Genomic DNA, 71,756 nt, shown 5'->3' with positions numbered 1-71,756 from the left:
ATCTATTTGTGTTCTATGTTTCATTTGAGTTTATTTCACACCATCATGACTTTGTCTCTCATGAATATGTTTGAGTAAACCAATTGTTAGATTTAGGTTTCTCACCATGGTTGAAATTATGTTCTGCTAATATGACTGTTAAAAAGGTGTTTTGATTGTTTTTTCATTGCTTATGGACTTAATGCTAAAATTGAGATTGATCACCTTCATTTTAGATCTTATGATTAATTGAGTTCAACTAACCGTTTTCCCTCAATACCTGAACCCATTTGCGTGATCTAACTGACTCAGGCGCAACGACAGTTGGTCTGAGAAGGTTAGAGAACAAGTTAAACCCGTTCGCAAAGCTCGCTAGAATAACCGTCGATCGACGCAACTATCGTTCTATCGGTCGATCGTTACAAAGGTGTATCGGTCGATGTACATCAAGTCGCATCGATCGACACTCTCTCGAGATCAAAATACGACAGTTGAGATCCGAGATCTAGTGAAGATAACCTATCCGGTTAAATCAACGTTTAGTTCAAGAACCATTGAACCCTTTAGTCTAAACTAAGTGCATACATTTTATACCTGAGAATTACCTGAATCTAGCTACTTTCCCAATCTTGAAACCACTTTAATTCAATCTATTGAATCACTGTTGTTTTCGATTTATCATTTACTACTTTTAAAGCTATTAAAACCTTTTAGTCTATATTCATTTAAGTCTGTTGAGTAATCCTAGAGTCTCTGTGGATTCGATCACTAAGTACTACATCTGGACCACACTTTTTAGGGTAATTTGAGTGATATCAATCACCGGCAACAAGCGGCGGTTTTCGATATTCAATCGCACCAAGCAAAAGGTGATAAACGCAGCAAGGGAGATGAAGGAACTTCCGGACTTGAGCGCACTAATCAATAAGAAGCTGAGCAGAGCAAAGAAGACGCCTTCTGCGACTCCTGGTGAGACGACTCCTAGTGCGACGACTCCTGGTGAGATGACTCCTTCCGTGCCTCCTCCTCCCGTTGTTTCCCCGGGACCATCTGTAGGTCCAGTTAATATCGAGTCTTCGAGGGAAAGGTGACCTTGTGCAGTCCTCTGAACGAGAGACTACTGAGCCGTCGGTGTCAGATGGTAACAAGAAGAAAAGGTCTGTTCCCGAAGACTTCCACTTCAGACGAGGACCAAGACTGATGGTCCTCCGAAGAAGAAGAAGAGAAAGGAGAAGAAGAAGATGAAGTCTGTTGAAGGACAGTCGGAAACTATTGAGGACACTGAGAGTCGTGAAACTGTTGCCCATGAGGGTTCTTCTCGTTATACTGCGACTTGAGCTATCGTTGAATTGAGCGATTCCCCGATCGTTCTGCCAGAGAAGAAGAAGAAATCTTCCCGTGGGCATGACGTGTCCACTCCTGCTACGAAGACTCCGTCGGCGGTGCCTCCGACTACCGTTGAGGGCGGTTCAGCCTCGGAGGAGCGTCGAATCGAATTCCACGACCACGTGGAATTCAAGTACGTCGGCAACACTCCACTTTCTTACGCTCCATCTGAATGCGCTGAGCTTGTTCGACAGATTCGAGGTGGTCGTAAGGACATGCCTGCAGTTAAGGATCTTATCTTCAAAGACGCGTATGTTGATGCAGCGAGGACCAAAATTTTGGTAAGGATTATTCTCCTTGTCTCATCTTCTTTATATTCCTAGTTCTGATCCTTCCTTTCGTCCATACAGAGCGATGGGAGCATGAACTACGTCGTTGAGTACGACTCGGCCCTCCAAGAGACATCCTCCAAGGTGAATCAATCCGACAGGCTCCTGCGAGCGAAGGACACGGCTCTCAACCGCAAGATGAGTGAGTTCAAGGCGACGATCGATAAGGTCGCAGAAGAGCAGAGTCGGTTACTTGCCAAAAAGATAGCTCAGAAGGAGAAATTTGTGGAGAAGTTTGGAGTGTTGAAGAACAAGTTCAAGACTGCCGGTGAGAAGATCCGAGGACTCGAACGTGAGAACGATGCTTGGAAAAGAGAGAAAACTGCTTTGGAGGAGAAGATGGTGACCACGGCATTAAGGCACCTGAAGGAGGTCAACCAGTTAAGGGATTCTCGAAGCTTCGAGGTTAGACATGAGCGAGTCCGTGTTCAAACGGCCATGATTGCTAAAAGCAATCAGCGTTTCACTAAAATTCGAGACCTCGAGAAGCGTCGTAGTGAATTCGAGACGGCGAGATCGTTGCAGAGCCAAGCTTTCGGGAAGAAGAAATGTCTCGAAAGCGCTTAAGGAGAGTGGGACTGATATCCCGCAAGAGCCTATCGACTTGTTCGCTGAACAAGAGAAAAAGTTCGAGGCCGAAGCTAAACGCTTAGCTGTTGGCAGGATTCCCGAAGAGCTTCTCTGTCTATCTCCACTTCACCTCCGGTCCCCCTTATTGAACGAGAATGTTTTGGCAAGGATCGACCCGTACGGGTCGAACGCAGGTCTGATTGACGCTGGAACCGAAAGATCAAACGAACTGACCGGGAGAGAGCTCAGGGAGTCGTCTGTTCAGGGACGTGTGGTCGTTAGCGGGGTCAAAATGCCCGAGGATGCGACTGCTCCACTTGTTTCGGACCCCGCTCCGTCCATGGCCAACCTCGTCATGAGTAAGGAGTCATTGGTCCTGATACTCGAAGTTAGAGACGCAAATCCGACTCTTCCTCTGGGAGTCGAGGAGACGGGATCGGAACCTGTTGACCTGCTCGAACTCTCAGACTCTTCAGCTGAAGAAGAGGATGGTGAAAAATCGGACCAACGGGTCCCCGGGAATAATCCGCAAGGAACTGAAGAAGGAGTTGAGAATCCGCCTGCTTTGACAACGGACGAGACTTGAGGCGCCTCAGATCAGCTCGAAGCTCGAGTCGTCGAGGAAGACCCCGATCGTGCTGAAGACTGACCTTATGTGTTGTTGTTGTTTTTCTTAAGCTTTCTGTTTTTAGCCCTTTGAGGCTTTTTTGTTGTAACTTCTGAACACTTTTTACTTTGCGGCTTTTTTCGTTTAAAACCTTCAGTAAGCCTTATGGTTTATTTTCCTTTTGGACCTTAGAAGTTGTCATTTTAAAACGAAGTTTGCCTTAGTCGTGAAACACAATCTCGTGGACTCGAAAGTGTTAGTTGCCTTTCGACGAGTCGCTGAATTCTGTTTCGGACATAAGATTCTAACGATTTTGATTTGGCGATTCGGTCAATGTTTCGAATTAAGTCAGAGAATTGATTATCCGGTCTTATCGAATCATAACGTGTTATGCCGTCAGTTCAAGTCCTCGAAAAAGGTATAAATTTTCGACTTCGAAGAAAATCGTTGATTTTTTTAGTGACAGCAGTTCTCATTCGATCTTAAAGTAATCCTAAAAATGTTAGGTTGGCCAAACCTGGCTTTAAAGGATCATAAGATGATTGAAAGCTGTCGTCCCGATCGCATCGGCTGGGACCGTGTTACGACCGGGGATCCCTCAAGCACGTGTCTGTTCAGGACATTCTTGTTAGTGGGCACGAGTGCTAGTACGTTCGTCTGAGAGAAAAGGTCATGCTCATGCGTATGCATCGCTCAAAACAATTTGCGCTCCTATTTGTTGGGAGATTGTTTTGATATAGCTGGACCATATAAGGCTGCCTACGTACCTCTAGGAGAGGATCAAGCCATTCGTAGTTCGTTTTTAGATCAGTGAAAGTGGCAGTGGATACGCATTCACTTGTTTTTTTTTATGAGTGAAAGTGACAGAATTGTCATTCACTCGTTGATTTGGAGATTCGACCGAGTAAGACTTGTAGGTGCTCGACCGTTAGACATGTTCTCAAGAGTAGTATCTGCGGAGATGCATGGAGTTCCATGCTCTGGGAACGGGTTCGCCAGTCGACGTCTCGAGTCGGTAGACTCCTAGTTTAACAACTTGAGTGATTTTGTAAGGCCCTTCTCAATTAGTCCCGAGCTTGGCTGCATTCAGCTCCTTAGTGTTTACAAACACTTTGCGCAGTACTATATCGCCGAGTTCGAGAGGTCGAGACTTGACTTTATTGTTGTAGTAGCTTTCAATATGATGCTGATAATTCTGGATGCGGAGCAGGGCTTGGTCGCGGCACTCTTATATAGCATCCAGAGCGTCGAAGAGCATGTCGCTGTTGAGTTCAATGTTCTGCGGCATTCTTGACCGTCGTAGACTGGTTACGTTTACTCTGGCAGGGGACATAGCTTCGACTCCGTCTGCCATTGAGAAAGGAGTCGATTTCGTTGCTCCTCGAGGAGTTGTTCTATGTGACTAGAGAACACCGTCGAGTTCATCGGCCCAGCATCCTTTTTTCAAGTCGAGGCGTTTCTTCAAACAGTCGATTATGATCTTGTTGGATGCCTCAGCTTGACCGTTGCTCTGCGGGTATCGCGGAGTCGATGTGTTGAGTCAGATTCTCCATCTCTCGCTGAGAGTTCTGCGGAACTTGTTCGATATGAACTGGGAGCCATTGTCAGTCACTATTTCGTAAGGTAGGCCATGGCGACAGATGATGTTCTTCCATACAAACTGTTGAACCTCTTTTTCTGTTATGCTAGCGAAGGCTTCCGCCTCAATCCACTTCGTGAAGTAATCTGTCAGGACTAGGACGAAACGCTTCTGTCGAAAGCTCCGCATAGGGCCGATTATGTATGCATTCATTTGTGGCCAGTAAAAGCCGAGGCTTTTGACTTTTAAAGCGAGTGCTCGTCCTCTGGAGTGATTTCCTGCGGCGCCTTCATGCGTTTCAGCAATGACAAGGTGCGTCTCCTCGCCGTTGATACCCTTCAGAAGCACCTTGGTTGCGGTCCATCGATGGAGCTCTCCATCCAGGACGACGTAGTGGGCACTCCTTGTCTTGAGTCGTCTTGCAATCCATTTTTTGTGAGATAGCTTCCCATCAACCAAGTAGTCAATGAATTCTGTCCTCTAGTCGGTGGCGTCGGTCGGTTCCGCCTCGGAATCTTGGTCCATGGGGATGGCTTCGGTTATTGGTGCTACGACAGTCACTTCATTAGGGGGGAGGTCTGTAATAACCCTCATGAACAGATAGAATTTTGGTCGAGAAATTTTTTTAAGATCAGTTTGAAGATTGATCGATCAGAATTTAAATAAAAATCAACACAGTGAATTAATCTCTCGAAGGGGCTGTCTTTTGGTCGAAAGACCATCTCTTGATGGTTCTGGTCGAGTGTTAATTATTATTGTCGATTTTTATTCATGCTGGGTGATTTTATTCAGAGCAGGACGAGATTCGAAGGAAGAAAAATATTTAGTCGAAACAGTCCGAAAAATATCGACAAAACTCTTAAAATTATTTCTGAACAGTCACATGCCTTGCACCTTCTAGCCTACTTGCTTCCTCAGTAATTAGGTCACATGACATGCACCTACTTCCTTACCTGCTTACTCATTAGAAGTCACATGCTGGTCGCAAGCTGTTTGCTTCAGCTGCTTGCAGCTTTCTTCTTGTAAGGGAAAGGTGTGATGCTTATGCTGAAGCTGGTTGCCACATGTTTCTCCAAACTACAACTAAAACATCTTCTTCTCTCCTCTGGACGTCCTGTTACTGCAAGAAAAACCAGAGAAAAATTCAGAGAGAAAGAGAAAAAGAAGAGAGAAAAATCTGTAAGGAAAATTAGTTGAAAAATTCAGAAAAAATTCATAGAAGAGAATTGAGTATGGAAGAACCTTTCTCACTATCCTGTGACTTTATCCAGTGTGTTCTGGTGTGGTTAAGAGATGAAAGTTTGGCATCCAAGAGTTTAGAATCACCCAAGTTCTTTAGCCTTTGATTTTATCGGTTAGACGTGTGTTCAACTTGAAGTTTTTTTTTTTTTTTTTACAACAAAAGGCTAAAAAGAACTAAGCAGATTCCTGATCCAAGCCACTCCGGAAGAATCGAATCAACATAAACCATAGCAGCAGGCTGATTTCTAGCACCTCGTGCTAGCTTGTCTGCCATTGTGTTTTGTGCCCTCGGAATATGCTGAATAGTAAAGGGATGAAAAAATTCCTTACATTGCAGAAACTCCTCCATGTGTGTAGTGAATGCCGGCCATTCTGTTGGTGTAGACACCATCTTCACCAGTTGAGAGCAGTCAGTTGCAAACACCCCTTCTGAGATTCGTAGGGTATTCATGCACTCCATCGCCCATATCAAAGCTTCACATTCAGCATGTAAAGGTGATAGACTTTTGCGAATAGACATGGCACCCATCATAGTATCAGTTGATCCACCTTCTTTATAAACCCATCCTTGTCCTATGCACGAGTCTTGTGCCCTCCATGCTCCATCTATATAACATCTATTTGTATCACATGTAATGAGGTGATCCACAATATGTGACGATCCCGTATTTGGAGAATCACTGGTCTGTGATTCGGCCCACATGACACTTTCTATTTCCGCAGTCCGGAGGAGATCGAAAGGATCCCTTGTCTGATTTTGATAAATTTTTCCATTCCGATTTTTCCAAATAAACCATAGAATCCAGGAATAATAGCTCAAATCTGGTTCTTTTGGTAACCGCCAAAAAAGATAATCCATGTTTGTAAAAATAGATGAGGTCGGAAATATCACTGGGCAAGACGGATCATTAGATAGTGCCCAAATTTGAAGTGCAAAAGAACACTCAAAAAACACATAATTAATAGATTCTTCCTCAGCCCCACACAATTGACATTGCATATCACATTTAATACTACGTGAGTGAAGATTCCTATACACCGGTAAACAACCGGAAATTATTTGCCAAACAAAATGTTTCAATTTTGGTGAACACTGCAGTTTCCAAGATTGCGCCAGTAAAGGTTTAGTATTCGGTCCCATATCAATATTTTGTTCACCCATATCAGGAAATAATTTTGCAGTACGATATCCAGATTTAACTGTATATCTACCGTGATCCGTAAAGTGCCAGCCATATGAGTCAATATAGTACTCACATCGTCCTGATGAACATATGCATTGAGTAAATCCAGGTTCCAAGACAGATCAACTGGATTAATGAGATCATCCACCTTAAGTAATGGATTCAAAAATTGATTAGAAAATTTTGGGGTTGCTGACCTCGGGCGAGGAGCGGGGATCCAAGGATCATTCCAGACTGAAATGCTTGAACCTGTTTCCACTCTTTTGATTAGCCCTTTATTAACCAGAGATCTAGCGGATGTAATACTTCTCCATCCATACGAGGGAGAGTATGATCTAATAGGATCTAAAGGATCTGAATTTCGATAATATCGTCCTTTGAAAACTCTTGCAAAAAGAGAACTAGGTTTATCTATTAAACGCCATAACTGTTTCGCTAATAAAGCCATATTAAAATTCTGAATATCTATAAAACCAATGCCTCCTTCAGTTTTATCCTTACACAACTTGTCCCACGAAAACCAATGCATACCTTTTGAATTACCGCTGCCACCCCACCAAAAATGGGCAACTGTACTCGTAAGTTTCTTAGTCACTGTTTGCGGTAATCGGAAGCAAGACATCACATGAGTTGGCATGGAAGATGCTACTGATTTAATTAAAACCTCCTTACCACCCTTTGTAATAAATCGGAGAGTCCAATGATTAACCTTATTATTAACCCTTTCATTAAGAAAACCAAAAACATGTGTTTTAGAGCCACCAAGACTCTCTGGAATCCCCAAATATGTTCCCATACCACCTAGTGTAGTGATACCCAATACCTGTTGTACCTCCAACCGTGCTGATTCAGGGACCTTATGTCCATACTGGATGGACGATTTCAAAAAATTAATCTGTTGTCCCGATGCAAGTTCATAATCTTTCAAAATCTGTAGAATGACCTCACATTCTTGCCTATTGGCTTTGCAGAAAAAAAAAGGCTATCATCCGCAAATAATAAATGAGAAACTGCCGGACTTCCACGTGCAATTTTTAGCCCGGTTAGTAACTTTTCCTCTTCTTTCTTCCTAATATTTGCTATTAATGCTTCAGTGCAAAAAATAAACAAATAAGGCGACAAAGGATCACCTTGTCGCAAACCTCTATTTGGTATAATATATCCTTTAGGTTGACCATTAATTAATATTTTGTATTGTACTGAAGAAATGCAAGACATTATCCGAGAGACCCATCGTTGTGCAAAACCCAACTTTAGTAAAATAGCCTCAATAAAGGGCCATTCATATCTATCATACGCCTTACTTATATCCGTCTTTATAGCCAAAAATTTATCTTTACATGAGTTATTTGTCCCTAATCCATGAAACATCTCTTGTGCAATTAAAATATTATCAGAAATCAACCGCCCAGAAACAAAAGCAGATTGTGTTTCTGAGATCAGGTGAGGCAATAACCTATTCAACCGTTGGCACAGCACCTTTGAAATAATTTTATATCATACATTACATAAACTGATGGGTCGCAGTTCCGTCATTCTAACTGCCTCACTGTCTTTGGAATAAGGCAAATATTGGTCATATTTATTCTTTCATCCAAAGATCCTGTCCTGAATAACTAATTAACCAGATCAGTAATATATGTTTTAATAATCGACCATGATTGTTGAAAGACCAGAGCCGTCATTCCATCCGGACCCGGAGCCTTCTCAGGGTGCATCATGAATAAAACTGATCTCACTTCCTCTTCTGATGCCCAGGAAGTTAAAATTCTATTTTTATCCTCCGTAATCAAAGTAGGTAGCCCATGTAAAAATTCTTTCATAACCCGCTAGTGATGTTGTTGAGAACAATTCGTTAAAATAATCAACCGCAACCCCTTCTATCTCTTCTTCCGATGTAACCCAGTCACCACCACTGTTATGTAACCCCACTATTTTATTCTGTATTTGCCTCTGTTTAGTATGCGCATGGTAAAATTCAGTATTCTGATCCCCTTTGGCATGCCAAGTCGTTCTACTCTTCTGTTCCCAAAAAAGTTCTTCATCCCTATAAGCCTCTTTTAATTTCCTGGATACCTCTTGATGTGATCATGGACCAACTAGCTAATGGAGATGATGAGGATCTAGATAAGCCAACTGATGAAGATGTCCTAGCCTTGCCTAAAGGACCTATGACTCGATCAAGAACAAGGAGGCTCACGCAAGCTATTGGAGGATTGGTTAAGATGTCATGGAAACAAGAAGAATGTCTTGGTAGAAGCTTGATCAACCAAGACACACTTATCACCATTCAAGCTACTTCACCATCAAGTTGATCATCAACTAAGCAAGCAATCTATGCGTGCTCTTTTTCCCTATCTTTGGTTTTGTCCCATTGGGTTTTCCAAAGATAGGTTTTTAACGAGGCCATAGATTTGCTTCTCAAATCTCTTAGTTGATGATCTCGATCCAACCTTATCCTGGATCAACCTTATGTGATATTATGTCTTTCATTTCATGCTTTTGTTTTTCAAACTTGTCATTTGTTTCTATTTCCAAGAGAGCTGTGTGCCTTTACTCTCTTGATAGTTTTCGAGAAGCTTGGAGTCTGTTCCAACTTCTCTTATATAAGTGTACTTTGAAACCCTTATCAATAATCAATTATCTTTTATCATAAACGTTTCCTTTGTTCTCTCTACTGCTTGTTCGCGAGTTGTTGAGTGTTCTTGTTGGTGTGTAATATCCAACAACCCAAGAGTGTCTATCTCGGTGTGTCATATCCGATCTAGTCACTTAGGAGTATCAAGGAGCCTTTCCGCAGCCTCTTGTGTCACCAATCGATCCATAACCTTGTAGAGCTTGAGTCTTTGATTCGTTCTAGCAAGGATCTATCCCATACTATCCAGAGAAGCAATCTAGGGACGTATTATGTGGTATCAGAGCATCTCTGGTTAGGGAAGTACTCGTTTCTCTTTTGTTTCGACTTAATCTGTTCATCTTCTTGATCAGTTTTAGATCGATCCGTTTTGTTTCAACTGATCTGTTCTTTGATTCGCAATATCCATTGATTGATCTGTAATCCATGGTTGTTTGATTGTGTGATCTAATCATTTTGTGTCGATCTAATTGATTAAAAGTTTTGAATTGATAGATCTAGGTTTCGCGTTATTAGATCGAATTAATATCGATTCATATTCACGTTTGGAACTCTTGTTTAAATCTAATTGATCGAGTGATCTGTTTTAAATCACCTATAACAACTAGATCTACTTGTGTGTCGTCAAAATCTGGTCAAAGAACCTACCCTGATCTCGTTTCTATTGTGATTGTCGATTTGAATCCTCTTTGCTTGTCAATCAAGTTTCTTTTACCGCCTGTTTATTTTTCGGTTTAAAATCTCTTGATCATCTACTGATTACGATCAACTTACTGGAATTGTTTTACTGGCTGAGTGTTGTTATTGATTCTAGGTACCGATGGGAAAAGAATCAGAAGAAGAAGCCGAGCTAGTAAGGAAGAACAAGATGCTGAGGGAGCAAATGACTGAGCAAATGAATCAAACTATGATCTCTACGATGGCTGATATGCTCAAGGCTAGCATGAAGGAACTCCGTGAGGAGATGAGACAAGAGTTGAGGCAAGCTACTGGCCAGGGACATAGCAATGAATCTAGAAGGAACCGGCCTACTCCAATACGGCAAGAGCATGCGGGTTCACAAGAGACCGACAACTACTATTCGCGCCATAAAACTGAGCACAACCAAACTGATCGCAGTAGTTCTTCTTCTGAAGTGAGCAGAGGAAGATCGAGGCGTGAACATGATGGAAGATGGTCACGCAAAGACAAGCTATCTGGACTTAAGCTTAAGATTCCACCCTTCCATGGCAAGGTTGATCCGGATGCCTATTTGGAATGGGAAAAGAAGATCGAGCTTGTCTTCAATTGCCAACACTACTCCAATGCCCAAAGGATCAAGATTGCAGCAACTGAATTTTATGATTATGCATTGAGTTGGTGGGATCAGCTTGTAAATACTAGACGGCTTAACCAAGAGAATCCGGTTGATTCATGGCACGAGATGAAGTCACTCATGCGCAAACGGTTTGTTCCAAGCCATTATCACCGCGATCTACATCAAAAGCTGCGAAGACTTACCCAAGGAACACGAACTGTTGAAGAATACTATCAAGACATGGAGTTGCTGATGTTAAGAGCTAGTATCTTGGAGGATAGAGAAGCTACTATGGCAAGGTTTCTTGGAGGACTTAACCGTGAGATACAAGATAATGTGGAGATGCAACACTATGTGGAAATAGAAGAGATGTTGCACAAAGCTATTCTAGTAGAACAGCAGCTCAAGAGGAAGGGTAACTCACGCAGCTATGGATCTTCTAAGTTCCACCACTCTAAGGAGGAGAAAACATCCTATCTGAAGGATAGCAAGCCTCAGCAGAAAGAAGAGACTAAGCCGAGCAGCACATACAGCAAAGACAAAGGCAAAGCTGAAATTACTAGTTCAAGAACTAGAGATGTTAAGTGTTTCAAATGTCAAGGGCGTGGTCATTATGCTAATGAGTGCACCAATAAAAAGGTTATGATTCTTCTTGAGAATGGAGAGTATGAATCAGAGGAAGAGAAGTTTGGGTATGATCATGATGAGTCTGAAGAAGAAAGTGAAGTAGAACCCGTGAAAGGAAGGTTGTTGGTGACAAGAAGGCTCTTGAACTTACAAGCTAAGAATGGAGAGCTTGAGCAACAAGAGAATCTATTTTACACAAGGTGTATGGTTCAGGGAAAGGTATGCAGTCTCATTATTGATGGAGGAAGTTGTGTCAATGTAGCTAGTGAGACAATGGTGAAGAAATTGGGCTTGAAAATTCAGAAACACCCAAGACCATACAGATTGCAGTGGCTTAATGAGGAGGGCGAGATGAGAGTTTCTACTCAAGTACTGGTTCCTATAGCCATTGGTAGATATGAAGATGAAGTCTTGTGTGATGTGTTGCCAATGGAAGCCAGTCATATACTTCTTGGAAGACCCTGGCAGTATGATAGACGTGTGAATCATGATGGCTTCACCAACAAGCACTCATTTGAATTCAATGGAAAGAAGACTGTGCTGGTGCCTTTATCTCCTAAAGAGGTTCATGAAGATCAACTCCAGCTTCAGAAAAAGAAAGAGAAAGAGATTGATCTCAAACATGATCATAACCAGCATCACAGCCTCTATGCCAAACAGGGAGATATCAAAAGAATTCTTTACTCTCAAAATTCTATTATCTTGCTTATGTTTAAAGAGACTCTACTAACAGTTACTGATCACACACCGGATCATCCGAGTGAACTAGTCTCTCTTTTACAGGAATATGCAGATGTGTTTCCAGAAGATAACCCTATTGGATTGCCTCCAGTGCGTGGGATTGAGCATCAAATTGATTTTGTGCCTGGTTCTACACTGCCCAACCGTCCATCTACAGGACCAATCCAGTTGAGACTAAAGAATTGCAAACACAAGTAGAGGAGCTTATGGAGAAGGGTCATATCCGAGAGAGCTTGAGTCCTTGTGCAGTCCCAGTGCTCCTTGTGCCAAAGAAAGATGGGAGCTGGCGCATGTGTGTTGATTGTAGAGCAATCAACAACATAACAGTGAAGTATCGCCACCCTATTCCTAGATTAGATGATATGCTTGATGAGTTACATGGTTCTTGCATATTTTCTAAGATAGACTTGAAAAGTGGATATCATCAGATTAGGATGAAAGAATGAGATGAGTGGAAAACTGCTTTTAAAACTAAACATGGCTTGTATGAATGGTTAGTTATGCCATTTGGATTAACCAATGCGCCTAGTACATTCATGAGACTGACAAATCATACTCTTAGGTCTTTCATAGGCATCTTTGTTGTTGTGTATTTTGATGATATATTAGTTTACAGCAAATGCTTAAAAGATCATATAGAACATCTTAGGGCTGTTTTGGATGTTTTGAGAAAAGAAAAGCTTTATGCCAATCTAAAGAAGTGCACTTTTTGCACAGATAACTTGGTCTTTCTAGGCTTTGTTGTAAGTACAGATGGTGTAAAGGTGGATCAGGAAAAGATCAAGGCCATACAAGAGTGGCCGAGTCCAACTACAGTGGGAGAAGTAAGGAGTTTTCATGGACTGGCAGGTTTCTATAGGCGCTTTGTGAAGGATTTCAGCACTCTAGCAGCTCCCCTGACTGAGATAATCAAGAAGGATGTAGGATTCAAGTGGGGAGAAGTTCAAGAAGCCGCATTCCAACTCCTTAAAGAGAAGCTTACTCAATCTCCTCTTCTCATACTTCCTGATTTTTCTAAAACATTTGAAATAGAATGTGATGCCTCAGGAATTGGAATTGGTGCTGTGTTGATGCAGGATAAAAGACCTATTGCTTACTTCAGTGAGAAACTCAGTGGAGCTACTCTCAACTATGCCACTTATGACAAAGAACTTTACGCCTTGGTGAGAGCTCTACAGACTTGGCAGCATTATCTCTGGCCAAAGGAGTTTGTCATTCACACAGACCATGAATCTCTCAAGTACCTAAAAGGACAAAGTAAGCTCAGCAAGAGACATGCGAGATGGGTAGAATTCATTGAAACCTTTCCTTATGTGATCAAATACCAACAAGGTAAGGAAAATATAGTTGCTGATGCACTATCCAGAAGGTATGTCCTCTTGAATACTCTTGATGTTAAGTTGCTAGGCTTTGAGCAGATTAAAGAAATGTATGAATCTGATCCTGACTTTCAAGAAGCTTATAATTCATGTGCTAAGTATGCTTCTGGTCATTATTTTAGGCATGATGGATTCTTATTATATGACAATCGTTTATGTGTGCCTAATTGCTCTTTGAGAGATCTATTTGTCAGGGAATCCCATGGAGGAAGCTTGATGGGTCACTTTGGTATAGCAAAAACCCTAAAAGTTCTGCAGGATCACTTCTATTGGCCGCATATGAAAAGAGATGTGGAGAGAATCTGAGGAAGGTGCACAACTTGCAAACTTGCAAAGTCTAAGGTTCAACCCCACGGTTTGTATACCCCCTTCCCTATTCCTACTCATCCCTGGAATGATATATCTATGGATTTTATTGTGGGATTGCCAAGAACTAGGACAGGAAAGGATTCTATCTTTGTAGTTGTGGATAGGTTTTCAAAAATGGCACATTTCATTGCTTGCCACAAAACTGATGATGCATTGCATGTTGCTAACCTGTTCTTTAAAGAGATTGTGCGCATTCATGGCATGCCTAAGACTATAGTTTCTGATAGAGATACTAAGTTTCTTAGTTATTTTTGGAAGACTCTTTGGTCTAAACTAGGTACTAAGTTGTTATTTTCTACTAGATGTCATCCACAAACTGATGGGCAAACTGAGGTAGTTAATAGAACTCTTGGAACTCTCTTGCGTGCATTCATTAAAAAGAATTTGAAATCATGGGAAGAGTATTTGCCTCAGTGTGAATTTGCTTATAATCATGCTCAGCATTCTGCTTCTAAGTATTCTCCTTTTGAAATTGTTTATGGGTTCAATCCCATCTCACCTTTGGATCTAATACCTTTACCTGAGTGTGAAAGGGTGAATATGGATGGGAAAAAGAAAGCAGAAATGGTGCAGCAGATTCATGAGCAGGCAAGAAGAAACATTGTGGAGAAAACCAAGCAATACACAAAAAAAGCAAACAAAGGCAGGCGTGAGATGATCTTTGATGTAGGTGATAAAGTATGGGTTCACTTACGTAAGGAGAGGTTTCCAAATGAAAGAAAGTCTAAGCTCATGCCGCGGATTGATGGCCCTTTTGAAGTCACCAAGAGGATCAATGACAATGCCTACAAACTTGATCTGCAAGGTAAGTACGATATAAGTAATAGCTTCAATGTTACTGACTTGATCCCTTTTGTTGCAGATGAGCCAGATTTGAGGACAAATCCTTTTTAAGAGGGAGGGGACGATGTGATCATGGACCAACTAGCTAATGGAGATGATGAGGATCTAGATAAGCCAACTGATGAAGATGTCCTAGCCTTGCCTAAAGGACCTATGACTCGATCAAGAACAAGGAGGCTCACGCAAGCTATTGGAGGATTGGTTAAGATGTCATGGAAACAAGAAGAATGTCTTGGTAGAAGCTTGATCAACCAAGACACACTTATCACCATTCAAGCTACTGCACCATCAAGCTGATCATCAACTAAGCAAGCAATCTATGCGTGCTCTTTTTCCCTATCTTTAGTTTTGTCCCATTGGGTTTTCCAAAGATAGGTTTTTAACGAGGCCATAGATTTGCTTCTCAAATCTCTTAGTTGATGATCTCGATCCAACCTTATCCCGGATCAACCTTATGTGATATTATGTCTTTCATTTCATGCTTTTGTTTTTCAAACTTGTCATTTGTTTCTATTTCCAAGAGAGCCGTGTGCCTTTACTCTCTTGATAGTTTTCGAGAAGCTTGGAGTCTGTTCCAACTTCTCTTATATAAGTGTACATTGAAACCCTTATCAATAATCAATTATCTTTTATCATAAACCTTTCCTTTGTTCTCTCTACTGCTTGTTCGCGAGTTGTTGAGTGTTCTTGTTGGTGTGTAATATCCAACAACCCAAGAGTGTCTATCTCGGTGTGTCATATCCGATCTAGTCACTTAGGAGTATCAAGGAGCCTTTCCGCAGCCTCTTGTGTCACCAATCGATCCATAACCTTGTAGAGCTTGAGTCTTTAATTCGTTCTAGCAAGGATCTATCCCATACTATCCAGAGAAGCAATCTAGGGACGTATTACCTCTAGTACCTCCTCATACGTTTTAGTATTATCACCCTGAATTTCCTCCAAAGCCTTCTGTAGAGAACTTATCTTTTCCTTACCATATGGAAGGTTATTTTTCCTCCAAACCGATATTTCGTATCGACAATTAACAATTTTATCTACTACACCCGAATTATTCCGTGGATTTTCCGTAGACCAACCTTGCGAAATAGAATCCATAAGCCCTTCCATACCAATCCATCGCTTATCAAAACGAAATTGTTTCCTAGTGTTGATTAATTTCTCATCTAAACTTGTAACAATGGGCCTATGATCCGAGCCTATCATTTCCAAATATTCCACAAAAGCTGACGGGAATAGATTATGCCATTCTACATTCCCTAAAGCCCAATCTAATTTACATCGAACCATTTGTCCTTGCCTCTTCCCACTCCATGACAAAGTATTTTCCTTAGACGAAAATTCTAAGAGACCACAATTTTCAATCATATTATTAAATTGAATAAAGGTTGATGCATGCCGAAGCGCTCCCCATTCCTTCTCATGGTTACCAGTTATTTCATTGAGATCCCCAATAACAAACCATGGTTCCACTCTACTTATTCCGATTTGTGTAAGGCGTTCCCAAACATAATCGCGAAGACCCTGAACCGGCTTCCCATATACAAAGGAGATAAAAATCTTTTTTCCTTTATAGCTTGTTTCAATATCTATAATCCGATTATTTGAATAGAGTATTGAAACCAGAGACTCATGAGTATGGTAAAGAGCCAAACCTCCACTTCTCCCATTAGGATCAACCGGGTGCAGATATTTATACCCAAAATGAAATTGAAAATTCTGAACAAAGTTAAAACATTGTTTTGTTTCCGATAAAAAGAGAAAAGCCGGTCTATGTTTATGCCATATTTCTCTCAAGTAACTAATTGTATAGTTGCTCTCCATTCCTCGACAATTCTAACTTAGAATTTTCATATCAAATACTTATTATTATTTTTTAACCTTCTCTACGACCTCAACGCAATAATTGAAACCCATCCAAATTATCACTGTAAATCCAATCTGGAAAAAATAAACCTTGTGGAAACCCCCCCTTCCAAAATATCTGACCGTCTTTTATAACCAAGTCCAACCTGTCTCCCCCTTGACGGTTTTTATTAAATATTAGATTGCCATGAAATTGGAGACTACAAGAATGTAACATAATAATCGTTTTATAACTATCATATCTTCCAAACTAACTTGAGAAAATACAAGCCGTGGAGTCAATTACTTCAACAACCTGCATCATCCATTCATACGATCAACGCTTTAATACAATCCAATTACCAACTCCACCAGCTCCCCAGACCATGAGAAAAATGAAACTAATAGTCTCAACTAAGCAATCATAAGAAATGATCTTATGTATATAACTGAAGAACACCTCCCACAAACTCAAAGCTATTTCACCAGGAACTGAAACATCTTTTACGTCAACATGAACTATTAAGCCAAACCTGGAAAAAACCATGACCTCAAAATTAGAGCTCATAACCATATTCATACAATGTACAGTCCTGGGATAACCAGAAAGACCTAGATAACCAGAGAGTAATATACTTTCCTGCTTCGCTTGGAAACCAGAAAAACCTAGATTCAGCCAGCCCCAGTCCCAGCCACAGTACTCCGAAAGAACGAGAAAACCTCCCCACCAATATAGTTTCCTGCTTCGCTTGTCATAAATCATGACTGTCTCTGAACATATGTTTCCAGAACTAGAATCCTCACAAACACACGCATCAATATGAACCAAACACATATTCTACACACTCCAAAAAACAAAACAGATCCAAAAACCACGTTCTGTTTCTAATCATCTCCAAGAACCAAGTTGTATTCCCCCAATCCACTATACATTCCTCAATCCATTTCCACCAAAAATAACTATATCTGCTAGGAGGGCGAGAACCTAAACTCAAAGAAAGCTGATATCCTAGTGATCGCAACAACAACAAAACAACAATATACCCTTTCATATAAACCTCTATCATCCCAACAAGACCAATATAATAAGAACTAGAACCAACTCTTTTATTCCAAATCTCTGACATCATCAGAGACAACTTCACCAAGGAAACAAAATAAGAGCAAACAGGGACTTTGCATCAAAATTCCTAAACTTATTCATACTGAAATTAATTTAAAATAATCAGAACAAGCGCCAGGTATCAGTCCTGGTCTGGTTTCGGCTTGATCAAGGCCTTCTTTGTGGGCACTGGACCCTTGTCCCCCACCTTACTGCCTTGCTTCGCCATTGCCTTCTTCCTTGGAGAGACAAAGCTCTGAACCAGTTTCTTCTTCGCGTTCTCTCCCATCGCAGCAGCCATGAACTTTCCATTTTTCTTCTTTGAGATCTGATGCTCTTTCTTTCCTACTACGTCCACATTTTCATCAATTGGGAAAGCCTCCTCAGTCTCCATAGAGTTTACTTCCACAGAGACCTCTTGATCTAGCCCTCCTCAATCTCCATAGAGTTCAGCTTGAAGTTTGTATCAACCAAGTTCATCTTAAAGCTTGAGGAAATCGGAGTGAAATGGAGTGCTATTAGTTGAGCTCGAGTCTAGTCTTCCCTAGCCAATCTCATGGAATCAAAGGTGAGTCTAGATATATGGTTGATCAATACTGAATGTAGATGATTGATAGACTTTGTCTCTTGATCAAATATTGAATTGGTGAGGTGTTTACTTAGTGTAAACAATTATTAAATATTTATGAATGATCATAGAGGTTTATTCCAAACCTTAGTACTTGAGAAATATGTATAGTATTAAATATATAAGTATAAATCATGTGAAGTCTTATTGTATACTCACTCTCCTGAAAATTCCCGCATTACCGTGAATTGTTCCTGCGATGCGGAACAAGGTTACGAAGACACAATGATGAGGTTGCACCCTGGATGCCGTGTAACTGCATGCAGCATTAGATGTTCGATCTTGAAATATGTAATGGAGATGATGGTTATATCTATTTCTCCGCTAGGCTCGGTTAGCCTTGGTGGTTTTCCGGGTTTAGTCTATATATATATTATAAGTATGAGTGTATGGCGGGTGTCGTGGAGATGATGTTTAAGATAAGATTCACATCGATGAAATAATAGGCCTTGTATATGTATTTTTATTAGTTATGGAATATATTTCCACTGCATACAAATGGAATTGATTGCTTAAGATATTATTAATATATGTTGGGGTGCATGACTAGGCTCACTGAGTAAACTAGTTACTCATGACTCATTTGTGATGCAGGTAACCAATAGGCGGGAGACCTTATTCTAGGACGGAAAGGAACATCATTAGCCAGCGGTAATTTTATTATCCTTGCAAAGGCGTTTTGATATTTCTTATTTATAAGATTTATTGACCGAAAACCTCGAGGTTAATTTAAAACAAATTTTGTAAGATTCTTTTGAATGATATATGATACCACTCAAATTACCCTAAGGAGTGTTACTCTCATCAAAAGAGGTTCAGATGTAGTACTTAGGGATCGAATCCACAAGGAGCTAGGGAACAATTAAATCTAGTGTTTATTAATTCTAAAGGTTGCAAATGTTTAAATGAAATAGCAATAGTAACAAGCGAGTAAATAATAAATGTAACTTGGTTGGAAATGATATTAGATGCAGGGCCACTATTCAGGTGTTGGAGATTATAATACCTATAAATGCCTAACTATTGCATGCATGATATATTAGAGTTCATTCGCTTAACTCAGTGATCAGCTGTCGCATGTACCACTAGTTAACAGACTAGATCTCGTGTTTCAACGGTTAGTATGCAGACAACGAGAGAGTATCGATCGATGGTCTATTAAGACGTCGACCAATACACCTTTGCCAACGTCGATCGATTGTTAGTTGAGGACATCGATCGACGGGTTCTAGCCAGGCCTATGCGCGAGTATGAAATGCCCTATTAAGATACTAAATTGGCGGTTAGCCCTCTCTAGCAGTCCTAATATGATAGATAGATGTCAGGATGGGATAACAAGGGTGCTTGAGTATGCAATCCTATGATCAAGTTCTAGTTAGCAAGGCTAAAACAAGCAATGAATTCAAATCTATCATGAATATCACAACAAGGCAGATCTATAGTTTGGGGCTAATCCCACAAACCTATCTGAACCCTGGATCTAACAGTTGAACTACTCAGACATAGCAAAGCAATTCATAACAATAAAGGAATAGAAACTCATAGTATAGATGAAAAGAAATGGAAACAAGGAGTTCCAATCACAAGTGATCTTCTCTCCCAATGAAACTTGTAACAAAACTAGGTCTAGAAAAGCTGTTCTGCCGTCAAAACACTTAGGCAGTATATATTCTACTAGGTTAAAAACTCGTCAGCGCATTTTGGTAATTTGGCTTGGCCTTGGGTTTTAAGTCTGCTGAATCCAAAATGTTGTGTGTGTGGTGTCTCGACATCGATCGATGGTACTTGTGTACATCGATCGATATAAATCTTCATCTGTCGAGGCATTTTCTGATATCGATCGTCAGCACTGATGCGCATCGATCGATTGTTCTTTCTCTCGTCGAGCTCTAAGTGGCCAGCTCGGGTGAAATGTCCTTTAAGCTCCAAAATGCTCCAAAGTCAAAGCTTTACTCCGAAATGCACCTGAACCTGAAAACATACCTAGAAGAGTAGAAAACATAGATATATATATTGTAAAATACTTATATACCATGGATAAAAATGGGTCAAATCCAAGGTATATCAACTCCCCCAGACTTACCCTTTTGCTTGTCCTCAAGCAAAACATACATGCAGTCTCTCTGAAAGAGGTTTGAAAATATGGGGACTTAAGATTTTAAAGCATAGAAATCTTTCCTCAACAATTTTGCAACCACATTTAAAAAGTCCTAATCACAAAAGCACACTATGCAATATCCTACCTTAGCAACCATTTCTAACGTAACACAACTCATCAATTCACGTCTGAAATCCCCTCTACTGATTTCATTTCTTAACATAAATATAAAGTGAATGCTTTACCTTGGGAGTATCGATCACAGGATGCAAGAATTTCAGACAGGTATCTAGAGCTGCAGGTAAAAGTTAGTTCCTAGTTTCTCTCTATCTAAATTTCTCTTTTGAGTCAAAGTCTGCTTCCATTGCAGGATCAGTGACCAAGATTGGGCAGGCTTCCATGAATCAAAACTTAATGGTGGTTGCCACCAAGTTCTGTTCACTTCTTTTTGACCTATATCCAAGAGTTCTTTGCGAAAGCGAGCCTTGAAGATTGCCGCCTCCAAGTCCCGTTTCGAACTCTTTTATTTGAGTCTTTATGAATCAAGCCTTAATGGTTTTAGCCACCAAGTCCTGTTCAGACGCATCCTAATTAAACAATAGATCTTTTATATATATATATATATATATATATATATATACATATTTTTTTTTGTATACTCACTAACTAATATAGGATCGAAATTTAGAGAGAGAAAATGTGATAAATAATCTAAACCAGGCTTTACCTTCCAGACCTGTCTGAAGAATTCGATCCCATGTATACCAAGCCCCAAGACAAGCGGTTATGTCTGGTTTAGTGTTGGAAATCACCTTTGGTTACTTCATACGGTTCAAGACAAGTGTGTAGTTGATAGGTTGATCCACTTTAGCATCTTTAGTGTTATATGCAATCAGTAAATCTAAAATGGTGCTAAAGATTGGTTAGATATTCATGTTTAAATCAATATAAGATATAGTTCCTATTTTCAATAGCTAAGCATAATTTATTAAAATTCCTTTTTACATAAGAATAAAATAAATTATATCAGTAAAGCTCCCCCCAGACTTAAATTACATTGTCCTAGTGTAACTCAGCCGGAGTTATGATGAATAGTTTATGATGTACGAAATGTAACAAGTAAGGAAGATACATCTGACCGGATTAGATATCGATCGATATGAAAGTGTTTCATCGATCGTCGTGTGGTTGTCTATGTTGAGCGATGTCGACGTCTCGTCGTCGGTCGATATTCAGGTCCTCCTACGTGGGTCTCTTAAATGGGAGAGAAATAAAACGAAAGTAAATAAATGCTAGCTAATAAAACCTAAATAAAATACCTAATAGTGGGTTGCCTCCCACTCAGCGCTTGGTTATAGTCATTTAGCTTGACTGTGGTAGTGATTGGCTATTGGATGGAGAAACAACTGCTTGTTGGAAAGCAAGCATCCACGTCATCTCTGCGCATTCTGGACCAAGATGCAATGAAACTTCTTGTGGCCTCATCATTTCTAGTCCATTTGTCATCCATCTTCTCAAGTACATTGGAGATGTTCTATAGCCTTTCTTGAACGTTGTCAATGCTGACCTGGTGCCAACCTATGTTGTCATAGGCGTATGCTGAAAGATCTGTCATTTCCTTTTGCATTGTCTCTACTGTCTTGTGTATCAGCTGCTCGCCGATTGGTGTAGACTCGGCGTCGATCGATGCGATTATGTGTTCGTTGGTTGGTCTCAGCGAGTTTCCATCGATCGATTTCGCTAGGGTCCTGTCGATCGATGCTGATATCTGGTGTTGGGCTGCGAGTTGCCTCTGAATGGCTTTGACTTCTTTCTGTAGCCATTCTGCGTGGCTGTCTAGTCCACTGATTTTGTTGTCGAATGGAAAGTAGATGTCATCGCAGCGCTTGTCAAGTCGTTCCTCCATGGTGTCTAGAGCAGTGTAGATCTTGGATGTGATCTTGTCAACCTCTACTGCTGTGTAAGGAAGTAACTCCACAGGTTTCTTGCCATCGATCCAAGGCTCTCGTAGCCTGTCGATCGATGCTGATTTTGCCTGCAAAAAATTTTGATTAGTAATGTTCTCAATATCCTTTTGGGCATGAAGTAATTGAATAGACAATTTGTTTAAATCTATCATGACTGGTGATATAAAGCGGTCATGCATGTCCTCGTAAGTCCTCAGCCTCTCATTCATGGCTGAGACTTTAGCGTCGAGCGATGTGAAGGTACACATGTCTATCGATGTGGCTGGTTGTTGGTCCTTCTAGCGAATGGTGTCCAGATCTTGCTGTAGTAGCTCGATTTTAGTGCTTAGCCAGTCCACGTTGTTGTTGAGAGGGCAGTAAACGTCATTTATCCTCGTGTCGATGTATGAGACTTCCCATTCATCCCTGTGTTGTGTTGAACATTGCGGTTCTGCAGGGATCTGAGCTGTAGGAAGAGTGACGTCGATCGATGTTGCATGTTGTGCGTCGATCGATGCTGAGGTCGTAGCTTCCTTCTCAAGTTGCTGACGTAAACTCTCAATTTCTGTCCTCATTTCTGCCATACTTCTGAAAAGCTCATTGTAGCCTATATCCAAAGGCTGATGTGTATCTTCTACCAATGTTTTGAGCTCCTCTTCCAGTTTCTCCTGAGCTCCACAAATACCAAACACCATCTCATTAATTTCATCTTTGGTGTAGAGTTCTGGTGCCAGTTTTGTGAGTGTGAAGGAAGTGGCATGTTCTGGAAGACAGATGTGGCTCTCTTCAAAAAGAGATGCTCTTTCCAGTAATTTCCTGATGTTGTCCTTTGTGACAGGTATCATCTCACCAGCTAAGCCTCGTGCGTGTCCACACTCATCTCTGTAGACTCCATACTTGTCCCTTTGTTCCCAAGTGAACTTTCTGGCTCCGTACATGTCAAAAGCGCGGTTCCCACATTCATACCGTCTGTCTATCGACGTCGAGTCATCTCTATCAATCGACGTTGGTGTTACCATGTCGATCGATGTCTCAGTTGTACCGTCGATCGATGCTTGCCCTTTTGGTTGGCGTGATAGATCTGGATTGATCTCTGTTGTGGCGACTCCTACGTGGTTGTTAGGATCTGTTTGAATGACGTCTGGAGTGCCACGTTGCTGGGAGAATAGGTTGTCAGGTCCATTGGCTACTTGAAGGATGTCTGCTATGTCCTCTCTGGACACTTGTAAAATTCTTCCATCCATTGCACGTGCGTTGCCATCTGGGTCCCTGAAAATACCAAATTCATCAGGTGTTAGAAAACCGTAATCAATGTTTGCATAATCATTTAATTTAGAAATAGAAAGATTAGGGTTTAGAGTAGTATCGATCGATGTAGATACAGTTGCATCGATCGATGGCAGAGTAATTTCTGCATAACTTGTGTTCTTGAGATGATTGCTCTTCATGGATTTTTCTGTTGATGTAGAAGGAAGAGTGTTCATCTTTTTTGCTTGTGTGTTTGCTCTGATGTGTGTAGGTGGTTTCGGGGGTGCAAAACTATTTATATAGGTATCTATAAACCTAGTTGGGGAGAGAATATTCTCCTGCTCCTGAATTTTCGCTGCGCCGCGAATATCGATCGATGTTCCAGTACGTGTGTCGATCGATGTGAGCGGTTGTTTTGCTGGACGAGGGTGGGTATCGACTGATGTGGAGTGCACAGCGTCGAACGATGTTGGAAACGTGTTGGTGAACTTATGTGTTTCAAGTCTTTCATGCTGCAAAGACATTTCTATTGCACGTTCTTTCCAATAATCCTCATCATATTCCTCTGTATGTTCCTCATTAGGTGAAATAATTACAGTGTCAACTGCAAAACTTTCATGGAAACCACTGTCTGCCCAACTTCCTATGGAATAATCATCATGTCCTCTATTGCTTGGAGGTTGGAAGGCAAAATGTTGGTAACAATGATTATGTGAAGCGAAATGGTAAACTGGGTGCATTTCGTCGAGTGACGTGTTGTTGCGGTCATCGGTCACCGTTGACTCATTGGAATCGATCGATGGAAAGGTTGGGGTGTCGATCGATTCCGAGTACTCTGTTTCGTACTCCGATTCATACTCTGCTCCACAATGGCATGCGCCAATGAAGCCAAGTTCTTTCTCTTAGGTCGGATGGGGTCGTAGTGGATGTTTGGGTCTATGAGCGTTAGACACAATTTGTTTTTGTTCATGTCACATACAGCTCCTACTGTAGCTAGGAAAGATCTTCCAAGCAGAAGTGAAGAGTTCCAGTTAAGCTCGATGTCTAGGACATGAAAATCTACAGGGATAAGGGCATTACCAATCTGTACCTCCAGATCTCTTATGATTCCTTCTGATCGTTTCTCTGAATGATCTACGAAGGTGAAGGATTCCGTTGAAGGTTTGATGGTCAAACCAAGCTGGTCTGCCATGATCCTAGGGAGGATACTAACTGATGCTCCTGTGTCACACATTGAATGGGGAAATTCAACACCCTTGACTACGCATGGTATTGCAAACTTCCCAGGATCACTCTTCTTCGTCAATGTGATCCTGTGTTTCATCTTCTCTCTGACTTGATGAAACATTCTCCTAATGTCCTCCTCAGTTACCTTTGTTTCTCTGAAGAACATCCACATCCGGTGTGTGAAGTAAGCTTCATGAAAAGGTTTTTCGATTGGGATTCTGAGGACTCTTTTAGTGAAACCATTCATCTCCTTATCGTTAGCTTCCCTCTTAAGGTTTTTGGGAATCTTCTCCATTCTTTTCCTTAACCTTCTCCCTTCAGCTTCTTGTTCTTCTTGAACTGATTCTGGTGAACTATTTAAAGGGTTGGGTTTTGGTTCGGGTGGGTTAGCTAATGGTTTAGGTGGTGGTCTGAGTGCGTTGATGTAATCATTATCGATTGAGGGTAACCGCACTCGGTATGTCAGAAGTGCCTGTCGATCGATGGGAGGTGTGTTGTGACGATCGACGTCGGACTCACTCTGTCAATCGATGGTTGGCTCAACTGATCGATCGATTTTATCATAGAAAGGGGAGGGTGGGTGAGGATGCTTAGCTGCGAATTCTTCATGAGTTAGAATTCGAACCCCATTGCATTCAGTCGATTTAGCAGACGACGTCGATCGATGACTGGAGTAATCCGTCCATCGATCTTCATCATGGTCTGTCGATCGATGCGAGTTCATCGACATCAGTCGACACCATTGGGATCCGCCGAGACTCATGGAGCTTTCGATTTCGAAGTCTCCTTCCTCAAGCTTTTCATTTCTCACCACTTGCAAGAAATCATCATCTATGATGGCATTTACATGGTGTTTCCCTTTGTCGGCTCCTGCCTCTCTAGCGAAAGCTTCTTGCCTCTTTATAGTCTCGCCCGTCTGAATTACTTGGGTTTCAAGTTTTCTCACCTGAGTCCCTAAGGTCTCGATTTTGGTGTTCAGATTGTTGGAGGCGGAGTCTATTTTACCGTTGAAATCCACTGTGATTTGTTGTTGTCCCAACAGTACTCGATCAAGCATTTCTTCGATCTTGCTTTCCTGAGTCTAGGGTGGTGGATTTTGGTAGTAAGAGTTCAAGTGGCTTTTGTTGTTGTTGAAGGGTTTTTGAAATTGTGAACTTTGGTTACTTCTTTGGCCATTTCCAAAGAAGTTTCTGTTTCCGCCCTGGTTTCCAAATTTCTGGAATCCGGTACCTCCGTTGTACTTCACATTTTCTTCTCTTTCCGTATCTGCTACTTCTCCTTCAGCTGAACAGACTTGCTTCCTAAGAAGCTCGTGCACCACATCTAACTTAGCTCTTACTTCGTCCATCTGTTCCTTCCCGATAAAGGCTACAGACTTCTTCCGTTCAGAGTCAGTGTTTTTGGTGCTGCTGCTGTTAGCAAGGTTTTCGATAAGTCTCACAGCTTCCAACGGATTCCGAGTAGTGAAGTTTCCTTCACTCGCCGTATCAAGGGCCATTTGATACTGTAAGGCGAGACCTCGAAAGAAAGTGCTTAGCAGCTGCACTTCGTTAAATCTGTGGTGTAGACAGTCTCACTGGAAGAACCTAAATCTAATCCACGCATCTTTGAAGGACTCTCCACTCTTCTGTGAGAATGTGGAAATTTTGTTCCGAAGTTCTTCAGCGCGCGCCTCATCGAAGAAGTTTCGTAAAAAAGCATTCTTGATGTCGGTCTAGGATGTTAAAGATCATGTGGGTTGCTGCCTAAGCCAGTGCATCGCTTCTCCATTCAGCGTGTATCTGAAGAGCTTGCACAGCAGGTAATCTTCGGGGACTCCTTCCATCCGAATAGCAGCGATTAGATCTTCGAACCGTTCCAAATGGTCCATAGGATGCTCGTGCGGTAACCCAGAGTAGGGTATCTGCGACACGAGAGTGTAGTATTGAGGCTTCAGCTCGAAATTCTGCTTCTGGATCTCCGGAAGTCGAATAGCTGATCTGTTGGAATAGTACTCATCTGGGCGATTGTAGTCGGCCAGTGGTTTCGATCGAGCGTCCTCGTCTACAGGTTGAGCAGCTCCTGTAGCATCAGCATCAGGGATTACAATCCCCTGAGCATCTATTTTCTGACCTGTTGCATTACACAGATGACCGGCCTGGTCATACAAATTTCCGTTCTCGTCCTGAGTTAGAATAATAATGTTTACCATTTTTGACGACACGGTATCGATCGATGTACGGGGTGTAGTATCGATCGTTTTCAAACGATTGGGATCGATCGACGATGATGGTCTGGTGTCAGTCGACGGTTGGTTCTGCGTATCGATTGACGACGAAGTTGTTGCGTCGAGTGATGTGGAACGTTGACCTCTACGGATGGTGTGTTCCAAATGAGCAGGATCGTCTGAGAACAGCAAGTCTTTCTTTTTGTTGCTTCTGGTACCGCTGGGCATGCACCTGAAAAGACAAGAAAAAGATTATTAGAAAGGAGGTAGAGAAAAGAATAAGAATCAATAAAACTAAATCTAATGGCGATCAAAGCTCCGCGGCAACGGCGCCAAATTTGATACCACTCAAATTACCCTAAGGAGTGTTACTCTCATAAAAAGAGGTTCATATGTAGTACTTAGGGATCGAATCCACAAGGAGCTAGGGAACAATTAAATCTAGTGTTTATTAATTTTAAAGGTTGCAAATGTTTAAATGAAATAGCAATAGTAACAAGCGAGTAAATAATAAATGTAACTTGGTTGGAAATGATATTAGATGCAGGGCCACTATTCAGGTGTTGGAGATTATAATACCTATAGATGCCTAACTGTTGCATGCATGATATATTAGAGCTCATTCGCTTAACTCAGTGATCAGCTGTCGCATGTACCACTGGTTAACAGACTAGATCTCGTGTCTCAACGGTTAGTATGCAGACAACGAGAGAGTGTCGATCGATGGTCTATTAAGACGTCGACCGATACACCTTTGCCACGTCGATCGATTGTCAGTTGAGGACATCGATCGACGGGTTCTAGCCAGGCCTATGCGCGAGTATGAAATGCCCTATTAAGATACTAAATTGACGGTTAGCCCTCTCTAGCAGTCCTAATATGATAGATAGATGTCAGGATGGGATAACAAGGGTGCTTGAGTATGCAATCCTATGATCAAGTTCTAGTTAGCAAGGCTAAAACAAGCAATGAATACAAATCTATCATGAATATCACAACAAGGCAGATCTATAGTTTGAGGCTAATCCCACAAACCTATCTGAACCCTGGATCTAACAGTTGAACTACTCAGACAAAGCAAAGCAATTCATAACAATAAAGGACTAGAAACTCATAATATAGATGAAAAGAAATGGAAACAAGGAGTTCCAATCACAAGTGATCTTCTCTCTCCAATGAAACTTGTAACAAAACTAGGTCTAGAAAAAGCTCTTCTGCCGTCCAAACACTTAGGCAGTATATATTCTACTAGGTTAAAAACTCGTCAGGGCATTTTGGTAAAATTTGGCTTGGCCTTGGTTTTTAAGTCTGCTGAATCCAAAATGTCGCGTCTGGTGTCTCGACATCGATCGATGGTACTTGTGTACATCGATCGATATTAATCTTCATCTGTCGAGGCATTTCCTGATATCGATCGTCATCACTGATGCGCATCGATCGATTGTTCTTCCTCTCGTCGACCTCTAAGTGGTCAGCTCGGGTGAAATGTCCTTTAAGCTCCAAAATGCTCCAAAGTCATAGGTTTACTCCGAAATGCACCTGAACCTGAAAACATACCTAGAAGAGTAGAAAACATAGATATATATATATAGTAAAATACTTATATACCATGGATAAAAATGGGTCAAATCCAAGGTATATCAATATATAAAGAATGTTCTTAAAGTATGGGTTCCATATGATATTAGTCCTTGTCCAGATGAACTAACTATCGGGTATTGCTTTTTCGGGTTGAAAAGTCTAGAGTGATATCTGATAGGAGCGTTGGTGTTCTTTGGTTGTTGGTCTAAGGCGATCAGAAGTATTCTGAGAACCTCAGATCGACCATCGAGTAACATCAACCGTGTCATTTCCGGTCAACTACGATCGGGGGTGTCACAAGGTCGATGCTTGGTTTGTCGATCTTGTGGATAGGAATGGTCCGTTTCACCTGATAGTGCAGTCTGCTACCTAGGGCAGCGAGGGCGTCAGCACACATGTTCTCTCCTCTGGGGACTTTGGTGAGTTCAAAGAATTCGAAGTCTTTGGCGGGTGCTTGAACGATTTTAAGGTATGCATCCATTCGTTCGTTGCGGGCATTGTAGTCTCCACTAAACTGACTGGTAACAAGTTGCGTGTCGCAGTACGCACTGAGGCGTTTTGCCTTGACTGCCTTAGCGAGTCATAGTCCTGCGATCAGCGACTCGTACTCCGCTTCGTTGTTCGAAGCGGTGAAGCCGAAGCTAAACGACTGTCTGATTAATTCTCCTGTTGGTGATTGCAGCTGGACTCCCGCTCCTGATCCTTTGTTTGTCAACGATCCGTCAACGTGGAGTATCCAATTTTGACTTGGCAGGATTAGGTCTTGCTCGAGTTCTTGTGCGAGCTCGATTAGGAAGTCAGCGAGGACTTGAGATTTTGCAGCTGTTCGATTCTTGAACACAATGTCGTGCTCGCTGAGCTCGATAGCCCACTTCGATAGCCGTGCGGACTGATTTGTGTTTTGCTGACGTGATAACGGCGAGGGCCATCTTCTCGACGGTGGGGTATCGAGTTTCCGGGTCAGTCATTCGCTTGCTCGTATAGAAGATAGGCTTCTACTCTCCTCGATCTTCTCGAATGAGGACGCTGCTGACTGCGGTCGAGGATACGGCGATATAGAGAGAGAGCGTATCACCGGCTTTGGGTTTGGATAACACGGGAGGAGTCGTAAGATACTACTTGAGTTGTCCGAACGCCTCCTCACACTTCTCGTCCCAGACGAAACGTTTGTTTCCGCGCAATAGCTCGTAGAAAGGGAGGCATTTATCTGTGGACGTGGATATGAAGCGCCGCAATCCTCCATGTGAGTCGCTGGACCTCTCTGCTGTTCTTTGGACTAAGGAGGTCTAGTATGGCGGTGATCTGATTAGGATTTGCTTCGATTCCTCGCTGGGTGACGATGTAACCCAAAAATTTGCCTGAGGTGACGCCGAATGTGCATTTGGCCGGATTGAGTTTCAATCCGTACTCGTTCAGCGTTTTAAAGCACTCTTTTAGATGGTTCAGATGGTCCGTCGCGCGGAGTGACTTTACTAGCATGTCGTCGATGTAGACCTCCATCGTGTTCCCCAGTTTGTCGGCGAACATTAGATTGACGAGTCTTTGGTAAGTCGCACCTGCGTTCTTAAGACCGAACGGCATCACTTTGTAGCAGTACATCCCTCTATCAGTGATGAACGCTGTCTTCTCTCGATCGTCTGGATGCATCATGATCTGATTGTAGCCCGAGAATGCGTCCATGAAAGTCAGGAGCTCATTTCTGGCAGTTGACTCGACTAGTCTGTCGATATGCGGAAGCGGGTAACTGTCTTTGGGGCAAGCCTTGTTTAGATCGGTAAAGTAGACACAGACACGCCACTTCCCATTCTTCTTCTTGACGACGACCGGGTTAGCCAACCAGTTGGGGTATCGCACCTCGGTGATTGAACCATCTGCGAGGAGTCGCTCAACTTCTTCGTTGACAGCTTTGCTTCAATCGTGGCCGAGCTTGCGTCTCTTCTGGTGAACATGCTTGATGGTTGGGTCGACATTCAACTCGTGGGACGTGATGGCGGAATTTATTCTTTCATATCCGATGTCGTCCAAGCGAATGTTGATGCGTTCTTTTTCAGGAAGTCGACGATTGCATGTTGCATCTCTTCGGAGAGGTAGGCACCGGCTCGAACTACTTTGCTTTTTTCGGAGTCATCTATCGTGACTTCTAGGATCTCGTCTTTTTGAGGTTGGATTTGCTTTGCTACTGCATTGATGCGGTGAGTCGATTGTTGCATCTTCACCGTTGCAATTAGTAGATCACGAGCAGCCTGCTGGTCTCCACGAAGTGTCTACACTTGACCGTTCGGTCCTGCAAACTTCACACACTGATGGTACGTCGAGGATACTGCCTTGACCGAATGTAACCAGGGGGTCCCGACGATCGCGTTATAAGGGGCCTTTGTTCGGATAACGGAGAACTTGACTGTGCGTGTCACACCGCATGCATAGACTGGGAGTTTGATTGTCCCGATCATCGTCTCGGAAGCTCTGTTGAATCCCGTGAGGGAGCAAGATGATGGTTTCATGTCACGCAAGTCGACTCCCATCTTATCGAGCGTATCTCGAAAAATCAGATCAACAGAACTGCCAGTATCGATCAGAACTTTAGAAATGTCACACTTCGCGATTCCTACTTCGACGAGTAGGGGGTCGTTACGAGGTAGGTGGACGCCGATGGCATCGTCTGGTGAGAAAGTGATCGAGAAGTCATTCTCAGGTTTCGGTGACCATTTCTTCGAGGTTATTGCCTGTCGTCGATGGTTCTTTACTGACCGGACCGAATCGCCGCAAGGAGGTGAGCCACGCATAATTACGTTTAAGAAAGTTGGCTCGCGACTCGTTTGTTTCTTAGTTGAGTTCTCAAGTCACTAGGTGAGTCCTCAACCATGGGTGCGTATTTGTCGTCATTTTTGGATTTTGCCTCCTCGAGCTTTCGTCGTAAGTCTGAACGTTTAGGTCGATTGAGCTTGATCCTGAGGTCTTCTGATTTTTAATTGAGCTGATCGCGATGATCGATGACTCGGGGCCTGAGATGGGATCGAGCACTGGAGTCCTCGACCTTTCTAGCCTTCGACTCTTCCATGAATGAGTGGAGATCGTCGTTAAAGTCGTGTATGCGACCAGTTGTCTGCGACTTTCGCCTGAGCTTGTTCCTCAAGTCGTTTGACCCTTCTGGTCCGACGTTCTCATTTGGTCACTTGCTGGAGTACTCGTGCGAGTCGTGGACCTGTTTGTCCTCTTCTTCATCTGAAGAGGGACTTGGTCGTGCGAGGATGACTTGGACACGTCGACGATTACGAGGTTGCTCTTCTTCGAGTTGTGCTTCGCCCTCGTTTTCGTCTCGCTCTTCTGGCTTGTCATCCTCTGTGCGCTTTGGCCGAGTTCCGGACTTATCTTGATTATTCTGAGCTTTCTTTTCTTTGTTTTTGCTCCAGCTCTTGGTGTTGTTTGGCCTGGGCTTGGGAAGCTTGACGTTGGCTGTTCCATTTTCATAAGATGAGAAGAGGGCATCGACCAGATGCCTGCAATTCCTCGTATCGTGTGCCTTGGCCTGATGGTAGCTGCACCATAGGTTTGGCTCGGCCGAGCCAGGACTCGAAGTTGAAGGTGTCGAAGAGGTTTGCGGCTTCTCGTCGTACTCCCAGACGTTCCAACCTTTCTTGCGCACGACGACAGTCGATCCCGGGGATGGGTTTTTGTCTTCGACCACATAGACGAAGCTCTTCGAGTGGTTAGACTTGTTGCCTGAGGCGTGCTGTCGAGGTTCTTGACGTGCCTCGGGAGCTTTTAGAGCAGTCGCCGGTTTAGCGGCCGTGTTCAATTTCTTGAGTATCGCTGTTGTATCTTCTTCCATTCGGATGAAGTTGTTCGACCTCGCGATAGCATCCTGGAGCGAAGTGGTGGGGTTTCTGTGGAGATCCTTGCGAAAGAGGGACTTTAAGTAGAGGTTATTCATTAGCGCGTCGACGGCGACGCTGTCTGGGATTTGCACCTTCGAGGCGACCGTTTTAAACTTTTCCATGAAGTCGCGGAGGCTTTGGTTCACCCCTTGAGATAGATTCCAAAGGTCAAATAAGGTCGCTCCTTGTCTCATAAACATAATGTACTGCTTGAGGAATCCAGTCGTCAGGTCGTGAAAGTCATTGATGGAGTCTCGCTCCAATCCAGTGAACCACCCGAGGGCTAGTCCTTGAAGACTCTCGATGAAGAGGCGACAATAGCCAGCGTCTCTTTCCTCTTCGGAGAAGTTAGTTCGACCCATCGTGATGTTGAAAGCAGTGATGTGGTCGGTTGGGTCTGCCTTTCCGGCGTATGTCGGAAGGCGAATTTTCTCGGCTGGTCGGTACCGAACGTCGGTGATTCGCCGGGAAAAAGGGAGTTTTAGGGTTTTGGCCAGAGCGCGTTCGATCAGTGGCGCTGAAGTAGGCCCTTCGAGCATCCGGTCTTTCATGTCTAGGACTGACTACTTAAGCTCAGCGAATTCCCGGACGGTGACGAGGTCTACGCCGCCGGGCGTTTGAGCCTGTACGGCGTCCGCGTTTGTAGGGTTTCTGGCACTTGGTGTTCTGTAAGTGTCAAACAGCTGTTTTCGGACTGTCGTAGCCGGATCTCCTGAGTTCTCGGCCAAAGGAGCCAAAATGGCAGCAATGGCGGCGAGTTGCTCAGTCGTCGCCTTTTGGACGGCGTCTTGCTGCGCCATCCTCTCGAGTATGGTTTCTGCGAAGGCCGCTGCTGTCGGAGCGCCTTCAGTCACAGGTGACTCGTCGTCGAACGGAGAGTCGGGTCGAGTCATGATCTTTTATTGACGCTACTCTGTCTGCCTCACGGTGGGCGCCAACTGTTTGAACTGAGACTGTCGATAAACTAGTAAAGAGAAAGGACGAGTTCTCGTCGGTGGGTCAAGACAAAGACGTGTTTTATTAGATCAATAAGTCGAAACAGTGTTACAAAAGGGGAAGAGAACAAAGGAATTAGTCCGGCGAAAGCTAGTTTGTCGGACTGTACAAGTCGGCGAGAAGTAAGATATGAAACCCTAGATCTCGCCGAAAGTGAGTGTAGTAATTTCCGGATCCCCCTCCTTGTTGCTTTTCCTCGTTCTTTTATAGACACATGCTCGTTAACATAATGTGCTATATTCTGATGGGCATCCTCGAGTGGTTGGGCCGAGGTGTCGGGCCGCTGACTCGAGTCGTCGAGCCGATGACGTTCGGTTGGTCGCCTCGCCGATCAAAAGCAGTCTAAAGCCGACCCAATCGCTGGCTCGCAAGTCGACGAACCGACTTTCATGTGTCTGGATAATTTTCTTATGAACCTTTTGGGAGGGCTAGGCCCATACTCAACACAAGAGACCACGTTACGCCTTCTTTCCGGTCTTGGCTCCCATAAAGTCCGAAACACCCAAGTAAATCGCATCAATTAGTATTGTCCAAAGAATTAGAGCACAACTCATCAGGTCTTATATACCAGATAGAGTAACCAAAACAACTATCTTTATTCCATAACTTCAAAATGCCAAGAACACAACACCAAATTGAAAACCCAACCCAAAGGACCGTCTTTGAGTAAATCTTCAAAATTAGGAACATAAATCTTCAAATGCTTGTGATTTCCCTCACTGTTCTTCCCATCCCCAACCTTTCCAACAAGCTAACAAGCTGACTCTGAGTCATGATCACCACCACCAGAAACAAAAGGCCAGAAAACTTTAGCTCGTATGTGATAGTAATAGAAACTTTGATGATAGCTATGAGTAAATCACAATTCCTTATATATTGATACCCAGAACTGAGAGCTCCACGCCACAATCCTATCCCATATCCTCTATCATTGTTTTGGGGAATCAGTAACCAATAACCAAAAAAGCTATTAAAACTTTCCAAACCATCAAAGTAAATCATAACCAGTAGCCATATCTTCCCTTCAGCATGACGATAAAAATGGAATATTTAAAACTATAAAAATTATTTATCTTATTTTATATGATCTAATTTTTGAAATTTATAAATTGTAAACTTTTAATGACTAATCTATTTTTTTGAAAAAATATATACCATTTAATGAAATTAATTATATTTAATATTTTAATAAATGTGTATATGTATAGATTGTGCCACATATTAAATTATTTTTTAGGTCCACCCTTAATTGAAAGCTTCGGAAGCGGTTTCGTGGATTTGAAACTTTTCCTAAAATGGAGTAGAAACCAGGTTGGTGAAGTTGTCAGAGGGAAAAGAGATTTGAAAGCATAACCAGAAAAGGAAATAAACCGGATAGCTGTAAACCGTGGGTGAAGAAACCAAGATTGCTAAAACTGCCTGAAGAAACCAGGGTTGCTAAAACTGCCTAGAGAAACGTATCAGAGAGCGTTTTGATTTACAAAACCGAATGTCGTTTAACATTCCAAATATATTTGGGTCACAGACCATTTGTGTTTTATGAATTATTGACTATTAACAGACTCTACAAACTTACGGTTAAAAAGATATTTGGATATAATTGTGACAACCCGTCCTGCGGACTTCAGATTTCACAGCACTTCAGCGCACCGACCCTAACCTCTCACCGTGGCAGGAACTACCTCCACATCCACCAGTAGGTTATTGATGCGCTTGGCGTTACTCGAACCCAGGACCTCACCCTTTAACAGCATTTCCACAGGACAAGCTGTCACCAATTGACCTGCAAATTGTAACACCCGTCTCCTCCTCTCTTGAGAACGGCGTGCTACTAACCGAAAAATACCAAATTAAATCGATTTATAAAACCGAATAAAATGTCAAACCTTTTGATCAAATAATTTCCACATAAAAAAAGTTTATAATTTAAAACCAAATACATTAAATCAAAATGTTAATTAAAACCAAAATAAAATACAATGATCCCAAGACACCAAACCGTCTAGATACCCAACTACTCGGCAAGCTCACCTGCAATGGGAAGAAAGAGGGGTGAGCAACAAGGGAGTCACTCAGTGAGGTATGGGATGCTAAACCGCAAACCACTTACTCAGTACATAGCACTACGACTATGTAGGCCTAGCTCTAGCTTGAAACAAACACGGTGTCTAATACACCACATAAAACATCAAATGCGCTGATAGTGCATAACTAGATCACACACCCTGCATTTTCCTTATACGGATATAAATATATAGCACCGCTAGTACAAGAGTCCATCTTTGTACCCCGCAATCACCTATACGCCGTTAGTACAAATGTCTTTGTACTCCGCAATCCCCATACAATGCGCCGCTAGCATAGATATCCATATGCCCCGCAATCTCCATACAATGCACCGATAACACAAACGTCTATGTGTCCCGCAATCTCCATGCAATGCGCCGATCTCATAACATACTTATGTATATATATATAAATAACAGTTCTTAATTGATTCAATTCAGTCAACCGTTGAATCCTCTATTATCATATTCTCAATTTAACAAGCAAATAATAATAAACAAACAAGCAAGACACTCAAACAAACTCGATTCATAAAACCTGTTCATGTTTCGAAACTAGACTTTCCATAATAGTAGTACTAAACTAGCTCGGGATTTAACGGAGTAGCCCTCACCTTTGCTAATATTAAGAACTCGGAACGGATCAGATGACTTGATCACCAAGAAAACTAAGGTTCCACCATGAATCTCGATCTCGCCAACGACAAAACCATCTGAAAAGGAATAGAGACAAAACAACATTGTTAAATATAACTTATCTAGGGTTCTATTAAGAACCTTGTAACACAAGAAATTAATAATAACACTATAAACCTTATCACGTTCTCTACACCACCAATATCGTACTTAACGTCACGAGGCTGAACTAAGGCTCTCGTCCAACATGGCGTTGTGTTGATGAACGGTGGTGATGAACGCGGCGGCTCCGGCTTCACCTTCTCCATCTCACGGATCCGATAGGTAACGTCAACGCCATGGACGTAACGGCACGTACGAGACTGTGATGGCATGAGCTACTCCTCCGGTGAAGAGTCATGGTTCTTGTTGGGGATGGATTTACATCCTCCTCAAGGCCCATTAGACATTGAACTAGGCTTATATTGCTAGGAAGTCATAGGTTTCATCTTTCTATAAATAAAGAGTTACCTCCTTATGAGAAAAAATCTCTTCTTCTCTATTTTAGACTTAAAACACTTCTTACAAAGAGTTTATAGATTGAGATTTACTTGATCACTCTTGTAATACAATCTTTGATCTATAAATTCTTTTTGATGTTCATTTTTCGTTTGATTTTTTGAAAATTTCTCCAAAATTTCAAGAATCTAATCTCTTATTTTTAGATTTTTTTATTGTATTAATTCAACAAACACTATCAGCATTGGTTCATGGAGAACTATCCTAAAAGCATATCAAACTAGAGAAAAATCAAAAGAAAAAAAAAATGAAGAATCAAGATCGACTCTTTACTCTTCCATTCTCGAAACAGCTCAGGTGATTGGGGCTTAAAGTTTCGAACTTTACATCCTCAAAAGTTCGAAACTTTCTTGTTTGTCAAACTCGTTGCTTCCTACAAACTGACAAAAGAAGCCTAGAGCTCCACAACCGGCGGCAAGAGCGGAGATGACGAGCCAATCACCGGTGTCTGTGTCTCGATCTATCACCATCCACCTGTCGAAAAGGTTCAACCTTTGATCTACAAATCGAACCAGAGACGAGATATGGCGATTGAGGCTTCTCAGAAGCTACCGTGCTTCTCACCTTCCTCACCCGTCTTCGTGACTCGGCCTTCTTTGTGACTCGGAGCGAGAAGAAAGATGATGACGACCGTGATTCAACTCAAGCTCTCGAGACAAGAACCGGTTAACAAGAAACCAAGGTTTCATCATCTTGGAAAGTCTCTCAGATTAGTTGGTCAAACTTGTTTTTCTTTCAAGCTGGCAAAACGATCTCTGCGACCATGATTCAGTCTCGAAACATTCAGCTTGATTCTGGCGAGAGAGGAGATGATGTATCTCTCTCGGCCAAGTGGAGTGACAATTTGCGGATCGAGACTTGGATGCTCTCATCTCCGTCAACAGCATCAGGTTTCTGAGATTAGTTCCGAGGATGAGGTCTCCACCAACGGCAACGTCTCCAAGCTCCCCGCAAGTTACGACAAAGATCGCAGTAGTTTTCAGATAAAGGTGAAGCTTTGGTGTTGATTCCACAAAGAGGGCTCTTGAACCAAGCACTAGCTCTGCCTCGAGGAACAAATGGGGACTGATCAGACTCCTGTTGGGCGTTACCTTTGGATGTCGTGGAAGGAAAGACCGGAAGCTAGCAGTGGCGTACCACAGACAGCATAATGGGAAGAGGTGAGACCGGTGGTTCTTGCAATGGGACCGTGGTCTTGTAAAGTGTACTTATGTGGAATGTCATCACAAGCTTGCCGTCTCGGCACGAGCTTCTTATCTCGACTTTCGCTTAGATCAAGCCTCTTCAATGGCTGCTAGTTGTGGAAGAGTTTCAAGACAAGTCAGTGACGATAAGGCTTGGTTTCTTCACTCAGCTCTCGAGACAAGCTTGCCGTAATCGGTACAAGCTCCTCATCTAGAAGAAACAGCACATGAGACATAACCTTATCTCCAGGTCATCTCTCCAAGAAGCCACGACCTGTTACATCCAGCAACTCAGTAATCATCTCAGAGTTCGATCTCCGTCACCGTTATACAAGAGTTGTCGAGCTTCTCATCACAAAAATCAATATTTGTGATCTCAGTGCAAAGGCTTTGCCGTCAGAAGCTTGGCTAGTCCACTCATCTCCAACGTCACGATGCTATCTTCTTCAAAGTTGCCGACACATTAAAAATAAAAAAGATAAGTTTTCGAACTTTATAATATGACCTACCAGTATTAGAAGTTGCATTGCTAAATAATCACTGGATCATCATCCTTTTATTATAAGCTCCGCCTTGTCTCGTAACGTGTTTAGAAAGCTAATTGCCTAGCTTTTTCTTTTCGAGAATATACATGTTAAACATTACTATACATACGTATATCACGTTTTGACCATATTATTTTTATGATCACAGAAAATCTGATGATCTCATGATGAGCTCTGTCACTATGGAGCGTGAAAGACTGAGCCTTCTTGTGGGCAAGCCACCATGAGCGAGTTTTTCTTGCATAGAACTGGGGTCCACATGAAGGTTATAGGCCAAGATCAAGCATAAGTCAAGTTCGATCTTGGCAGTTACGTGATCTCTACCTCGGATGCTTGTTTCTTCTCCACCTCAAAGACGAGCTCATAGTCTCCGAAGTGGCACGAGATATACGTTCGGTCACGGCACACACGATCTCAACACGAGATTTCGGGTCGGCAATAGTTCGGTAAACGTGTATTTTAGACACGAGTTTAAATTGAACTTGCTTTTTTTAGGCACGAGTTTACGGTCAACTCGCTTATTTTTTATTATTTTTTTTTTGGTCAACTCGCTTATTGTTAGACACGAGTGTACAAAAACTCATCTTTGGCTAGCCATAGGTTTACAGAAGCTCTCCTTTCACTAGGCACGAGTTCTCAGTAAACTCGCCTCTGCCTTAGCATGAGTCAAGTAAACTCGTCTTTCGCTAAGCACGAGTTTAAAGCAAAATCGCTTTTTATTGGGCACAAGTTCGAAATAAACTTGCCTAAATCGTCATAGGCATGAATGTGTCTAGTTCATTGTCTAATAAACCCTATTCGTAAAATTCACAAAGACCTACTTCATCTCTCTCTACGAACTTGAGAGACTTACTGTTGGGGATACATCGTCCTCAAGGTCCATTAGACATTGAACTAGACTCATATTGCTAAGAAGTCCTAGGTTTCATCTTTCTATAAATAAGGAGTTACCTCCTTCTGAGAAAGAATCTCTTCTTCTCCATTTTAAACTTAGAACACTTCTAACAAAGATATAGATTTAGATTTACTTGATCACTCTTGTAATACAATCTTTGATCTATAAATTCTTTTTGATGTTCATTTCTCATTTGATTATTTGAACATTTCTCCTAAACGTCAAAAATCTAATCTCTTATATTTAGTTTCTTTTATTGTATTGATTCAACAAACACTATCAGCATAAACACCATTTTTGGATTAAACAGCTCTGATGGAATGAGGTGAGATGGCTACGGGTGTGGCCTATGATGATTGGTCTCGATGCTGCGTCTCGTCTTCTCCGATACACATATACATATGTGAAGACGAAAGTGACACAGGTGATGAGCAAGCAAGAGAGATGAGGAACAAGGTGATGAAGCTGATGGTGGTGAACGACAAGCCTGAAAACTTCTTTCAGGTTTTCACTTTGACGGCTAGGTTTAGTGAAGGTGGAAATATATATGCCTACACACACATACACGATTTAGAAATCCCCTAGACTATATTTGAGAAGTGATTTTTTAAAAATTTGCTTACATTTCATCTCTACAAAGACTCTCACAAAAAAAAAATATGACATGGCACACTTAAATAGATGACATGGCTTATGAATAAGATGACATGGCTTGTGGATACTTAATACTCTTAACATTATTCCCGGAAGAAAAACTATATGGAAAATATATGATTCCTATATTCAATCAATATGGAAAATTTATTATTCATATATTCAATGACGTGAATTCAATGACGTGTATATATATATATTCATATTACCTTGCAATAATCATTTAACAAAAAGCTTTAGGCCATGTCGTCTCACACACCTAAAAAAAATTCTTCTTCTCTTTTGACCAACACTTATTCAGTTGAGGAAAAACTCAAACCCCTGCAGGTTCCTATCGACGATGATAAAGAATACATTGAAGCTATTAAAGAAGCAAGTTTTGGTGTTCAGCAAAGTGTCTTCGTCAACTGTTTTGTACAATGTTGCTTTCAAATAATACCATAACTCCAGAAAACATATGGAATGTTACTTGGAAAATACTATCAACAGATATATCATGCAACGAAAGGAAAAAAATGGATGATACAAGTAAGATCCTTTTTTATCCAAAAAAAGTAGGATAAGTAATACTAATTAAATTTCATTATAATGCTCAATGCTTATAATTTAAATTTGATTCTTTTTTTTTCAGATTTAAATTTCTCAGAAGATCAAATTAAGAGTTTAGCTTTGGCGGATATCGAATCACTCATGCGTATCAATGGAAGCTCCTTGACAATATTTAAGATTTGAAATGCCTTATCAATAATATAATCTCTGTCTATTGTTAAATGGTGGCTTTGATTGCAATTCTATTTATCTTTTATGTTGTATTTTATTAATATTAATTTAAAATATGTTATTATAATTAAATAACAAAGGCATTTGTGTTCAATACCTAATGATCTTTTGATACCCTTCATATATACAATTGTTTCATTAGGCGTTTTCCTTGGTCTTCTAAACTACAAATTCAAGAACATTGAAATACATTATTACGTGCACATGAGCTACGCCTGGTGAGACAGTTGTGTGTGTTTTTTGGACACTTGCAGGTCTCTTGGCAACCATGCATAATTTCAGTTATTAAATAATCTCACCAGTTAAAACTTTTATTGGAAGATACATGCATGTATTCAATAGTTTAATAAATTACGAAGTCAATAAAATTAATATTAAAAATTCTGGTATAGATATACAAAAATCAATTAGACGTGCTCATAATGATTCATATTCCAATTTATATTCCAAATTAAATATGTAAAAGTCACATCTTATTCCAATTCGGTATGCATATTTAGTTATGATAACTCTTATTTATAGTTATGGGTAACTCTTATTTAGTTATGGTAACTCTTATTTATTACCATATTTAGTTATGGTAACTCTTATTTAGTTATTGTAACTCTTATTTATTACCATATTTAGTTATGGTAACTCTTACAATTGCGTGTCACGCATGTCATGACGGTGACTTTGTGACTTCAATATTTCTTAAAGATGTAAATTTTACTATTTCACTCAATTGTTTTGTATATTTCCCATAAATAGAAAAACCCAAAAGGAAAGAAATAATTATGGAAAATATATAATTTTCACGTGAATTTGACTTATTATGCTACATATAGTAACTATTACAATTGCGTGTCACGCATGTCATGTCGGTGATTTCCTGACTTCAAAATTTCTTAGAGATGTAAATTTTACTTTTTCCCTCAATTGTTTTGTATATTTCCCATTAATAGAAAAACACAAAAGGAAAGAAATAATTATGGAAAATATATAATTCTCACGTGAATTTGACCTAGTATGCTACATATATATATATATGATAGACAACTTTAAAATTCACTACCCATATTAAAATTGCTCTCAAGTTTTACAAAGTTTATTGCAATGTCAGTTATATTTAAGAAAAACAATTCCTTTGTTCTTGTGAAAAACATTGATTCCGCTGATGAAACACAAAAAATCAAAGTGAAGGTTCTGGTACTTTGGAAGAGCTACAAGAGTTCTGGAAACACTCATGAGATGGTGTTGATTGATGAAGAGGTTTGTTCTTAATCCCATAAAAACATGTTTATTTATTTATAATTTATATGATTATATAAATTCATTCATGTTCTCTTAAAAGACCTTTTAGTTATCGTTGTTATTTTTGTGTTTATATGGAACAAGAATTCATGCTCAAGTTGAAGAAGACTTGATGAAGAAACACCTAACTGTTCTAAAAGAAGGTGAAGCTGTGAGCGTCAATACTTTCCAGTTGAAGGACTATCTTGGGGAATTTAGGACCAATCCTTATCCTTATAAGATTACATTCTTCAGAACAACTAAGGTGAAAGCAGCTGATGATTTTCTCGAGTATTATCCCGTAAAATACTTTTCAAACTTTGAAAATATATTATCCGGAAAGCTAGACAAAAACGTTTTGGTTGGTAAGTTATATTTTCTATTTTGAATAATTTTGAAAATATTCTTCTATTTAAATTCAGGATTTATGACAGAGTTCTTTTATATTTTCAGATGTGATTGGTCAAATTGTGAATATTGGACAAATGGAGCAGATAAAAACAAAGGGGAAGGATAACTCAAAGCTTGACATTATTCTACGAGATACAATGTGAGTTAGTCTCCAAATAATTCTTATAAACTTTTCGAAAAAAAAATTAACTCAAACAATATATATGCAGGAATGTTCATCTGACATGTACTTTCTGGAGTGACTTTGCGAAGAAAGTGATGGACTATACTAAAGAGAACAATACCACCATTGTTATCTGTGTGATTAAGTTTGCATGTATCAAGGAGTACAAAGGTAACTATAATCCTTGAAAGTTATTTATACCTACCTTTGTGCAGTTCCTTTTACAAATAATTTATTAAATCTTTGATTAATATGTAGGTAATATCTCTATATCAAATGCGTTCAACTCAACGCAAATCTTTCTCAATCCAGAAACTGCCGAAGTGAAAACGTTTACAGCCATGTATATCACACTTACTCCAATAATTTTTTTTTATTATTAGTCTTTTACTTCAAATAAAGTCTTTAAGTTGTTCAAATATTGTATTGTTCATGTTTTTTAAGGTTATCAGGCGACAATCAATTGGTCACACATAGTGACAGCAAAGTGTCATTTGGATCTGCAGTTTCACTTCATGATGAGATGCTGGTGATAAATCCGAGGAAAACAATTTCAGGAATTCTTGATTCAAGATCGGTAACTAATATTTTTTATATTTACTTTCAAGAGTTTTCTTTTTGTATTATTTTTATGAAAATTGAACAAAATTTAACGTGTGCTCAAATATATTTAAAATAGGTTGGAACCTGTGTGGTTGTAGCCAAAATCGATTATGTTGATTTGTCAAAAAAATGGTACTATGTTGCATGCGATGCAAAAAGAAAGTTCAACCATATGGAGATGATTCTGATGATGAGGATGATTGTCTTCAACACAAACCTCGATACAACTGCCCAAAACACAATGACATCGAAGATGTTATCTACAAGTATTAACATTTTATTTTCATCATGCATGATCTTATTAATTATTAGATAATTTGATACTAATTTGATTTTTTGTTTGTTTGTTATAGTTATTTCTTGATTCTGCGTGTCTCTGATGAATCAGCATCAATAACAAAGTTTCTTTTGTTTGACGAAACTGCAAATAAACTCATTGCGAGGCCCGCTTTAGAGTTAGTTGAAGAGGCTGCAGAGGTATTGTTTTTTTTTGTGAAGTATATATTGATATATTGGCAGTCGGATATTTAATTGAAAATTATTTCTATATATTTTCAGGAACTTCCTTCTTTCGTTCCTCAATCTCTAACAGACTTAGTTGGGAGAAATTTTTTATTCAAGATCAAAATAGAATCAAAGAATCAAAAAGGCAGTAGTTCACCTTATATTGTTGATTTAGTGGCTGATGATGCAGATATGATTAAAGAATTTGAGGAACTGCCTATAATGAAGATAATATTGTATTATTGTTTAATTTTTTATACATTGATAACTTTACAAAAAAGTCAATTGTTCATTTTTGCAGTCACCTATTGTGAAGTTTTCTGATCACGAGTGGGAAGCAGCAGAGGAATTTTCAAGAACGCCTTCATCCAAAAGAAGAGAAGAAACTTCGTGTTTGATGTCAGTTGAGGATCAGGGTTCTTCAACCAAAAAGCAGAAGATGATGCAAGTGAAAGTTGAGCAGCGTAAAAAAAATGATTTATTTTTTTTTTTTTACCGGTTTTCCGTTGTTTTCTCATTAGCTTTATTGATTTGGTTTTATAATAATTAGGATCACTTATGATCTGCATCAATTGTTTCGTGGTAGCAGCTATTTCTTATATTCAGCTTATTTTCCTATTAATAAAAATATATTTTGTCTCTTTTTGTCACTTAATTTAACTATTTTAATAAAAAAAATAAGTAATATCAGAAACAACAAAAATGTTATTTAAACTGACGTATAAACACAAAAGTACATTAAGAGAGTTAACAACAAAATATTCTGCCATGCAATGTACGTAATTTTTGATCAGAATACTTTTTTGGAGATAATGGAAGGGAAAGACGCAGGAGTAGCGTATATATTGGGAAAGTCTTACGCAAAGGCGAAGCAATCTTCTTCCGTGTTGAAGAAGTTAGCGGTGAATGTTATGTTTGCGTTTATGAACACGAATTGCAGAGGAACAGATGTTGTGGTTAATCTTCCTCATACTTCTCTGCTTCAAATTGGGATGGTTTATTACGTCTGAAAGAGAGAGAAAGATGTTTAGGATAGTACTGTCCTGAAATAAGCCTCCATCATGAAAAAATAAAAATTATATGTACGATTTGATTTTAAATAAGAATCTATCATTTTTTGTAAAAAAAAGGAATAAAATCTATGACATTAAAAGTAAATATATTTTTGCGTATATTTCACAATTTTTCTAAACAATAAAATAGAAAGGTTTGTGTATATCCTAAAAAAAAAATTACAACTCACATAGAAACCGCATAGACTTGCAATTAAAAAGCTCTAAACAATAATTAGAGCTTCCTAAGCTCTAATTGACTTGTGTATATCTGTTGTCCCATAAACAATAAGGTCAAAACACAAATACAATGAAGCGTTCAAGCACAAAACCAAACAAGCAAAACACAAAACATGGACCCCCATATCAAAAGCGTAAGTGATAATCTATATACTCTACAAAAATATGCAAGAAGTACTTACTTCAGCTATGTTCATAGGTGGAAGACCAAGAAAAGAACAAGCTTCTCCGACCGAAACAAATGATGTGAATATGGATGAACAAGATGAACAAATCACTGATAACACAAAAGCACCACCTCCTTTACAAAAGCGTTATTTTATTTACGAGTTTCTCTTCATTCAAACTATTTAACTACCAAAAGTTATAATCAAACTCCACAGGTGGAAGGCAAAAAAAACAAACGCCTGCAGAAATAATCCAAAGCTCCACTACGGTTTTGGCACAAAGCAATGAAGTTATATATACACCACCTGCTTATCAAAAACGTAAGTGCTTATTATCAAACAATTTTGCTAACCATATCAATTACTTGAAAGAAAGGATAACTTCAGGTGGGAGACCAAGAAAGGCTAAATCATCTCAAACCCCTGGAACATCATCAACTATCTCAATGAATGCAAGAAAAGAAAGAAGGAAAATTCTTGACGAAAAAAGAAAAGGTGTTAACAGCAGCACAGCTTCAGGTTAAGTAAATTTCTTTTAAGTGATCAACATACTGACTTTTACAGAATTTAGGAAACTCTGAAAAAAAAATTATATTCTCAGATTTTACAGGAGCCACACATGTGGGTACACATGACATTAGTGGAATTGGTCAACCAAGCAATCAAGAAGAAGGTTAACATTTATTTCAGAACATTGTAATGTTCAAATCATACCCTCAAATGCGTATATGTTTAACACAGTTTTCATGAAACAGAATTTTTCTTAAACTCTACGAATACAGAGGATTTCATGGCTTTCATAGCAACTGATTCTGAGCATGAAGGAGAATCTGATTCAGTAGGTAATTAATTTCAGTATGTTGGAGGTTTATGTCGTTACAACGAACTTTGCCCGTATTTGACTACTTATAAAATAATGTACAGATTTGGATCCGACTGGACATTACAATTCATCTCATTATCAGTCTGATGATGATATCGACATTCATCATGATAAAGACAGTTAAATACATCAACAGAAAAAATTTAAACCACAATCAGATTGCTTTGAAAGGATTTATCACAAAGAGGAATGCAGCTAGAACTGTCGAACTAGGAGAATCAGAGAATGGTAATTATTTCACATTATTGTTTTTTTAATCTTTGTTTTTAAGCTGAACTTTAAAATTCATTATCTACAATATATTATTATTAAATGTATATTTGTTGCTGGTTTATTAATCTCAGGTTACTATGATGATGGTGATCCTTTATATATGTGTCAGCATTGTAAAGCATACATGTGGTTCGGTGAACGGATAAACAAAAGAGTCAAAAAGACACAACCTGTGTTTACTATGTGTTGTAAACAAGGCAAAGTCAAGCTTCCAATACTTAAGACTCCACCAGCCACATTGCTAGCATTATTTTATAATGGAGATGAAAAAAGCAAACACTTTCGTGAATTCATAAGAGCATACAATATGATGTTTTCATTCACATCACTTGGTGGGAAAGTTAACCATTCTGTAAACAATGGAAAAGGACCTTCTGTATTTCAGTTATGTGGTGAGAATTACCACAGGATAGGTGATCTTTTTCCTGGTCCCAACAAAGATCCAGCATTTTTGCAACTGTATATACATTATACGGTGAATGAGATACAAAATAGAAAAAAGCTTACATGTAATATATAAATTTATATATGTATATTTTCTATTGAGTGGCAATTTTATTATTATTTAGGAACATATTTTTATTCTAACTTCTTGAAACATTTTATGTAGTAAAATGGGATCTGCTGCAAGTTTGGATGAATCAATCGTTGGACTTCTAAAAAAAATGTTAGACGCTCACAATCCTCATGTCAAAGCCTTAAGATCAGCAAGAGAGAAGTTTGATGTCACCAAACCCACTGAAGGTTTGAGATTAAGGCTGCCAAGTGACAGATATGCTGATGGAAGAACTCATAACCTCCCTACTGCAAATGAAGTTGCAGGTTTAATTCCAGGTGACTTCAACATTGGTTTGAACACCCGTGACATTATTATTGAGAGTAGATCAGGGAAGTTACACCGGATTAGTGAACTACATCCTGCTTATTTGCCACTCCAATATCCACTACTATTTCCTTATGGTGAAGATGGTTTCAGATTGGGAATCGACATTGGTTTTGTTGATACAGCTGGTCGAAAAAGGAAAACTGTGACAATGCGAGAGTATTTTGCTTTTCTTGTACAAGAACGGGAGGGAGAATCTCCTACTATAACGATGGCAGGACGATTGTTTCAACAATTCTTGGTAGATGTCTACACCATGATTGAGACAAATAGACTGCGTTATCTGTTTTTTAATCAGAAGAATCTTCGGTCTGAAAACTTCGACAATATTCAAAAAGCAGCTGACCAAGGCGACTGTAATTTAGCAGACCAAGGTAAACGAATTTTTATACCATCTTCTTTCACTGGAGGTAAAAGATATATGATGCAACACTATCTTGATGCGATGGCAACATGCAAAAATTATGGTTATCCGGATATTTTCATTACAATTACTTGTAATCCTAAGTGGCCAGAAGTTACAAGGTATCTTCAGAAACACAACTTAAAATCAGAAGATAGGCCAGACATATGTTGCAAGGTTTTCAAAATGAAACTTGATGGTCTAATACACCATCTTACAAAAAAAGGAGAGAAAGGCACTTTCGGAAAAGTTAATTCAGGTAATATCTTATTTACTTTGTTTTATTTTTAATAATTATAAATATTTCTATATTTTCTAAACAAAAACAAACTAATTTATTATTATTTTATTTCAGCTTTGTACACAATTGAATTTCAGAAAAAGAGGCCTTCCACATGCACATATGGTACTCTTTTTGCAGCCAGATTCAAAAATGCCTACCGGTGAAGATATTGACAAGTATATAAGTGCAGAACTTCCTGATAAAGATCTGGAACCGTACTTGTACGAAGTTGTAGGAGATTCTATGATACATGGGCCATGCGGACCTGCTAATAAAGCCAATGTATGTATGATTGATGGCAAGTGTTCTAAATTCTTTCCCAAACCTTTTAGTGCAGTCACTAAAGTTGATGCTGGATTTCCTATTTACAAACGGAGGGAAGATGGAAGAATGGTTCACAAGAAAGGGTTTGACTGTGATAATATATATGTTGTTCCATACAATAAGGATCTATCACTTCGTTACCGTGCTCATATTAACGTTGAATGGTGCAACCAAACACGCTCTATCAAGTACCTTTTCAAGTATATTACTAAGGTACCTGACTATGTGAATGCATCCGTAGGAAGAGACGACGGCAATGATGATATTGTTGATGAAATAAAGAAACACTATAGCTGCAGGTATTTTTTTTTACGATTTGGAAATAATATTATTAATTCTGTAGTATTTTGATAATGGTGAGACTGACTATCAGATTTAAATTATTGTTAGGTTGTTCACGATTTTAGATTAGATTCAAGTATTGTGATGACTGAAAAATATTATTAATTCCTTTCCTATCTTTTGAAAATAACATGGAAAAGCAATCAGATTTATCGTATGATTCTTAATGTTCATTAGCTGAATTTTAGTTTGGCTGATTTTTTTCAGATACGTATCCGCATGTGAAGGTACTTGGAGAACTCTTGCGTTTCCTACTCACTATCGGACTACACCAGTAGAAAAACTATCATTCCATCTCCCAGGTCAACAACTGGATGTTTACAATGAAGATGACCCTGTTGAAGAAATACTAAACCGAATTTCTGTCGGGAAGTCAAAGTTTGTAGCCTGGATGGAGGCCAATAAGATATATCCAGAAGCAAAAAATCTCACTTATGCAGACTTCCCATCGTACTTTGTCTGGCATCTAAAAACCAGAATGTGGAAACCAAGGCGGAGGGGTTTTGCAATCGGAAGGATCACTTATGTGCCACCATCTTTAGGTGAAGTGTATTATTTAAGGGTTTTGCTAAATATAGTCAAAGGTCCAACAAGCTTTGAAGAGATAAAAACAGTATACGGCATAATCCACGAGAAATTCAAAGATGCATGTTATGCATTGGGTTTGCTGGATGATGATAGAGAATACATTGAAGCTATTAAAGAAGCAAGTCTTTGGAGCTCTAGAAAGTATCTACGAAGGTTGTTTTCTGTAATACTGCTATCAAAGAGTGTCACAACTCCAGAAAATGTATGGAATGCTACTTGGGAAATACTATCTGAGGATATATTATATAACCAGAGAAAAAAGAAGAAGAATCCCCGTAAGATACATTTAATACCAAAATTATTTTTAATAATATATCTATTAGCTTGATGTCACCAAGCTTATGTCCAAAGTGTTGAATTCCATCTTTTATTTTTCTTACAGATTTGACTTTATCAGAAGATCAAATTAAGAGCTTAGCTTTGTGGGAGATTGAATCGCTCCTGCGTATCAATGGAAGTTCATTGGAAAAATTGCTGCACTGCTTTTGCCAGGTGGCCGGACAGCTCACTCAAGATTTGGAATACCAATTAATGTACACGATTTTACAACATGTACAATGACAAAGGGTTCAGATTAAGCAGAATTGGTACAACAAGCTAAGCTCATAATTTGGGATGAAGCTCCCATGATGTGCAGACACTGTTTCGAAACTTTAGACAGAAGCTTGCGTGACATAATGGGATGCAATGAGCCTTTTGGAGGTAAAGTTGTTGTTTTTGGAGGAGACTTTAGACATATTCTACCGGTAGTTACAGATGATGGTAGAGTAGAGACTGTTTTGGCTTCTCTGAATTCATCATATCTGTGGAATAGCTGCAAGGTTCTAAGACTTACAAAAAACATGAGACTTATGGCAGGAATTACTGATAGTGAAGCTAAAGAACTTGAAGCTTTTTCTAAGTGGATTCTAGATATCGGTGATGGAAATATCAATCAACCAAATGATGGAGAGGTTGAGATTGATATTCCTGAAGATTTGCTGATAACTGAGTGCGAAAATCCTATAGAAGCCATAGTGAACGAAGTTTACGGAACATCATTTGCAGAAAAACGAGATCCCAAGTTTTTTAAGGAAAGAGCTATATTGAGTCCACGGAATCAAGATGTTGATAGTACTAACGAGTATATGCTATCACAACTATCAGGTAGCATTTTGGTTTTTAAAATATTAAATTTTGTTGCTAAAATCAAGGCATGTAATCTTATTTACGCTGATTTATATTGTAAACAGGTGAAGAAAAAATCTATCTCAGTTCTGATGGTATAGATAAATCTGACAAAGGACCGAAGGATACCATGTGTTACTTTCAAGAGTTTCTAAATAGCATCAAGATCTCTGGATTGCCAAACCACTCTTTGAAGTTAAAGGTTGGTGCAATAATTATGCTACTTAGGAACATTGATCCTCAAGGTGGTTTATGTAATGGTACAAGGCTGCAAATTACTCAGTTGGCTGATCATGTTATTGAGGCTAGAATGATAACGGGTAATAGGACTGACAGAGAAGGTGGTGAAAGGGTCAAAATACCAAGGATGTTTGTATCTCCGCCAGAAACGAGATTCCCTTTCAGGATGCGTCGTAGACAATTCCCAGTTGCGGTTTCTGTCGCAATGACCATAAATAAAAGTCAAGGTCAAACACTAGAAAAAGTTGGGTTGTATCTTCCAAGACCAGTTTTTAGTCATGGACAATTGTATGTTGCTGTTTCAAGAGTAAAGTCAAGATCAAGACTGAAAATTCTTATCACGGATAAACACGGTAAGCCTAAAAAAAACCATGAATGTCGTGTACAAGGAGATCTTTCAAAACATTGACTAAGTTTTAGTTTTTTTTTCAAGGCGTATGGTCACTTTTTTGATTAATACATAGATTTTTTTTTATATTTTAGCAACTGAACGTGGTATTAATGATCATTATAGTATTTGAGGCTACTTTGCATTCTGGAAACTGTGATGATTTGAGAATGAACTTGATTTAACAGAGCATGGGTAATAAAAAAAAACCGATTAACATTTCAACCTGCATCCAATGCACATCTCACCGTTGCATCCAATGCACATCATCAACTCTATGGACATCACTCATATGATCAAACATTGAATTATTTTAAAAATATTTAACAGAGCATATCAGATAGATCACCCTGTCAGAATAATAGAATTTTTAATCAGGAAACAATTCAGTCAAAAAGTGGATTATTCTTCCCTAAAGTTTTAATGGAAACCAAACCTGTACAGCAACACGGTAAAAGACCTATTCTCCTATCGAACTGGCTGCCACAATGAGTATGAACAGGAGAACACACGAACAAACATAATGAAAACTCAAGTGACTCAAAAAAATTTGAAAACGTAGTAAAAAAGCTCACCTGCCATGGAGACATTCCAAAGAAAAAGCTTCTTAGTTCCTCATCTTCCACATCTCTAATAGCCACCGCGTGCGGTGAAAGTTTCACAACTTCATCCTAATATCACAGGATTCTTTAAAACCAATTCAAACAAACACTATAGTAATCATAAAAGGGCTAATGCTCAACGGTAATGGAGTTAGCAAAGCCACGATCAAGTGTAGTAACTTCCATTACAGGACCGGCGAACTGTCTTGCTCCTCCTCCTCTGGTGCTGTCTGTTTTCTCCATCACTTCGCTGCTTCGTCCAGCTGAAGCTTTAATGCTTCGGGCATTTTCACCACCGCTGAAACTTATTCTCAAGAACCTTCTTCTCTCCAGCTTTAACGTCCACTATATACATATAATTCTACTTTCATGACAAAATTTATATATGTTATAAATAAATAATAATTTTCCATAATAAAAGTATAAACACTAAAGAATTTAACTATAACGTGCACTTTATACATATAATAATTCTACTTTCATATAAAAATTTATATATGTTATAAATAAATAATAATTTTACATATAAAATTTATATATGTTGGTTTGCATCAGCGCGGGCAGATCATAAAATTAATATTAATAATTCTGGTATGCATAAATCAATTACACATGCTCATAATGATTCATATTCCAATTTATATTCCGAATTAAATATGTAAAAGTCACGCATGTCATGTCGGTGACTTCGTGACTTTAACATTTCTTAGAGATGTAAATTTTACTTTTTCACTCAATTGTTTTGTACATTTCCCATTAATAGATAAACACAAAAGGAAAGAAATAACTATGGAGAATATATAATTCTCACGTGAATTTGACTTATTATGCTACATATATATATATATATATATATATGATAGCTTTATAATTTACTACCATATTAAAATTGTTCTCAAGTTTTACAAAGTTTGTTGCAATGTCGATTATATCTAAGAAAAACAATTCCTTTGTTCTTGTGAAAAACATGGATTCCGCGGATGAAACACAAAAAATCAAAGTGAAGGTGCTGGCACTCTGGAAGGCCTACAAAAGTTCTGGAAACACTCATGAGATGGTGTTGATTGATGAAGAGGTTTGTTCTTAATCCCAAAAAAACACGTCAATATTTATAATATGTTTATATGATTATATAATTTCATTCATGTTGTCTTAAAAGACCTTTTAGTTGTCGTTGTTATTTTTATGTTTATAGGGAACAAGGATTCATGCTCAAGTTGAAGAAGACTTGATGAAGAAACACCTAACCGTTCTGAAAGAAGGTGAAGCTGTGAGCATCATAACTTTCCAGTTGAAGGACTATCTTGGGGAATTTAGGACCAATCCTTATCCTTATAAGATTACATTCTTCAGAACAACTAAGGTCAAAGCAGCTGATGATTTTCTCGAGTATTATCCAGAAAAATATTTTTTAAACTATGAAGAGATAATATCCGGAAAGCTAGACAAAAACATTTAGGTCGGTAAGTTATATTTTCTATTTTGAATAATTTCAAAAATATTCTTTTATTTAAATTTGGGATTTATGACAGAGTTTTTTGATATTTTCAGATGTGATTGGTCAAATTGTGAATATTGGACCAATGGAGCAGATAAAAACAAAGGGGAAGGATAACTCAAAGCTTGACAATATTCTACGAGATACAATGTGAGTTTATCGTATGATTCTTAATGTTCATTAGCTGAATTTTTATAATGTAGTATTTTGATAATGGTGAGACTGGCTATCAGATTTAAATTAGTGTTAGGTTGCTCACGAATTCAGATTAGATTCAAGTATTGTGATGACTGAAAAATATTATTCCTTTCCTATCTTTTGAAAATAAAATGGAAAACCAATCAGATTTATCGTATGATTATTAATGTTCATTAGCTGAATTTTAGTTTGGCTATTTTTTCAGATACATATCAGCATGTGAAGCTACTTGGAGAACTCTTGCTTTTCCTACTCACTATCGGACTACATCAGTAGAAAAACTATCATTCCATCTCCCAGGTCAACAACTGGTTGTTTACAATGAAGATGACCCCGTTGAAGAAGTACTAACCCGAATTTCTGTCGGGAAGTCCAAGTTTGTAGCCTGGATGGAAGCCAATAAGATATATCCAGAAGCAAAAAATCTCACTTATGCAGACTTCCCATCGTACTTTGTCTGGCATCTAAAACCAGAATGTGGAAACCAAGGCGGAGGGGTTTTGCAATCGGAAGGATCACTTATGTGCCACCATCTTTAGGTGAAGTGTATTATTTAAGGGTTTTGCTAAAAATAGTCAAAGGTCCAACAAGCTTTGAAGAGATAAAAACAGTAGACGGCTGTTATCTTCCACAACTACTTATTAATTGAAACCTCACATTCCAAAGAAAAAGCTTCTTAGTTCCTCATCTTCCACATCTCTAATAGCCCTCGCGTGCGGTGAAAGTTTCACAACTTAATCCTAATATCCAGAAAAAACAGGATTCCTTAAATCCAATTCAAACAAACACTAGAATAATCATAAAAGGGTTAATGGTCGACGGTAGTGGAGTTAGCAAAGCCACGATCAAGTGTAGTAACCTCCATTACAGGACCGTCGAACTGTCTTGCTCCTCCTCCTCCGGTGCTGTCTGTTTTCTCCACCCCTTCACTGCTTCGTCCTGCTGAAGCTTTAACGCTTCGGGCATTTTCACCACTGCTGAATCTTATTCTCAAGCACCTTATTCTCTTCAGCTTTAACGTGCACTTTATACATATAATAATTCTACATTCATAACAAAATTTATATATGTTATAAATAAATCATAATTTTACATACTAAAAGTATAAATACTAAAAAAATTTAACTATAACGTGCACTTTATACATATAATACTAAAGGTACGTTGCGGAGATTCTCTCTCTCTTTCCTAGAGAGAGAAATTCTCTCAAACCCTTCTTAACAATTTCAGATCTTTCAGAAGGGGGAGAGATTTAATCCTTTTTTGTATGTGATATATCTTCGATCTCTGATCGATTTTGTCTTCCGGTTAGCGGATTTAGCTCTCGCGTTGGCGAATTTTTGATGTGCTTCTTCAATCGCTTCCGAACTGATTTTCATGCTCAATCTTATCGGATTGTTGATTGAAGATAATAAACCCGATCACTATGGTCGGTTTCATGAAATCAGTCTTTCGTTGTTTTTCATCACTATTCCGTCAGCTTCTGTTCGGAAACCAGTTTCATCGCGTCAACCGAAGCTTCTTCTGCAGAGAATCAGTGTTTACTGGTATTTGGCCGTTAGAGGTGTTAAAGTAAAGCTTCTCAAAGAAGGAAGGGAAAGTTTGTTGGATTTTTAAGCTCAGTTGAAGACGATTCAGTAGAAGTTGGTGTTTTAACAACGGTCTGACAAAGAATCAAATTTCAACTTGGTTTAAGCTTCCACTGTGCTTAACTCGTGGTGACTCTGACTTTCTTGATCAACTAGCCTCGGTTCGAGCGAAAGACTTCTTCAGCGAGTTCGAGATTCAGATGAGAAAGATTGCGGTTCAATAGAGGAGGCTCATGCTGTTCGTCGTTTGCGGCGGTGTGGCGTCTCAGACTTCTCAACACACGGCGGCGCGTAAGAAATGCGTATCTCCACGCTTGAACATCATGCATCAGAAGATTGTGACGCGTGTCTGCAGCTTTCAGTCGATAGGATGCGTGGAAGTGTTCGTGGCACTCGATGGGGATTTAGGTCATTAAACTGGGCCTAATCTTTGGGCTTTAAATTTATGTTGAGTGTATTAATTGAAATTAGAACTGTAACCATCTCATGTATCTTGGTCCGCTGGGATTTGGGGATTTAATAAAAATCCAAAAGTTGACAAAAAAAAAACATATAATACTATTTCCATAACAAAATTTATATAGGTTAAATAAATAAATAATAATTTTACATAATAAATTATAAATACTAATTAACTTAACTATACCCGCACATCAGCGTGGGCGGATCACCTAGTAGGAATTATTTAGTTTTTTTTTTTTTTTTTTTGACAGCAAACGGCTCTTCTATTACTCAAACTTGAGGTGGTCTGGGGAGCCAGACCGGAATAGAACAACCAATAAAACATAATGATCTATGAAAAGAACGTGCATTTCTAGCTAGCGCATCCGCAATCTCATTCTGCGTCCTTGGAATGTAGGTAATCTTGAAGTCTGAAAAACACAACCGAAGAGTTTGAATGTTTTCCAGCTCAGTTGAGAAGTTGGGCCAATCTTGTGGCTGCTCTATCATTTCTATCAAATCCTTGCAGTGCGTCCCAAACTTTTGACAAGTCGAGTGTTGTATCATGCTCTCCATTGCCCACTTTAAAGCTTCCAGTTCCGAGTGTAACGATGTCTCCCTCCTCCGTAAGTTCCTTGACCCCATGAGTTGTATCTTCCCCATTGCATCCTTCCAGACCCATCCTATTCCACTAAATTGAGCTGTGGAAGTCCATTAACCATCCACCATGCAGATATTACCCAAGCTTAAGACTTGTGGTTCTTCAATAGTCTGTACATTTTGCAGAACCGGTACAGAGTCTCTTGCATTGTACCAAGCTTGGCACTCACTCTCTGCATACCTGACTAGCTCCAATGGATCTCTGTTTATGCCTCTAAACAACTTATCATTCCTAGCTTTCCAGATATACCAAATTATCCAAGGATAAGGATCTCTATCCTCTTCTGGTTCCATAATATCATTCTTCCTCCAAAAAAGGAAGTCCATATTAGCGTAAATACTCGATACAGGAAAGATTTCAGAGCTCGATGGTGTTGATGATAACTCCCATGCTTGTAAGGCCGGTGGACACTCAAAGATAGCATGAGTAACGGTCTCTTCTGGCGCTCCACATCTTGGGCAATAATTGTCACATCTCATGTTGCGTCGTACCAGATTTCTTGTTACGGCTATCTGTCCAAATATTAGTTGCCATATAAGATGGCAGATCTTTTGTGGCGCATTCACCTTCCAAGCAAAGGCTTGAAGTTTTGTGATGCTTGGCTGTAGAACTTCTAACTCCTCTTCATCTCTCATCAAGTTTGTCGCAACCCAATATCCCGATTTGACAGTATATTGTCCAGTCTTTATGTAACTCCAGCAAAATGTATCACATCGATAAGTAGGACTAATGGCCAAACTCAGAATCATCGGGATATCCTCTTGAGCTACATATTGCTCCAGTAGTCGAGTATCCCACTCTTTGGTAACAGGATTAATAAGGCTGCTGACAAGCATCTTAGGATTCACTGTTGGAGCTCGGGCACGCGCCGGCCTAGCTGGCATCATAGGGATCCAAGGATCTTCCCACACATTAATTTCGTACCCTGAGCGCACATTACTTCTAATTCCCAGAAGCAATAACTTCCTCGCAGCAGTTATACTTGTCCATACATAAGATGGAGTATCTACAGTGCCTATTCGCAACGGCGAACTGAGACGGTAATATCTTCCTCGGAGAACTCTCGCTACTAGTGAATCCAGAAATTGCACAAGTCGCCATAGCTGCTTTGCTAGAAGAGCTTGGTTAAATTCATGGATCATACGGAAACCAATTCCTCCCTCTTCTCTAGGCGCACACATCTTTTCTCATTTTGCCCAGTGAACTCTTCTTTTCGGAGGATTCGAGCTCCACCAGAACTGTGCAATGGCACTTGCTAGATTCTCACATATCTCCAAAGGAAGCAGGAAGCTGGACATGACATAGGTCGGGAGAGCTAGCAATATCGATTTAATCAAAACCTCCTTCCCACCCTTCGATAACCATCTACCAGTCCAGCCATTCACTCTATGTAGGAGCTTCTCCTTTAGGAAGGCAAATAATTTGCACTTTGAACCACTAATGTCCTCTGAGATTCCTAGATATGAGCCCATCCCATCCTTTAGTAGGAATTATTTAGTTAGAGAACTGGTTTGGTTCAAATTAATTAATGAAAAACTAAACCAACTCCGGTTAATAAAACCGGGTCCTTACAGCTTGGAAACACAGTGAGGACGTGTTACCACAGACACCAATCTTTCCCTATCTTTATCATCTTCTTCCATATCACAGTTATTTGAAGGAAGTGCGTGAAGCAGTGGCAAACGTCTTGATAGGGAACAAAAAGACATGGCTTCTTCTTCTTCTTTTTTCACTTTCTCTAGTCAGACCACACTGCACTCCCATCTTCACAGAAACACCTTTCTCACCAAAACCCAATTTCCAGTTCCCACAAAATCATCAGAATCTAACTTCTTTGGTCTCAGACTCTCTCCCTCCACCTCTCGCTCTCCCCTCTCTCCCTGTTCTTTCAAAAGCTCAATCTTTGCTAAGGTACATTCACGAATCTTCCCATATCCTATTCCTATTGATAGATGTTTTGTTGGCTACAACGGGGTAACGAGTTCTGTGAGTTAATTTATTATTTTGAGAATATCATATACAAAAGTTTCTTGAGTTATGCTATATCTCTGCTAAGACGGTTTAGGTGTTGCATGATTAAATAATTAGCACTCGATGGTCAGAAACATGAAGGTATGAAATGTATACAAAAATTGAGATTTATGTGCTAATGTCTGTTACAAGAATCGAAATCTTGGTTACGGATGTAAAAGTTGAGTCTTTGGGTCTGAATTCTAATAAAGTGCACACTTAAACACAGATTCAGCAAACAAAGATAAATCAACTTGTTATTGAGACTTAAACTTTCAAGTCAGCTAAATACTAGAATGCTTCTGAATATGTTGATCAGATGACCAGTTTACGTTAGGCCATGGACTGTTCTTGTCTTCTTTATGAAGATTTATCACATGACTATTGATTCTTTTTCTGTTAGCAGGTTAACAAGGGGCAGAGTGCACCAGACTTCACACTAAAGGATCAAAATGGAAAGCCGGTGAGCTTGAAGAAGTATAAAGGGAAGCCTGTTGTTGTATATTTCTACCCTGCCGATGAAACCCCTGGCTGCACCAAGCAGGTCTTTCCTTTGGTTTAGTTTCTTCTGATCCGATTTTGGTGATTTAAAGTAAACATGGTTTACTTTGTACAATAGGCTTGTGCGTTCAGAGACTCTTATGAGAAATTCAAGAAAGCCGGCGCAGAGGTCATTGGCATAAGTGGTGATGATTCTGCTTCTCACAAGGTACATTTAAAGAAAAAAAGCTCTGATTTCTGAATCTAAAACCGGCCATTTCATTTTCAAACTTTTGAAACATTGCAGGCCTTTGCAAGCAAATACAAGCTTCCTTACACATTGTTGAGTGACGAAGGGAATAGGGTGAGGAAAGATTGGGGAGTGCCAGGAGATTTATTTGGGGCATTGCCAGGGAGACAGACTTATGTTCTCGACAAAAACGGTGTCGTTCAGCTCATCTACAACAACCAGTTCCAGCCTGAGAAACACATTGATGAGACCTTAAAGTTCCTCAAAGCTGCTTGATCTTGTATTCTTCTCTTCTTCCTCATCTGGATGACTGGATATTTACAACAACAATTCATGACGTTCCTCTATTGTTATCATTTCTCTTTTCCCAATGACTCCAAATCAAAACACCAAACTTGATGATAAAACAATAAATATAAGAGTTTAGTTTCACAAATTTTTTTTCCTTTTCACGTAAACAAAAGACTTCACTGACGTCATGAAAAAAATATATGAAAAAAATTAATATCTTAAATTTAATCAAATCCAAATTTAATCTAAATATGTAGTAAAATTACAAGTAGCTTTGTAAGCACTGAACAATGAAGTCTTCCCGAAAATCTGCTTATAAGTTTAATCTTATAATTAAGTTATATAATTCTGAATTTTATTTTGATGAACAGTTATTTTTTGAATCATGTAAATTAAAATTGAATAAATTAAATAGTTATGAAACAGATAAAAATTATAGTAAATCAATTCGTGAGAATTTTGTAACGTATGTTCAATTAATGTTTTTTTTTTTCAACAAAAAAACATAACTATACTAAGTAAATTCCTGAACCCAGAACCATCTCGGAGACCCAGGAGAAAAGCAAGGCAGCGAGAAGGCGTCCCTCTTCGTGGAAAAGGAAAAGGCTCGCACAAACAACGGGTCCACTCACCTCTACTCCTTCGGTGGTTCCATCCAAAGCGGGCAGTGCCGAAAGGAAACCATCTACTCTGGCTCCTTCAGACAATAAATCTTTCAAAGTATCAGACTCTACGGTGGCTTCCGTATTGAAGCCGTTGTCGCCCCAATGAGTGTTATGTGCTGGAACTGTCAAGGTGCTGGTAGTACTGAGACAGTTGATCATCTCCGGGAGTTGAGACGCAAGTTTTTTCCGGATTTTCTTTTTTTTAATGGAAACAAAGCAACAGTCTGATTACGTGAAAGGGTTACAGAAAAGTTTGGAGTATGATCAGCTAATTACAGTTGATCCGGTGGGTCTGAGTGGTGGTCTGGCTTTAATGTGGAAAGATAGTTACAAGGTGGTGATCTTAGAATGCGATAAGAGACTTATTGATCTGAAAATCTCTTATGGATCGATGGTTTTCTTCCTGACGTGTGTATATGGGGATCCGGTAGCAACAAGAAGAAGAGCGGTATGGGATCATCTTGAGAATATTGGTTTGGCAAGAGATGAGGCTTGGATGTTGGCTGGGGATTTTAATGAGCTCATGTGAAATGGAGAAAAAAGTGGAGGGGCTGTAAGGAATGAGTCAAGCTTTTGGGATTTTAGAAATATGGCGCAGAATTGTAAACTCCAAGAAATACGTTACTCAGGGAATTTCCTTTCTTGGGGAGGTTGGAGAGAGACAGGTTGGGTTCAGTGTAGACTGGATCGAAGCTTTGGCAATAGTGAATGGTTTTCACTCTTCCCATGGGTTAAGATGGAGTATCTCGACATGTTTGGCTCTGACCATCGGCCGATAAGAATATGTTTTGCTCACGAAGCCTTTGGCTCTCACAGTAGTAGATTCTTCTTTGATAAACAAATGATGAAGAGAAAAGGGTTTGAAGACATCGTTAAGCAGACTTGGGGTGTTATTTCAGGAGACACTAGCAATACAATGACAAGAATAATTCGTTGCAAGCGAGGCATTAAGCGATGAAAAAGGCAAGCTGATCTCAATTCACGGAGTAGGATTACTCGTCTCAAGGTTCTGTTAGAGAGAGAAATCTCAAAGTCAAACCCTTCCTTCCAAGTGATGAAACGCCTCAAACAAGATCTTGCTTCAGCCTATCATGAGGAAGAAATTTATTGGAGACAGAAGTGTCGTGAGGAATGGCTGAGAGAAGGTGACTGTAACACTACATTCTTTCAGAATTGTGTTAAAGGAAAGAGGATGCAAAACAGAATCTTAATGCTCCTAGATGAATGGGGGCAAGAGAATTTCTCAGAAGGTTCAAAAGGAAATATTGCTGTGGAATTTTTTCGAGATTTGTTCAGAAGCTCTGATCCTTTTGATTTGGAGACATTGTTTACGGGTTTCAGTAGCAGAGTGACTGATGACATGAATGTGATGCTTAGTGCTCCGGTTTTAGCTGAGGATATCCGAGTTGCAGCTTTCTCTGTCAAAGGTAGCAGTGCACCGGGGAAGGATGGGCTTACTGGTGCTTTTTATCAAAAATATTGGCACATCATTGGTCCTGGTTTGACGAGTGAGATACAAGGTTTCTTCAGGACGTCTGTGATGCCAGAAGGATGGAATCATACGCTGATCAGTTTACTCCCAAAGATTACCAAACCAACCAGAATGCAAGATATGAGGCCAATCAGTCTTTGCTCAGTTCAATACAAAGTGATATCAAAAATCCTTTGTAACCGCTTGAAGAAGGTACTTCCGCAGATTATCTCAGAGACTCAATGTAACACCCCCAACCCGTTCTAGGCATAGGTCAAACCACCGGCCAACAATCAAACAAGAACATGACCGACGGCCCGACCGTCTACCAAGGCTCAGGAGCGCTACAAGACGGGTTAACGGGCAATCCAGCCAAAGTTACAAAAAGTGCAATTTGTAACTAGGCCAGGCCGCCCACTAACACGTCCCGTCAGACCAAAGCCTTAGGCTTCTCAACCCGTACTCCAATCTGACGTTGTGTTAGCTCGGACAAGCTAATATCAGAACAACAAGGCAGTTTCACAAAACATTCGCTTTATTTATCTTATATAATATCTGGTTTACAATACACAAAATATTATACAAGTGGTGGCATGCCAAGAAAGCGAAAGTACATACTTATAGTCTGAAAGCGTCTTAAGCAAAAAGATGCAAATCTACACCAGCCAGCCTAGCCTCCCGCGCTTTCTACGAGCTCACTACTGGTCACCTGAAAACAACAACGAGTGAGGAGTGAGTAATCTAGCATTACTCAGCGAGTTACAATCCCCCACTAACAAATACAACCCCTCGCTATCCCACCCCAAATAATCTAAAGCGAGAGGTTCACCTAACAACACAATTTAATAACAATGAGTAATATTCGAAATACGCAGCGGTAAACCATAGCAAGATAACTAGCATTACGCTAATTACTAGCTTATCACCAAACTCAAACTCGATTTAAACCAGGGTTTAACAACCCAAAACACGATATAATATATATAACAAACTCGGGCCCTGGTGACGTTAGGTTCCTCCTTCACTATCGGCAATATCCTATCTCCCTACCACAAAGGCCGGAAGAAGGAACTTTCAACCGACCGCGGCCCACAGTCCTTCGGGTCACCGCGCGACAGCCCACAGTCCTTCGGGTCACTGCCCCATTACACCGTCGTGTAATACTCAGCCATAGTACATGACACCGTTCGTCTGAGTCTTCCCGATCCAGCGAATAAGGGGTTTCCTTGAACCCGCCGGGTACGAGGTCTGAAGGAACACTAACTCACCCCAATATGCCTAGCATTGTGGGTTACACAAATGCTATCGGCCAATATACGATTAATACTAAACCCGGTAAAAATAACACAAGGTTTTAAGTAATAATCACAACACAATCAACCACATTCCAGAATCTAGCATAAAGACTAATTCCAGAATACCTAACTATCCACAACTTAGCGATATCATCTAAGCATTCTGAATTCGCTAACTAACCAATCAACTTAACCATTAGCATGCTACTACGGTTCTCAAGCAATAACTAAGCATGCTATCAACTTAATCAACATAACCTCAATTATTAACTACTCAAACCGTTACTCAGTTAGACCTGGCCTCCTGCCATGACCCAACTTCCAAGTAACGGGACCCTGCATAAAAACAACTCAGCAATCAATTGATTATAACTCACAGTTTTTGGTTGACCGTGGCCTTGACTCCAAACCCGACTTCTGTGATCCGAACCCTTTCCCGACCTTCACAAGTAGACCCACGTCTGGACTGATCTTCACTTGAACTGGTCTCCACTAGAACTGATCTCTCTTCACTTGAACAGAATCTTCTCCAAGTGCTGACTCAAAATCGGCAGAGTAACTGTTCTCGAAAACTGCCTAAATCGCTCGAAAACTATCGAAACTCGATCTTTCTTTCTTTGCTTTCTCTCTCACGTTTTTCTCTGAGTTTCAGGTGTGCTGGATGGTTTAAAATGAGCTGGGGTCGTGGGGTTTATATAGGATGCAGCAACCAATCAGAACAAGCCGTGTGGCAGCCCGTGTGTCGCCTCGCATGGCTCCGGACGCATGCGTCGCGGCACCTCGTGCTCCACATGTCTGATGGCATGACCAGGACATCATGCAGAGTGACACCATGCCCTCCAGATGTCTGATCCACGGCCTGACCTCATCCAGATTGACACTCAGCGCACACATGTCGCTCAGCATGCTCCGATCGCAGGTTTCGCGGCACCTCGTGCTTCTGGGTGTCAATCAGCATGCTGTGCTCTCCTGGGCTTCAACACCTCCTGCTTCCCTTGCTACATACCATGCCAGTCAGGTTACATCACGTCCTTATCTCATAGATAAGGCCAGCTCGAGCTTCTCGGTCCATTCGACTGATTTCGACCCTTCCGATGAATTTTCGTCCCGCGATCAATCCCGAATATTTTTCTACGCCCGTTCTGATGAGATGAATATTTTTAATAAACTCCAAGTGAATCCTGACCTTGATGGAAAATATTTCTCGAGCCTCCGGCTTCCTCGAAAAATCGATAATACCAAAATTAGGGTTTTCGCCCAACTTCGGATTTTCCCGTCGTGCTTCAATCGCGTCGTGCTTGCTTCCTGTCCTGCTTAATTCCCGTCCTGCTTCCGACTTATAATGTCTTCAGAATAATATTTTACTGATACGAAGATATTCTGAGAAAACTTCGCGATGAAGAAACGTCAATCTTCAAAAACGTCGAGCTTCTAAACCGTCGTGCTTCAAAAATGTGATTCTTCCAAAACTGCCGTCTGATCAATCTAACACTTTTCTAACCATGGTCCAGCAGCTTATGGTTCACCCATGATCAATTCTTCGACCATCCATTGCCCGCGGTACAACCACTAAATAATAATATATATATATTTTTTTTAAGGGTTTCTACATTCTCCCCCCGTTAACAGAATTCGTCCTCGAATTCTATGGCTCTGAGGGGCCTCCTTCTTTCATTACAACGTCCTCTCGGAATAACTCCGGGTGATCGGTTTTAAATCTCGCTTCATCCTCCCAAGTAACATGAATCCTGTTTTGTCTTCCCCAGAACACTTGTACTTGAGCAATCTCACGCTTTTTGAGCTTCCGAATACGCCGTTCTCCTAATCTGATTGGTCCTTCCGGATACGTAAGGTTTGTCTCCAACTCCTCGATTCTCTCGGGTTCAACAGAACTTGGATCCCGTATATGTTTCCGAAGCATGGAAACATGGAATACTGGATGTAGATGCATATCTGCTGGCAGATCCAATCGGTAAGCTACCTCACCAACTTTCCCGATGATCCTGTACGGACCAATGAACCTGACCGCAAGTTTCCCGCCCTTGCCAAATCTGTCCTTCCCTTTCTGTGCAGTAACCTTCAAATAGACCCAATCTCCTATCTCAAAAGTTACTTCTCTTCTTGACTGGTCTGCGTACTTCTTCTGACGGTCTTGAGCCTTCTTCATGTTGGCCTGAATCGTCTCCAGTTTAATCATGGTCTCCTTAACAATAGGTGACCCAAACATTCTTCTTTCACCCACTTCCGTCCAACACATAGGCGTCTTGCATGGCCTTCCGTATAATGCTTCATAAGGTGACATCCCTATGCTCGAATGATGACTGTTGTTATACGAGAACTCAACCAACGGTAAATGCTTCTCCCAAGTTCCAGCCCAATCGAGAATACACATCCGCAGCATGTCCTCGATGGTCCGAATGGTCCTTTCCGTTTGGCCATCTGTTTCTGGATGGAATGCCGTGCTTCTGTACAGTTTAGTTCCCAAGGCTTCTTGCAGTGCTTCCCAAAATGATGCCGTGAACCTTGGATCGCGATCTGAGACGATGTCAGAGGGTACACCATGTAACTTCACGATTTGGTCGATGTACAGCTCGGCCAAAACTTCAACTTTATCAGTGTCCCGCATAGGCAACAAGTGTGTGACCTTGGTTAACCTATCCACAATCACCCATATCGAGTTGTTCGATCTACCTGGAGCAATAGGTAATCCGGTGATGAAATCCATGGAAATAGAGTCCCATTTCCATTGAGGTATCGGAAGACTCTGCAACAATCCTCCTGGAACTTGATGTTCCACCTTGACTTGTTGACAAGTTGCACACTGAGCAACCCATTGTGCTACTGACCTCTTCATGCCCGGCCAATGATAGTATCTTCTCACGTCTCGGTACATCTTCGAACTTCCAGGATGGATACTGAGTAAAGAATGATGTGCAATCCTTAGTATCTCATCTCTCAGCCCTTGTCCTTTAGGAACCGTGATCCTCCCATTAATTAGCAAGGTTCCGTCCTCCGCCAAGTAGTATCCCGCATTATTTGGCCCGGCTTGTCCTTTGAGTTCTTCAGCAATCTTCAGTAACTTCTCATCCTTAAGTTGTTCTTCTCGAATTCTCTGAATCAAGCTGGCCTGATTCACCGCTTGAAGTCCCAATGGCTCGCTTGTCTGCCCTTCCAAAACGACCAACTTCACTTGTTTCAACTCCTGGTTCAATAGCTCCACTTCTTTCTCTAAATCTGCGTCCAACTTTCTTCGACTTAAGGCGTCCGCAACAACATTCGCTTTACCAGGATGGTAGCGAATCCGTATGTCGTAGTCTGCCACAAACTCCATCCACCTACGCTGGCGCAGGTTGAGATCTGGCTGAGTGAAGAGGTATTTAAGACTTTGGTGGTCCGTGTATACCTCCACTTCTTCCCGTACAAGTAAGATCTCCAAATTCGCAAAGCGAACACCACGGCCGCTAACTCCAAGTCATGTGTACTGTAGTTATCCTCATGCTTCCGTAGTTGTCGCGAAGCATATGCAATGACTCGCCCATCTTGCATAAGAACACAACCTAACCCAACGCGTGAAGCATCCGTGTAAACCGTGTAAGGTTTACCTTGCTCGGGCAAAGCTAACACAGGTGCGGTCGTGAGAGCTTCCTTCAACTTCTTGAATGCCCTCTCGGTTTCTTCCACCCATAAGAAAGGAACTCCTTTACCGGTAAGTTTAGTTAAAGGCTTTGCAATGGAGGAAAAGTCCTTAACAAACTTCCGATAATAGCCCGCAAGTCCGAGAAAACTCCTCACTTCTGTCACAGTGGTAGGTCGAGGCCATTCTCGTATGGCTTGGACCTTTTCTGGATCAGCAGCCACGCCCTCTCCTGATACTATGTGACCCAGAAATCCTATCTCTCTCTTCCAAAACGAGCACTTGCTGGACTTGGCAAATAGCTTCTGATTCCGTAACCTCTCCATAACCAGTCTCAGATGCTCTTTGTGCTCTTCCTTACTTTTCGAGTACACCAGGATGTCATCAATGAAAATGATCACGAACTTGTCGAGATAGTCGTGAAACACTTCATTCATCAAACGCATGAAAGCCGCAGGCGCGTTTGTGAGACCAAAGGGCATAACTACAAACTCGTACTGCCCATACCTCGTCCGAAACGCCGTCTTCATAATGTCTGACTTGGCAATAGGAATTTGGTGATACCCTGATGCCAAATCAATCTTCGAAAACCAACTAGCTCCCTTTAGTTGGTCTAACAACTCGTCTATCCTCGGAAGAGGATACTTATCTTTTATCGTGATGTTGTTGATACCACGATAATCGATACACAACCTCATGCTTCCATCCTTCTTCTTCACAAATAACACAGGAGCTCCCCAAGGTGAAGAGCTCGACCGGATGAATCCCTTTTCCAATAGATCTTCCAATTGTTTCTTTAGCTCGGCTAATTCCGCAGGTGCCATCCGATATGGTGCCTTAGCTATAGGTTTTGCTTCAGGCTCCAAAGTAATGGTAAAGGGATTACTCCGAGGTGGAGGTAATTCCTTTAGTGGTGCAAAGATATCCTCAAAATCTTGGACCACTTCTATGTCTTCGACCTTAACTTCATCATTAGTGGCTCCTCCACTAACCGATAAGGTCACCAAATATACATCCCCGTCTTGAAACAAATCTTGTACTCTCATCGCTGCTACTAAAGACACGGTCATACTAGGACTGATTCCATAGTATACCATCTCTGGTCGTTTACCTCTGCCGAACAACAACCTTCCCTTTCCACAGTCGATCTGAACTCCGTAGCTCGATAACCAATCCATTCCAAGGATTACCTCGTACCCTTTCAAAGGCACAACTAACAGATCTGCCACAAACTCTTTGCCTTGAATGACCAATGGAACATTCTTGATACACTGATTTGCTTGAAGGGTTCGGTCTGCGGGGGTCAAAACGGCCACGTCTATCCTGTCAACCACAAAACAATCCCAAAACCGGGCAGCTACTTCAGGGGTCACAAAACTATGTGTTGCCCCCGAGTCGAACAATACATGTGTGGGTTTACCAGCAACATGTATGGTTCCTTCCACAGTAATCCAATCAACAATATCTTAATCACAAAAATACTAATCAAAATTCTCACAACCATCAATCATCATCCTAAATTTCTAAACGCGCAACCTAGCGATCAATCAATCTATACCTAACCAGCATACTAACTAGATTCCAGCAACTAAATTTCCATTCAATAAAAAGAAGAGGTTAAGCACCCACAATACCTGTGATGGGACCGCTTGACGGTCCTGCATTGTCTTGGTTTTCTACACCTAAGGCATAAACTCTACCTCCTAGGTTTTGCTTCTTTGGTGCTGGCTCAATAGCTGGACGGCTAGGAGGAGCTCGGATTGCGAGAGGGGTCGCAGGGATTGGCTTGTTTGGACATGACGATGCATAATGGCCCTTCATACCGCAAGAGAAACAAGTAACATCTTCCATCCTTATAGATGAATAACCCTGCTGGTTACTCCGTTGTCTGTTGGGACAAAACTTAGAAATATGTCCCGGTTGATCACATATGTAACACACCACAGTGTTACCACGATTGTTGGCTTGGCCTCCAAATCCTCGCCCTTTTCCTTTGTAAGATCTTGGACCCTTGTTGAAATTTGGCCTTTCTCCTTGGCTAAACTTGGTGTGTCCACCAGAATGTGGTAAGGTCTTCCTTTCAGCCTCCAATACAGTTTCAACATTAACAGCTTTTTCCACTAGCTCAGATAAGCTGCTAAAGTTGCTTCCAGCTAAACGACTTCCAAGCTCCGGCTTCAATCCGTACATAAAGTTACGGATCATAGTTGCTTCATCTTCATGCCCATCAAAGACATGTCGCCTCAACCTTGTGAACTCAGATTCGTAACTCCTCACTGGCCGATCTCCTTGAACAAGGTTCATGAACTGGCGCTCCAATCGATGCTTTGCTTCTGGAGGAAAGTATTTCCTCTCAAACTCTCCCTTGAACGACTCCCATGATGTGATGTTGTGTCCACGCTGTCTGTCTATGCTGTCCCACCATCCTGTGGCGTCGCCTTCCAAGTAGTACACAGCGATCTTCTTCTTATACTCCTCCGGGCACTCCATGGCTTCAAAATTCTTCTCCATCATAGTAATCCACTTGTCGGCCTCAATAGGATCGGATCCTCCTTTGAACTTGTAGGATCCAATGTTCTTCATGGTAGATAATAGCTTGGAAACTTCAGGGGGTTGAGTACGCCTGCCTTGGTTACCAAGTGCCTCGGTCATCACGTCATGTAAAAGCTTCAAGGTGTTTTCGGTTCCATGATCTTGTGGTCTTTTGGTGGCACGGTTCTGATCTGGCCTTGGGTTTGATTGAGCGGATTGATCATGTTGATGTCTCTGGTCCCAATTACGACTTGGGCCAATACTCGCCATACTGTCTTCTCTCACTCTAGTCATGTTACCGTAAACAGGAAAAGATCTTGTTCTCTGCAGAGGGCTCCTATCGTGTCCAAACATCTCACTAATGCCATTTCCATTATCCTGATCTGATCTGTGACCCAATCCTCCGCCTGTCCAATCCATACCCTCTCCCCATATCCGACCTCGTCCATCATCACCTGTCCCGCGATTAGCCATCTGCACACAATAAAAAGGGTAAGTCATATTCCTACCACGGGAAGCGGCTGGTTTCCTAATCATCTTTTTGCGACTCCTTTGACTCGATAAAACCGTTAAAAAAAGCACTTGTGTCACGCATGGACGAAACCATGCTCTGATACCACCTCTGTAACGCCCCCAACCTGTTCTAGGCATAGGTCAAACCACCGGCCAACAATCAAACAAGAACATGACCGACGGCCCGACCGTCTACCAAGGCTCAGGAGCGCTACAAGACGGGTTAACGGGCAATCCAGCCAAAGTTACAAAAAGTGCAATTTGTAACTAGGCCAGGCCGCCCACTAACACGTCCCGTCAGACCAAAGCCTTAGGCTTCTCAACCCGTACTCCAATCTGACGTTGTGTTAGCTCGGACAAGCTAATATCAGAACAACAAGGCAGTTTCACAAAACATTCGCTTTATTTATCTTATATAATATCTGGTTTACAATACACAAAATATTATACAAGTGGTGGCATGCCAAGAAAGCGAAAGTACATACTTATAGTCTGAAAGCGTCTTAAGCAAAAAGATGCAAATCTACACCAGCCAGCCTAGCCTCCCGCGCTTTCTACGAGCTCACTACTGGTCACCTGAAAACAACAACGAGTGAGGAGTGAGTAATCTAGCATTACTCAGCGAGTTACAATCCCCCACTAACAAATACAACCCCTCGCTATCCCACCCCAAACAATCTAAAGCGAGAGGTTCACCTAACAACACAATTTAATAACAATGAGCAATATTCGAAATACGCAGCGGTAAACCATAGCAAGATAACTAGCATTACGCTAATTACTAGCTTATCACCAAACTCAAACTCGATTTAAACCAGGGTTTAACAACCCAAAACACGATATAATATATATAACAAACTCGGGCCCTGGTGACGTTAGGTTCCTCCTTCACTATCGGCAATATCCTATCTCCCTACCACAAAGGCCGGAAGAAGGAACTTTCAACCGACCGCGGCCCACAGTCCTTCGGGTCACCGCGCGACAGCCCACAGTCCTTCGGGTCACTGCCCCATTACACCGTCGTGTAATACTCAGCCATAGTACATGACACCGTTCGTCTGAGTCTTCCCGATCCAGCGAATAAGGGGTTTCCTTGAACCCGCCGGGTACGAGGTCTGAAGGAACACTAACTCACCCCAATATGCCTAGCATTGTGGGTTACACAAATGCTATCGGCCAATATACGATTAATACTAAACCCGGTAAAAATAACACAAGGTTTCAAGTAATAATCACAACACAATCAACCACATTCCAGAATCTAGCATAAAGACTAATTCCAGAATACCTAACTATCCACAACTTAGCGATATCATCTAAGCATTCTGCATTCGCTAACTAACCAATCAACCTAACCATTAGCATGCTACTACGGTTCTCAAGCAATAACTAAGCATGCTATCAACTTAATCAACATAACCTCAATTATTAACTACTCAAACCGTTACTCAGTTAGACCTGGCCTCCTGCCATGATCCAACTTCCAAGTAACGGGACCCTGCATAAAAACAACTCAGCAATCAATTGATTATAACTCACAGTTTTTGGTTGACCGTGGCCTTGACCCCAAACCCGACTTCTGTGATCCGAACCCTTTCCCGACCTTCACAAGTAGACCCACGTCTGGACTGATCTTCACTTGAACTGGTCTCCACTAGAACTGATCTCTCTTCACTTGAACAGAATCTTCTCCAAGTGCTGACTCAAAATCGGCAGAGTAACTGTTCTCGAAAACTGCCTAAATCGCTCGAAAACTATCGAAACTCGATCTTTCTTTCTTTGCTTTCTCTCTCACGTTTTTCTCTGAGTTTCAGGTGTGCTGGATGGTTTAAAATGAGCTGGGGTCGTGGGGTTTATATAGGATGCAGCAACCAATCAGAACAAGCCGTGTGGCAGCCCGTGTGTCGCCTCGCATGGCTCCGGACGCATGCGTCGCGGCACCTCGTGCTCCACATGTCTGATGGCATGACCAGGACATCATGCAGAGTGACACCATGCCCTCCAGATGTCTGATCCACGGCCTGACCTCATCCAGATTGACACTCAGCGCACACATGTCGCTCAGCATGCTCCGATCGCAGGTTTCGCGGCACCTCGTGCTTCTGGGTGTCAATCAGCATGCTGTGCTCTCCTGGGCTTCAACACCTCCTGCTTCCCTTGCCACATACCATGCCAGTCAGGTTACATCACGTCCTTATCTCATAGATAAGGCCAGCTCGAGCTTCTCGGTCCATTCGACTGATTTCGACCCTTCCGATGAATTTTCGTCCCGCGATCAATCCCGAATATTTTTCTACGCCCGTTCTGATGAGATGAATATTTTTAATAAACTCCAAGTGAATCCTGACCTTGATGGAAAATATTTCTCGAGCCTCCGGCTTCCTCGAAAAATCGATAATACCAAAATTAGGGTTTTCGCCCAACTTCGGATTTTCCCGTCGTGCTTCAATTGCGTCGTGCTTGCTTCCTGTCCTGCTTATTTCCCGTCCTGCTTCCGACTTATAATGTCTTCAGAATAATATTTTACTGATACGAAGATATTCTGAGAAAACTTCGCGATGAAGAAACGTCAATCTTCAAAAACGTCGAGCTTCTAAACCGTCGTG

At 40.6% G+C, this 71,756-nt stretch overlaps 5 protein-coding genes and 1 non-coding gene across 7 annotated transcripts; 3 read left to right on the top strand and 3 right to left on the bottom strand.

The window, feature by feature from the left end:
• Window positions 1-5,843: 5,843 nt before the first annotated feature.
• On the bottom strand, window positions 5,844-6,395 carry LOC103854424. Its single transcript, XM_009131358.2, has one exon. The coding sequence runs from the start codon at window positions 6,393-6,395 to the stop codon at window positions 5,844-5,846; it is 552 nt and encodes a 183-aa protein (XP_009129606.2).
• Window positions 6,396-26,411: 20,016 nt separating this feature from the next.
• LOC117126314 lies at window positions 26,412-26,518 on the top strand. Its single transcript, XR_004448889.1, has one exon. It is a non-coding gene; the product is annotated as a small nucleolar RNA R71 (small nucleolar RNA).
• A 5,296-nt stretch (window positions 26,519-31,814) lies between these two features.
• On the bottom strand, window positions 31,815-33,071 carry LOC103854423. The gene has a single exon (XM_009131356.2). It carries the CDS (start codon window positions 33,069-33,071, stop codon window positions 31,815-31,817), a length of 1,257 nt encoding a protein of 418 aa, XP_009129604.2.
• Window positions 33,072-39,730: 6,659 nt separating this feature from the next.
• On the top strand, window positions 39,731-44,797 carry LOC103854407. Its single transcript, XM_033273488.1, has 10 exons — window positions 39,731-39,924; window positions 42,212-42,407; window positions 42,601-42,656; window positions 42,727-42,851; window positions 42,939-43,023; window positions 43,125-43,257; window positions 43,360-43,538; window positions 43,637-43,760; window positions 44,089-44,251; window positions 44,607-44,797. The coding sequence occupies exons 1-10, from the start codon at window positions 39,731-39,733 to the stop codon at window positions 44,795-44,797; spliced, it is 1,446 nt and encodes a 481-aa protein (XP_033129379.1).
• A 12,780-nt stretch (window positions 44,798-57,577) lies between these two features.
• Window positions 57,578-59,185, top strand: LOC103854405 (peroxiredoxin Q, chloroplastic). Of its 2 annotated transcripts, none has more exons than XM_009131339.3 (4): window positions 57,578-57,920; window positions 58,423-58,563; window positions 58,639-58,728; window positions 58,807-59,185. In XM_009131339.3, exons 1-4 carry the CDS (start codon window positions 57,717-57,719, stop codon window positions 59,023-59,025), a joined length of 654 nt encoding a protein of 217 aa, XP_009129587.1. In that variant the 5' UTR covers window positions 57,578-57,716; the 3' UTR covers window positions 59,026-59,185. The 2 variants fall into 2 exon arrangements, with proteins under 2 accessions (XP_009129587.1, XP_009129588.1); XM_009131340.2 differs by having other exon boundaries at window positions 57,584-57,920; window positions 58,426-58,563.
• Window positions 59,186-64,116: 4,931 nt separating this feature from the next.
• On the bottom strand, window positions 64,117-69,174 carry LOC117126098. Its single transcript, XM_033273487.1, has 7 exons — window positions 68,354-69,174; window positions 67,146-67,428; window positions 66,962-67,058; window positions 66,435-66,760; window positions 65,923-66,194; window positions 65,725-65,854; window positions 64,117-65,634 (listed from the first exon to the last, which is right to left on the bottom strand). Exons 1-7 carry the CDS (start codon window positions 69,172-69,174, stop codon window positions 64,117-64,119), a joined length of 3,447 nt encoding a protein of 1,148 aa, XP_033129378.1.
• Between the last annotated feature and the right edge of the window lie 2,582 nt (window positions 69,175-71,756).

Source organism: Brassica rapa, chromosome A06, assembly GCF_000309985.2.
Source record: "Brassica rapa cultivar Chiifu-401-42 chromosome A06, CAAS_Brap_v3.01, whole genome shotgun sequence".
NCBI classification, from domain to species: Eukaryota; Viridiplantae; Streptophyta; class Magnoliopsida; order Brassicales; family Brassicaceae; genus Brassica; species Brassica rapa.
The sequence above is the reverse complement of the archived record's forward strand: the minus strand, read 5'-3'. Positions and strand labels throughout refer to the sequence as shown.

Bases quoted from the DNA above. Each gene is read 5' to 3' on its own strand.
- LOC103854407 (XM_033273488.1), top strand. From the start codon at position 39,731: ATGGCTACGGGTGTGGCCTATGATGATTGGTCTCGATGCTGCGTCTCG. The intron at 43,024-43,124 runs GTATATCACACT...ATGTTTTTTAAG, and splicing joins GTGAAAACGTTTACAGCCAT to GTTATCAGGCGACAATCAAT. The intron at 43,761-44,088 runs GTATTGTTTTTT...TCATTTTTGCAG, and splicing joins TAGTTGAAGAGGCTGCAGAG to TCACCTATTGTGAAGTTTTC.
- LOC103854423 (XM_009131356.2), bottom strand. From the start codon at position 33,071: ATGAAAGACCGGATGCTCGAAGGGCCTACTTCAGCGCCACTGATCGAA.
- LOC117126098 (XM_033273487.1), bottom strand. From the start codon at position 69,174: ATGATTAGGAAACCAGCCGCTTCCCGTGGTAGGAATATGACTTACCCT. The intron at 67,059-67,145 runs GTACAAGATTTG...GTTAAGGTCGAA, and splicing joins CTTTAGTAGCAGCGATGAGA to GACATAGAAGTGGTCCAAGA. The intron at 65,635-65,724 runs CGAAGAAAGTTG...TTGGAAGGGCAG, and splicing joins TTGTTGCGGACGCCTTAAGT to ACAAGCGAGCCATTGGGACT.
- LOC103854424 (XM_009131358.2), bottom strand. From the start codon at position 6,395: ATGTGGGCCGAATCACAGACCAGTGATTCTCCAAATACGGGATCGTCA.
- LOC103854405 (XM_009131339.3), top strand. From the start codon at position 57,717: ATGGCTTCTTCTTCTTCTTTTTTCACTTTCTCTAGTCAGACCACACTG. The intron at 58,564-58,638 runs GTCTTTCCTTTG...TTTGTACAATAG, and splicing joins CCCCTGGCTGCACCAAGCAG to GCTTGTGCGTTCAGAGACTC. The intron at 58,729-58,806 runs GTACATTTAAAG...GAAACATTGCAG, and splicing joins ATGATTCTGCTTCTCACAAG to GCCTTTGCAAGCAAATACAA.